A 53694-nucleotide genomic window follows, 5' to 3' on the forward strand; every position below is an offset into this window, starting at 1 on the left:
TACGCTTATAATATTTTTCCCAAGTGATATAATAATCTTCATAAAAAATGGTATAACAACTTTATTTTTGCAAACATTTTTTTTCTTAGAAACTTCACGCAGTTTTTTACCTATCTGACGTGGTTTTCTAAGGCCTAAAACGTTTTTTAATTTTTATTTATATGGCGATCTCTTATATATTTTAGATTTTTTCGCTTATCCTGATTTAATCCTACAACATATCATCTTTGTTGTATCTAGTCTAAATATAGCATAAATGTTATATATGCATTTTATATGAATATATTTTTATTTAAAAAATTAGAAAATATCCATAAATTAATATAGTATTGGACATGGAAAAAATGTAAGAACTCTAATAACAAGGATGAAACAAAGAGTGCCCAAATAAATTATATAAAATTACATTGTATTATAAATTAATTCTATCTATTAAAATGTATCGCCGAGTGGCTAATTTATTAAGCGGCGGCTATTCTGTTAATTGACAATCTCCGACAAAAAATAAAAAGAAACCGTAGCCGTTCATATCTCGGCTAAATGGTCTATTAATAATATATAAATTATTTTGCTTAATATTACAGAAATTATTATGCTTAATAATACAGAAATTATTATGCTTAATAATACAGAAATTATGCTTAATATTACATGGATTTTGATAAATATTAGATTTAGTCATTTACAAACTATATATATTTTTCTATGATATATTGGGTATGTTATTTATATTATAGTCTGCCTATTCAGCCATAAAAATGACGAAAGATGATCAAAATATGCAATTTCCGCTTTAATCGATATAAGCAATTTATGATCTGAATGAGTAAAAGTATTTTAGCCCTCTACCCCCCACCCCAGTGCTCTTTAAGGAAAAAATTCTAGTTACGGCCCTGCCATGCACATAGTTCTAATTGATAGTGAGAGACCGAGATTATATGTCTGATGTTTTCTTTTTTGCGAAAAATTTTTATTTTTATTAAAAATTAAACTAATTGTATCATTGGATAGCCACATCATTAGACTACAAAATAAAAGAAAACAGAGCTTTCAACCTTTTATTATGCGTTATCTAGGATTAAATAATAGTCATGTTTTACAACCCTGGGTAAGATGGCAAGTAAAATATTTAACCTATAAAACACAATTTTTTATGCTTATAAATAATACACAATTAAAAAAAATTTGGAATATTTAAAAAACATATTTTATTTCAATTTATTAATTATTTAACTATTCAATTAATAGAAAGACTTAGTATAAAGTCATAAAGGATTATAAAATAAGTTATAATTTTCACAATTATTGGAAAAAAAATATAATATTAGTAGATCACAATTATATAAAGTCATTAATTTTTGCTGTCTTTTATTGATTGAGATCCAAGTTCCCTTTTAGCGTCAACGTTATAATTGGGAGCAAAATAGCCTAAATCTATCCTATGCATAGGATGTTCAATTAGGGGGTTTCGGTATTGATAGTATAAAACTGAGATAGTTGCATTTTATTATGTTTAGGGCTAACCTTTGACGTAAGTAGAATCCCTCGTTGGGATCCTCGGTCCTAACAGAGATCCGTTTTCCCAGCTCCCAGGATATGAGAGCCGAACGATGTTAGAGTTGTAGCGTAATGGTAAGAATGTATAGTTGGCAGAAAGCGATGGCGAATATTTAGCGAGTTTATTCGTCTATGCGTCTAGTAGAGCATCTCTATTTATATTGGAAGGGGCAAGAGGATCGATGCATGAGAATCCCGGGTTAGGAATTCCTCCTTCTTCCAAGGGATCATGGCAGAACCATCAGATTATCTTTACAATAAAGATACACATAAAATAGATAATTACTAGCACAAATACGATAAGCCTCATTCAGGACAAGAGTTTATTATTTGAAATCTTCGCACTTTTCATTGAATAACTATACATCTCTAAAAATGTTACCCTCTTCCCCAATAATTATATTTTTTAATTTAACCCTTAAATATTTTTAGCAAATATAGGAAATTTAATTTTATCCATTAAAATTAGAGAAAAACCTACCCTACCCTCCTTCCACACCTATTTCCTCCTTTCCCTTCAATCCTTATTGTATTTCAAAGACAACCTCACACTATACACCCCCCCCCTCTGTTTTAGAAATACCTGCTATCATTATTAGATAGTGTCGCCTATAGAGTCATCAGCTGTTCTGAAAGTTAGATCCGCATTTTGTGTATCACCTGGAATAACGTCATTCGAAATGGTTTGATCTCTAGAACTATCATTACTAAATAATTGGTAAAAATGATAGAATTTAATGGGTAGAAATATTTTGTGGAGTTGTTGCCCTGGGAAACTATTGCTTCACAAATTTGCCATCCACCTCTTGCCTTATAGCCTAATAATATAGTGAGCTAGCTTAAATGATATAAGCTAGAAAGTCCGGACCAAATTTATTTGGTAGTTTAGACATTTAGAAATATATCCTATAATTTAACAACAATTAAAGGAGTAGATTTGTGCCAGGAACCAAATAAAAAGGTTGGCAAAAAGGCTTAAGTTTCTGATCAATATTTTTTTGATGCGGAGTTTCCATTAGCATATAATAGATAATATGTATAGAAATAAATCTTCCAAATTTGAAAAAAATAGCTCTAAAGATAAAAAGGTGTTTGCCTTTTTACTCCACCTGCCGTATAATCTCGGTTTACTTAGAATTATATAAAATATAATTTAAATTTACTTCCACTATATAAAACTTGACGAATTGTTTAATCAATAATAGCGCGGGGCATCTTCTGCTGTAGTTGCTTTAAATGTCAATCTACTTATGCCAATTTGATTGTTACACGATCTCACTTTAAAATTAATATCGATATAAATATCCATTTCAAGTATAGACAGTACCATAGCGCAAAAATAATCTGGATTGCGCTCCCCGTAATAAATCCGACCTTTCAATAGGTCTAGTTATGTTTTTAAAGTCAATAGGATTGAACCTTTGACTTTCACTTCTTTGGAGCGTATTGCCACTGGATCTCTAACAATAACAAACATTGCTTAACATATTATTAATATTTACTCTTGGATAAACCGAGTTTAATATATTTTATTTTTTCAACAATAGAATGACTTTTATTTTTTATATAATTTTTTTTTGTAGCATATTTTTTTTATATATAAGTTTAAATATTGACCTTGGATCAATTCATATTTCATAATGATATTCATTTGTTGATTTAATATATTAAAATTACTATCGATAAATTTTTTAATGACGGTGAATAAAAATATGGTTAATTGTAAATAATTAGATGTGCCATCTTTTTCCTCTAAAAAAATATGTATGCATTTAAAAAAACGGAAACATGCAGAACAATACGGTGATTTAAATATAGCTCAATTTAAGTCATATTTATGTCAAATTTTTATTTTTTAAAGTATCAAAATGTGATAATTTTGCTTTTATAAATAATAAATAATTTCAAAAACTTCAAGGAAAGACCCACCTACAAGAAAAAACTTAAGGGAAAAAGTACAAAAAAATATATTTCGTCTTTGACCGTATATAAAATTGGATTGCTATTTCATTATTACTGACTACTAGGGCCTTCCAAACCTCGTGAGTCACTGCAGCAGGAAACACTACAAAGGAACTTGGTGGGACAAAGGGAAACTCACCACAAAGGAACTTGGTGGAACAACTATCACATATGAGAATCATTTCATAAATAACTTGTTTAATTTTTTGTGAATTTATTATATTATAATTATTTATAGACAGCATTTTAGAAAGCTTTTAAAATATAAATAAATAAGCATATTGTAATTTGAAATTTAAAAAAAAATATAAATAATTTTAATAATTTATCGAACTTTTATAATATAAGGAGTAATGGAAATAATAAATTTTCTGGAAAGAAAACATTTAGCGATATTAAAATTATATAATGGAATAATCATAATTTTATTTACTGAGAAATAGACCTATTCAAATAATAATCGAATAATTTACTATTCGTATTACAAATAATACAATTTACTATTTATATTTGATTTGAATCGATTGATATCTATCTTGATCATTTATATCTTCATTAAAAAAAGAAAAAACAATTTTTAAAATATAAGGGGTTGCACTCACAGCATACGAATAATTCATTTTTAAAACAATATATTAAGAAAATTTTATTTTAAACAAATCTGTATAATAATCTGATGACAAAGAATATGCGATGAAGTTATTAACATAATTAAAATACATGAGAGATCATTCAACCCCGACTTTTGGTCCGTTAGGAATTTGCACCATTTTCCCGTCCCCTTCAAATTTTACGAAAATTCGGGCCTGGCCGGTTAAATGCTAACAAAAGTAGGTCCTGGCTCGTTAAATTTTATGTACGAATTTTCCGGCTATCACATTTACATTATTTATATTTAGACATGTGCGCCGCGGGTCAAATGCGCCGCCGCCGGTGATTTTGACCACGCCGACGCCGCGGGCCAAAAAATTGTAGGCTTTCAACACGCCGCCGCAGATGTAAAAAATCGGCGGTGTGGCGGCGTGATACATATTTTTTATTATTAATTTATTTTATATATTATTTATGAATTGTAATTATAGGAAAAATATTAAATAATTTTTGAATTATTAAAAAATGCGATTTTATTTTTTTAAAATTTATAAATATTATTTGCTATAAATTTGATTTGTAACAATCCATATAATGCACGTTGGCTCACTTTGGGCAGGTCTGTGACCAACTTGCTAGATAAGATAAGATTAGGATAGTAAAACAGAAAAGGTATTGATATTAATATATATTTTATTATTTTAATCTTAATTTTTATTTTAACTGTTAAGATATTTAATTATTTTATAACATCCCACATTTAGAATTTTTTATGGCATAATATTTTTATTATTAACTTTTTATTATGTAGAAATATGGCATTATTTCAGATACAAAAGATTTACCAGATAAAACAACACTTAGCCGGAGTGGATTAGATGATGTGTATTTATCAATGAAAGCATACATATGTCAACATTTTGTGCTATAACTTTTGATATGTGGACCGACAAATATAGACGGCGAAATTATATTACCTTTAAATTTCACGAAATAGATAATAATTTTAATATTGTATTTTATACATTGGCGACACATCATGTCACTCAAAAACATACCGCTGAAACTATTCTTTCCGAGATAGAAAAAGTTAAAAATGAATTTGATTTAGGGTCCAAGAAAATTCAAATGGTTACGGATGCAGGACCCAATGTAAAGAAAAGTGTTCGTCTAGGAGAATATGACCATCATTTATTAAGGGCATGGATTACATAATCTAGTGACAGTCGATGGAATAAAAAAAGTTAATAAAATAGAAAATCTCATTAATAAAGTGAGAGAAGTTATAGTTGCCTTAAGATTCAAAACAGCGGATTTTGAAATATAAACGATATAGATAATAGAAAATGTTCTGAATCGATATCATATACATCGGATATTTTAGATTTGGATGATAATGATCCTTTTTATGAAGATCGTTTGGGGTTTGATGATGATAGTGAAAATCAAAAATCATATGAGAAAAAACATAAAACCTTAAAATTAAATGTGCCTACACGTTGACATAGTATTTTAATAATGGAAAGTGTGACTGGCAATAACAAAAATCCTATAAATATTCTATTAAATAGAATGGAGAAACCGGATCTCAAGTTATTTAACTCCGATTGGGACTTGGTGCATGAACTTTTAAATTTTCTTAAAACCTTCAAAAAAACTGTTGAATTTTTATTTGTCCAAAAAGGAGTTACTATAAATTTAGCCTTATTATTTCGTAGTGAATTTAAAAATCATTTAATTGTAAAAGAATATGATAGTCCTCCCATAGCATCCATTAAACAAAATATGCTTACTAAATTTGATCATAGATTTCCAATAACCGATATTCAGGTAGTATTTTAAAATACATAAATTATTTTATTTTTATATATTATTTCTCTTTCTTTTATTTTTTTACTTAGGTGTTTGTTAGGAGCACTTTTGGATCCTCGTTTTCAATCAATAAACATAATAAATGAATATTTAAAGGAAAAAATATTACTCCGGTTGAATTTTTATGTCAACACGCTACCTCTCTACGGTCTTACACGGACGAATTAAACGAATGTGAAACGACGGAAGTTGCTTGAAAACTCGATTATCTTAAGTCATTGGCTACAAAACATTCATCTATTCAAAACAATAGCCTGGAACAACAACACTATTTAACTAGTTTAGAAAAAGAATGTTATTCATTATTATCGCCTTATAATTTGATAAAAGATGTCTTCGATTTTGGAAGATAAGAGCATTGGATCTTCCTAAACTTTCAATATTAGCTAGAAAGGTACTGTGCGTTCCAGCTACGACACACCCAGCGAGCGTGTATTTTTTATAGCTGGGCTCACTCTGAACTCTTAAAGATCATTATTATGTCCTTTAAATCTTAATAAAATAATATTTATTCATGATAATTATAACTTAATAAAATCATTAAATTAAAGTTATAAACATAATACAGTATAAATTTTATTTTAAAAGTGTTTCCAATGATAAATTTAATTAAAAAATTTAAGTTAGAAAAATATTTGACGCCGCCGCGCTGCCGCCGATTTTTGTGGCAGCGTCAAAATCGATTCGCCGCCGCCAGCCGATCATTTTTTAAAAAAAGAAACGGCGCCGCCGAAAATGCTGTCGGCGCACATGTCTATTTATATCTAATTTTTTTCATAATGTTAATTAAGACTCTTATCTCCTCTATGGAAATCTGTTTCTACAACAACCGTTTTATGAATCAATTATGTTTGATATCTGTATTGTGTATTTGTAATGGGATCATATGACAAGTAACTTGTTAATTTTGTTGATTTACTATTTTATTTATAGATTTAGTATTTTAGTTAGATATCTCTTAAAATACAAAGAGATAAACATATCATAATTTTTTTCAAATAGTATTGATCAAATCAAAATATACGCTCGAAATTCAAAAAATATGTCAATTATTAACCGGACTGGCCTATTAAAGTTCTATGAATATCTAACCTACTCTCAACAATTCTGCCACTATTTTCTTTATTAAATTATTTCTCCTTATTCTGCATCATATTTCCAATCAACTTTTCCCTCTTCTCTTACATAAGATCTCATCTTCAACTCTACCCCAAACTACTCCTTAGACCTCTAATAAAACGTTGTCCCGTGGTTTTAAAATGAAAATAACTAAACCTAGTCTTTTCTTCAAAGGCATCGTATGTCCTGAATGTGGAAAGGGTCTTTCTCCTCTTTTCTAACAAACACTTTCTATCTTTCCCACTCACAGGGGCGCTCCTACCTCATCCAATAACGCTCAAATATATATATATTAGAGACCTGCAGAGGTACCATTTGCACGGTATGGCCCGGTCCGGATTAAAAAAATTTCGGCCCGGCCCGGGTTTAAAAATTTTAGGCCCGGCCCTGCCCGCATATTTAAAAAAAGTTTTGGGAAGCCCGGCCCGGCCTGGCCTGGATTTTTTAGGCTCGGAATTTTTTAAAATTATATTCGACTTGGTATATACAAAAAATTCGTCTATTTGGTATTTTATCATATTTTCGGCGAGTATTATCATTTAATAAGCAAGCATATTAGCTAATGTTGTTAAACGACTCGTTTTGAGCCGATTTTTAAAAACGACTAACTCAATATTTTCGCCAGAAAAATATTGACTAAGCCTCGAAATTTATAAATTATATGTCTAGACCTTTGCTCCTTCCATGAGCAAAATTTTCAGGCTTGCATAATATTTTTCTGGATAAAAAACTGAGTTGGCCTTTTTAAAAATCGGCTCAAAACGAGCCGTTTAACAACACTACTATTTTTTTTTATTCTAAACAGATATTTAGTATATTACAAATTGATACTATAAAAAATTTGTGTAAATAATATTTTTAAAATATACTATTTTAATTTTATTTATAAAAAAAATAAAACTGATATTTTAATTAATAAAAAATATAACATATATTATATAATAATGTATTTAATCCTTTGCGTATTTATTCCATGGCAGGAAAACTATAATTATATTATGTAATAGATACTATGAGTGTTAGCTAGTGTTAACTTTCACCCAACATTATATTAATCATAACTATATATAATCATTATAACCATATCTAATTGACGAATTCATGCTGTATAAATTTTTTTAAATAATATGGCCCGGGCTGGGTATTTAAAAAAAATTATTTTCAGGCCCGGCCCGAGTTTTTAAAAAAAAATATTTTCAGGCCCGACCCGGGTATATTTTAAAAATTTAAAATACGGCCCGGCCCGGGCTGGCCGGGCTTAGGGCCGGGCCTGCAGGTCTCTGATATATATATATACCTACTTCATCAAATACACCAGATACATTTATGCCCTTCTCTCCTACCTCTCATGAAAACATCATCAATTCCTATAATCTGACAAATCTCACATTATCTCAAGAATTCTTGAAGGTTCCAAAGTGAAAATAACCAAAGCCCTCTCTACCTGCCTACAATCTTAAATAAAGGCCTCTATATATTATTGGCTCAAACTTTTCCCACTTCTTCACTACCATCCAACTCCCAACCCATAGATTCCGAAATTTTTATCCCAAAATACAAGGATGTTCTACTTTAACTTCAAAAAAATTAGGATAACTTATATCCAAATAAAATATCCGCCCTCCGTTTACTTGCACCTAAAGGTGCAAAAGAAACGACGTATTACAATTGACTAAAATTAAAGCACTCTCCTGGAGGTGTAAAGCACTCTCCTGGAGGTGACTTCCTAATGCCTCCGACACCTAAAACATTTCCAATGGATTTCACTCCACCCAAGATGCATAAGAGTATCTTATCCTTTCACCACGACTTTCGCCAGGCTATGATGAGCTCCGTTCTATCTTCTTTCAGGACCTCACATCTCTCAAAGTCCAATCCTGTAAAATTGGACAACATTTTGGAAAATTTCTCACGATGGGCTCGTTCCAGATTAGATTAGACTCCTCCTATTTGGTGTTAAATAAATAACACTCTAAAAGGCAAATAAGGTTCGATCAATCGTAATTCATAACATATTTCGTAGTATTGTTGCAAAACTATATCTTCAAAAATTAAGGACTCTACAGCCACTAATCACCCTAACAACCTGATAACCAAATCGAAGAAGGAGATTGCAAAATAGCCCACACACGCTACTCACATCCATATCCATAGCAATTCTAGTATAAAATCCTCGTAATCGACGTTTTAAGGATTTCAATTCTATTTGCCGCTCTCATTTTTATCCATATACCATTCATTTCCCACTCTTTCTCAATTTTTCCACTTCTATTGTTTCTCGTCTTCTTCTCTACAATTTAATTAGTATCTAGAAGGATCGTGCAAAGCGATCCCTCAGGTTAGATGCTTTTTTGTATAGGCATCAATAAAATGGTTGAAAACGTTTTACCGACTTTGATTTCCCTTGAGTAATTGGTACATAGATTATGGAATACTCTTCAGCCTCAAACCAGGTCTCAAAGGCATCCACTATGAAATTCCACACCCAAATAATAGGACTTTCTCTCAACGAGCAGAAAACTGAGGTCTGCCAAATTTGCTGCTATTTAATTTGATACAGCCGAATTCGAGTCCCTAACCCATTTCGGCTCCCAGTTTGTGGTTTAGAAATCATCAATAACTTCTCTAATTCTTTATCTTCCTTACTTTTATTTAAAAACATCTCCAAACATATTTTTCCTCATCAAACTTTTCTTTTCCTTCTTAAAATCTTTCATTTGTCTAAAATCCTATACGATCTTCGATCCACTTTCAATTTCCCGATTCATTAAATCATTCAAAATTTAGTTAAATCTTAAGCTGAAGAGATCCTTAATCTCTGATTTAATCATAATACATGATTACAAGCATCAACTTCTTGAAAATTTTGAAGAATCGGCTTACAATTATTCCCAACACTTTCCATCAGCATGTTCATCGCTTCCCATTTCTCAGCAAAACCTCATTTGATACTTTTCTCTTTAGGCCTGGCCCAGGTATGTTTAAAAAAATTAAAATCCTGCCGGTTTGGATACCCGGGTTGGGCAAAATTGAATAAAGAAATGGATTTTACATTTATATTTCAATTTTTAATCTAATAATTTTTTTTAAAAAAGTATTTGTATTGTTTGTTTTTTCATTATTTAAATAGTAAGCTAGCTCTCTTAAATTATTCAAATAAAAATAAGTAGTTATATTTCAAATATAAGTATACTTGCCAAACCCTAACTGCAGTAATAATAATAAAATTGAAAAATTATTTCTCCCCAAAAACGGTTTTGAACCCCTAAATAAATTTTGTTTTATTTAAATATAAAACAAATTGTATTGCTGTACTGAGTGCTGACTATACAATACAAGCAAATATTCATTGTTCTTTTCTATCGGTTCTATCTTCTTATCTATCTCCGGCTACACTTTACTTTATTCAATTTATTTCTACTACTTTCCCATTTTTCCTTACTTTGAAATTTTTTTTTTGAAGTTCCCAGAATTTTTTTATCGAGTTTATTGTTATTACTTTAAAAAAAATTAACAAACCTTTAATAAATAAAACAAAAAAAAGCTATTTATAAAATCATTAATTTTTTTTGTTATAAATAATAAATTTATATTTTTTTAAAAATATTATTTGTTTTTCTTTTCTTATGTTTATTTTTAGAAAGATATTTTTTTTTGGGATGCATATCAAAATAATTTATTTTTAAATCTTGTTTTTTCTTGACAAGGCTTCTATAAAAGAATTTAATTTAATTTAATTAAGCTAAATAAAATAAAAATATATAATTCCTACTGGTCTTTCTCAAAAATTTGAACTTTGATAACTTCTTCACAAGGTAAAAGAAAAATTTAAATTATCATTTTATAATCATTATACAAAAATAGAGTCACTATTTTAAAGATAGAAACCCAGAACGAATCAAACCCTTAAACCTTGAACGGAATCGTTTTTTGTACCCATGGTATAAAGTGACCACTTAAAAGCGGAATGATCAATAATCGTTTTTAGTGAGACGATTTATATATGGATTCTCAAATTGTTCATTATTGAAATTATTAAAGTAATAATTAATAAAGAATGATCTAGTATTGTTAAACGGTCCCATTTTGGCCGATAATTAAAAACGGTCCGATTAAGATATTAGCCAACATAATATTATGCAAGCCTCGAGATTTGGTAAATAGACGTTCAAACCTTTTTGATATCTTTGATCAAAATCTCCAGGCTTACCTAATATTATATTGGCTAAAATCTTAATCGGGCCGTTTAACAACACTAGAATGATCTTATTTTAAATAATTTTAAAACTGGATCAGCTGTTTTTTCCCACAACTTCGAATTGTTCGTCACAGCACATCAACCGAAAATCCGGGGCTATAAAAAAAAATCATTTATTTTTTCGAATATCTTCAAAATTTAGGCCTCGTTTATGGTAAGCGCGATGTCATATAAGCGATGCGTAATTCGTCGCCAAGCGATAGCATAGCTATATAAGTCATGATTGAAATTATGTATTTTGTAAATTCACATCGCGTGAATGATGTGGTATTTCGTGCTTACTAACAAGACATTAAGGCATCTAAAAATGTTTTTGTTTAAAATAATTAGTGGGTGTTTTTTTATTTAAAATTTTTTTTAAATGATTCATATGCGTGGATTTTCCAATGTTCTACGGGATTATGGAAGTCATTTCCTGGCTTTCGGTCCTCTTATTTAACATATTTTATTGATTTTTTATGAGTTAATATCAACTAGGATGAGCACAGAACAAATAAAATTTCATTATATTTCTCCAACATTATATCCATAATTTAAAATATTTCCAAAATTTCGTATTAGGGTAATATAATTTTTTTTTCAGTTAAAAGAATATATTAATCCCATCATTAACCCGAGATTTAAATATTGGCAACATGACTATGTTGAGTCAAATACTTCTGTCCAAATAGTTTTAAAATTTCTGATCCTTGGCCAAAATTAAAAAATTAATGTATATTTCCTTTTCTTACCAAAATTTTATCATCGCAACATTTATAAAAAAGCATTAATTCTTTCCATATTATAGTATAATCAAATTTGAAGTATTTCCCATTTTAAGAAACTACTAAATTTTATGTATTATGTGGTCATTAAATTCTTATTGTCGCATCGCACCACCCAAAAGCATTATCGATAAGGAGTGAAAAATTTTTTGTCCATTGCTCAAATTATACAGTTTTTAAACCGTATACTGATTGGTATATGATTTGAAGATATTTTATCCCCCCCCCCTTAGGGTTGGGATAAAATATTGTATTTTAATTTTTTTTAGAGACAAAAAATATTCATACTCATATTCATTCTTCAAATTCTTGTTTTATCTTGATAAAAAAATTGAAAGTGATACCAAAAAATATTTATTTCTATGATATATAATATTTCAATACCAAAAATTTTGGATGCCAAATTGTTGCTAAAATTAAATAAATATATTTCAAAATTATATTTTTGAATCAAATATCTTTATTTATTCCCCCATCAACAAATTAAAAGAGGAAAACACATATTTTTTAAATAATTTTAAAAAAAAATTTATATAAAAATCATAGAAAAAATAAGGAACGAAAGAAAGAGAAAACCCGAAAGAAAGTTCCTTTTGTTTTTAATTCAGGTTGTGTCTAGGTTCGTCTTAATTTTGATACTTAATGCTGTTTACCAAGATTAAACAGCTTTTGAACTAGGGCACCATATTTTGGTTTGTTTCAAGTATTTGCTGGGGGTAGATATAACATGGTGTAATATTGAACGAACCAAATTTTTATAGGATCGAGGTAACACCGATTTATTTATATTAAAAAATAATTATTTTTGAAGAGCGTTTCTGGCTTAATCGATGAGTGCGTTTATCTCAATCCGAAGGTTTTGAGTTTGAAGGATTATGGTTTTTTTTTCTGCAGCAAATTTGGTGGAATAGAGTATGATTTATAATAGATCGGACTCGACCACTTGATTCCATTAATTATAAAATAAATAGGTCTTATTACATTTTTTTAAAAATTGGTCATTATTTAGTAATTGCTATATGTTGACGATATTATATCAAACATTAACCATTTGGTGGCATGGTTATTTTTCATATTTTTTGTAGTCTTTCTAAAATATTTTTCCTTTTACTCGGCTATTTAGTAATAAGTCTAACAAGGGCTAGAGGTCTGCATTAGGCTGGTTTTTGGACCATAGGCCTGCCCACCCATTGTTTTAAAAGAATTTTCACCCGCCCGCCCAGCACACCCATAATTTTCAAAAAAAATCTGCCTACCCGCTCAGTCTAAAATTCCTTGCCCGCCCGCCCATTAGTCCAAAATTTTTTACCCGCCCACCCATTATTTATAAAAATTATTTAACCCAAGCTCCCTATATAAAATTTAATTATGGCCATTTCAATTTTTTAAGCATCTAATAAAAAAATTCAGCATTACACCTCTACAAATAGTTTTACAATTTAGGAAATTACTATATTAAGCATAAAAAAATATTCAATTTAAATTATGGATAATTTATTTGATCAAATAAAATATTTATGAAAAAATATAAATATAAAATTGATATTATATGTAATTATAATGCTAATAATGAATCGACATTTCCTGGATTCAAACACGTTCTTCTTTGTTCTAAAAACCTTCCAGCAATGCTAAATCCTCGTTCAGAAGAAACGCTAGTTGCAGGAATTGCAAATATTTTTCTTGCTAATCTTAGCTTTGGCAAATCTCTTTCTTGTCGTTTCCACCAAAGTAGTTTTAAATATTCAAAAAAGTTTATTTATTTTTAAAAAAAAGTTTTTGATACCAAAAAAGACATTTTAATTTTTATTATCCAAAAAAATTAACAAGAACAATTTTTTTAATTAATATTCACTTAAATGATTTAAGATTTTTTTAACCCGCCCTCCCATGTTTAAATTTCTTAACCTGCCCACCCACCCTCTCATAGTTTAAATAATTTTTTAACCCGCCCGCCTGCCCGTTCTTAGAATATTTTTTACCCACCCACCCGCTCGCCCACCTAGATTGGCCCGCGTGGGCCGACGGGCCGAAACCCCGCCCAATGCAGATCTCTAACAAGGGCATGGCCTCATTAATTTTTTGAATAAAATTATCAAAAATAAAATTAGTAAATATGATTAATGATTAATGATTTTCAAAGTTGTAAAGATACTTTTCAAATGTATAGAAATACAGATATATATTCTAAACATGTATCCACAAATACAATTTTCCCCAAATAATCGATGGTTCTAAAAGGCTTATTATGATTTCTTTCCCTTAACCATTTTTAGAAAAGCATATCAACCAATGTTTGTTACAAATTATTTTTTTTTGTGGGGCTAATGTGATCATTTTAATAAAGGAGGGATTTTATTGAAAATGGCTCAATACCAGTGATAATAAAATTATTTATTAAGTCTTTGGGTTATGCTTTGAGGTCTTTGCAAAAATATCGATGAATTTTTTTTGCTAATGAAGTGGACGACAAGTAGTTTAGTCCCACATTTTCTTTATTTGATTTATTTTCTTCTGTCTTTTTATTTTCATTAAAAGCATATAATGATTTCTCTTAAAATTATAAATAATATATTACTATTGTAAATATCTAGTATTTGCCTTCAAATGTTTTACAATCGTTGCATATTGAAGTAATTCTAACTGAAATTTGAGTATTTTTTGAAAGATGTGACAAGCATTTTATATATTTGAATCCGCTTATGCTAGGCTGTATATTTTTTCAACATCAATAGTAATATTTAATGTTATTCTCATTCATTGAGTAAATTTTTTTTTATTTAGTTTGTTTTTATAAAGAAATAAACTCGCCCATCATAATATTTACTGAATTGAGTTCAGATATTTTTTAATAAAAAAAAAGTTAAAAAAATTATATCAAGTATCTAAAAATATATACAGATACTTCTAACATGTATCATACCTACCATTTCTGTAAATAGATGCTTTAACAACCCAAGAGACCTGACTTATATATAGAAAAGGTCAAATGTTCCTCATCTTTACAGGCCGTAAGGACATAACCGATCTCAAAAGAAAAAACGGACTGCTTTTTTTAATACAATTTTCTTTAAGTTTTGAGATTCATTATTTTTCACACTTCTCGAAATTAGGAATTTGTGTCTATAATTAGTTTTAAAGAAGAATCAGATCCAAAAACCATTCCATCTTTTTTTTCACATTCAACCAAAATAAACCTCAAATTTACTATAAATTTAAAAGATCATCTAGAAGTTATGAAATTCAAACTTATTCGAACCTTTGTATGCAACGCCCCCCCCCCCTACTCCGATAAATGTATGAAAATAAACGATGGGATGAGATGTTTTTGACTTTACTAATATCGGTAATTTTAAATAGAAATCTCTTCTCAGGGGAAAGATATATTTTTTAAATATCGAATATGTTTGATACCTAATTTTTGAAAGCGGAATACCTGTGGAACCATGTTTTTTATTTTCACTCATAAGGGACCTGGAAAATTAAACCATGGCAAGATTTAAAATAAATTATTTAGATAAAGATGATTCATCAAATTGTATTTTTTGACTTTTGACTTGAATAATATTAAAAGGTTTCTTTTTATTTTATAATAATTTTATTATCAGATAAAAAAAATGTCTTTTATATGTATAAATAGTATTTTTTTCCAAAACAAATTCTTAAATATTAGTTGTCAAACTCTTTATGTAACATTTCAAGCGTGAAAAAAATTTTTTTTTTGCAAGATTTGAAAAAAAAACTTTTATATTATAATTTTCGCTATTGACATTGAATATTTTTTAAAAAAAAAATGATAATCACAATTATCAAACAATAAAAAAGAATATTTATTCAAATAATTAGGTAAGAGTAAAATTATGATATCAATATTTTTATTGGTTAAACCATTCATTGCATTTGCACTCATAAATTTTTATAATTCCCAAGATTTATGAGAGATTTAATATCTTATCAAAATTACAAATTTGACTAAAATATATTCCAAAATCTTTAAAAAAATATAATCAAATTATTTATACTAATACAATAACTCGTTTAATTTGAGCTCTTGCTTAATGATGCCTTACCGTCTTACCTACATGGATAAAAAAAATTTTGCGAATAGATTACCCATCCATTATTGGTAGAACATTATTAATGATTAGTATACAAATTCTCGCTCCCGTTCAAAATAAAACTATTTTAAAATTTTTGCGAACTGCATATATTTTATGTAGAATTCGCTATAGGTATATCAGGAAATTTCTTACTTTTTGGTTAATTACATAAATTTTATTGGATTTTTTGGCCCACTTTTTGAAAAAACTGAATTTATTATAAAATAATATTGTTTATTTATGACATATTCTATTCATTTTTTTGGACAGGGGATGGGGGGGAGTGTAGCAGGGTAATTATTAGCATATGATAATATTTATGAAAATTTACAAATTTGTCGTAACCGCCTCCTCTCCCAATAGCTTTTTAAAATGAATAAACTTATAAAAAGCTAATTATATTATAAAATTTTTTTAATGAGATTTTAATCCGGTATTACCCTTTTAAAATTTTGTTAATGAAATTATGTTTATATAAATCAAGTCGATATTTCAACATCACCTTATTTTTTGCGTGTCTCTTAAATCAGTCAAGCTCAGAATCAGAACTTATTTTATAACTGCAAAAAACATAACAAATGTAGCTAATTGATTTTTAAACAATTATAATATCCTTCTTTTTTTTATTATTTAGTTTTACTTTTACTAAATTAAAACCATTACGTCAAACGAAAATGTTAACATTTTACCGAAAATATTTAATGCCATAAGTATTAAAGATATAAAATTTATGAATCGATATTTTTTGTGTCAATACTCAATATCAATATATAAATCTAAATTTTTATAATATACATTTTATGATGTTAATGTTCTTACTAGTATATAATTTTATTTTACGATAATAATTTTTAATTTTTTGATCGGTTTTGGTTCGCAACTTCAGTTAAAGAAATTTTGTTTATTCAGGCTATAATTTTAAGATTTTAATAGGCAAGCCAAAAAACTCATTATCTGTAGGGCTGTGCCAATATTTAATATCGGATCGGCACCGATATTTAGCGTTTACAAAAAATAGCGGATAGGGCCGATCTTTTTTTTATTGTTTTTGGTTATTTTATAACTGTATATATATATAATATATATTTTTTTTATTTTATAAATAATTTCATAATAATAAATTAATGAAAGGAACTAATATACAATTTATTTTGTTTTTATTATATTATCTGCAAACAGAAAAGGATTTTAAAACATCTAATGAGTCAACATTCAGTTAGTGTTGCTGAATGAAGGAAGGAAGGAAGGCATTAACTCAAAATTTTAGCCAAGAGTAAATTACCCATGCTTATTGTTTTTCCCACAGATATAAGAAAGGTTTGGACTTCTATTCCTCAAATTTCGAGGCATAGGCAATAATATTTTAGTTAAAATTTTGATTTGGTCTTATTTAAAAATCGACTAATTCATCTTTATTAAACATTGCAAATATTTTAAATGAAAATATTAGCTTATGAAAAAAAAATAAAGTACACTTAGTCATTAGTGAAAGTTAATTGGTTTTTTAAAGTATAAAATATTGATATATTTATGACATGGTAAATAAAAATCAATATAAATATCGGAATTAGATCGGGTTTATCGGAAAATATCGGATTGAACGAAAAATTTGTGAATCTGCACAGCACTAATTATCTTTAAACTGCCAAGGAAGGCCCCTGCAAGTTGGCATAATTTTTTTTAAAAAATAAAAAATAATAGAGAAAATGATCCTTTTTTTTTCTTTTATCAAAATCATTGATAATTAGAATTTCTCTGTGATAAGGACAATACTTAGTTTAACTTCATAAAAATATATCTAATTTATATATTTTTTAAATACACTTGAAATTCGAATGGTACATATATAGTACATCATCTACTGCTTAGTATAGGTGGGCGCGGGCCTAATTTTTTATTCACGGCCCGCCCGCTCACGATGGTATTAAAAAAATATCACGCCCATTCCTGCTTCCAAAACTTCAAAATATTGTCTTGTTATTTATCTTATATGAATCTTTTAAGTTCATCCTCACAGCTTTCATGGGTGATGTTGATGCTTCATCAGAATCATCTAGAAATATACGGTCTTTTATGAGTGTAGGGTGAATTAGGAAAGTGATAGTTGGTATTGATCATTTAGAATATACGTTTTTTTATGAGTTTAGGATAAGTTAGGAAAGTTATAAATGGTAGTTGGCATCGACTTATGCATATCATCTAATTTTATATCATTTAGCATTTTTAAGATTGTTTTATATATATCATTTTCTTCTTTTATTAAAAACTTAAGTCTTTTGAAATTCGGATCTAGAATTAAGTCTACTATAGTGGCTGCATAATAATCTTTTAAATGAAATCTTGTTCTGTATTTTAAGGTTTTGATTATTATTGTATCACGTTCAGAAGTAAAAAAAAACCTACAAACACAAACTAAAATAAATCTAAAATCTACCCAAACAAATCCTAGAAACTTAACCAAACTTTCTAAAAAACGAATCGTCAAGAATTATATTAAATTATCAAATCAAAAGACAAATAAAACTACAATATAAATCCAAAAATTTTATTCAAAAGAAAATTCATTTCTTTATAAAAAAAAATATCCGTAATTTTTTATAAAAATTAATTAATTAAAAATATCATAAAATCCACATATAATATATTACATCTAATCTTTCTATCCAATCAACCTTATTTTAATTGGTTGATTGGCATTTCGCGTAAAAAAAAATATAAAACGTTCACATATTTACAAATACGACATGCCACCCCTTTATGGGCTCATGGCATGTCGGCATATATATATTTTTGTTAAAAAAATAATCGATATATAACGGTGTTGCATGATCAATCAAATTGCTATAACAAATTTATAAAATTTTATAAAGTCCTTCAATTTTATATAATTAATTCAATAATATCATGATTACCTTGAATATTTCAAAAAAATAGCTAATTTCAATGTGAATGATCCATTGTGATAGTGGATATAACTATGAGAAACACCAATCCGAAAGGAACAATGGATATTTCCTAAAGTATTCAATTTCAGAATCGTCATTAATATTATTTTACACATTAACATTAAGTTGTTTTGCCGGTGATAATAAAATCCTTGTCAAATCATCTGCTACGTTTCCTGCTTCCTTTTTTTCTTTTGCGATATCTTTCATAATAAAGAATGTTCATTGACTAATCATTGATGGAACTGTGATATTCCTTCGTCTACTGCTCAAATCAAGGACGCAGAGAAATATAGCCGGGTAGTTGTCATTGCTCCGATTAGTTGATTAAACGATAATTCATGAGCATTGGCTTGATAATTAACTTGACACGAGTTTGTTAAGACTGTAATCGGTTAATACGAGTTTTTTGGGGAATTTAAAAAAAATAAACAATTTTATAATTTAAAAAAAAAATCTTTTACAAAAAAAATTAAATTAAATAAACACTTTTATAATTTAATTTTCATAAAAAAAATTAACACTTCATACACAAAAACAAAACCAATTCATGATTGCATTCCGAAACATAAACACATTTTAAACTTTTCATATTTCCTTTTACGGCCTTCCACACATACACGGACCATTAAATTATAAACAAGAAAAAAAGGGGGGAGAAAAAAAATAAAACAAAACTTTTTAATTTTAATTCCTCTTTTACAAATGTATTCCTAATACCAAATAACTCAAACACGTCGCACGTGCTAACCAAAAAAACAAATTTTTTTAAAAAAAACTTTTTAATTAATTATATCTTTTTTTTTTGTTTAAAAAAAAAATATTTTCCCAGTACTAATACCAATGTTCAACAACCGTGATTTACCCTATAAGGCTATGAACAAAAATGTATTCACAAAATGAATTACAACTTTTCTATTCCTTTTATTTTTTTACACTTTTATTCATTTACAATACATATATTACCACAATTTCAATCTTTTTTCCTTGTTTATTACCGACAGCCGGAACATTAAACCAGTTTAACTTAACATTACATATACATACATATACTTCAATTTCTCGTAATATTACCGAGATAACCTCCTTATTCAATTTCACTTTTTTACATAAACATCTATCAATAAATTCTAATACCATCATATAATAATACATAAACTCAAACAAAAAGGTTACCGACCGTTCACGTACATTTTACTCCTTCATGCTTTAACTTGGCATAAATATATATATTTACCACTTTAAGATGAGCCCCTCTCCTATTTGATCCTTTAACTTCCCATTCCCACATACAATATGTTACCCAAACCTTCATTTACACAATATATTTGCTCGGAAACGAGTCTAATCCTTCGGGATGCACCTTCATTTTATTTATATATATATTTTCATATTTATATTATCATATGAGGTACCTCAGATTTACTCCCGCGGTCGTATATGATCATTGTGGCGCATAACTGTGCCGCCCATTTCTAATTGAATCAAATTCAACTTTGAACCTCTGTTTACCCCAACAATGCCCTTGGCCCATTTCTTGCCCCTCCCGTCAAACAAACGAGTCCATACTTTTTCTCCAACTTCAAACCTAATCTTTCGGTCCTCCAAAACTCCCTTCTCGTGACTCTCGGCCCTTAGAAAATCTAGGGGAACCCTAGTCCTCCGGCCCAAAAACAATTCAGCCGGTGTCACTCCCTCCTTATTCCTAGAATTGAGGTAATACAACTGGGCCAAATACACCCCATTCCCCTGATTGCCGGCCTTTCTTATCCAATTCTTAACAATTGCTACCATCCTCTCAGCTTGACCATTTCAGCTGGGATGATAGGGCGGGGTCAAAATGTGTCGAATCCTAGACTCCTTACAAAACTGCTTGAAATTTTCGCTAACAAAGGCAGGTCCTCCATCAGATACAATGGTATCCGGCAATCCGAACCTGGCCATTAATGCCCTCAATTTCCTTACAACAATTTTCGTAGTATATCCATGTACCTCCTCGTACTCTATCCATTTCGAATACGAATCTACTACTAAAAAATACGACCTTTTGTCTAAATCGAAAAAATCAACATGTAAGCGTTCCCACGGTTTCCTCGACCTGGGCCATATCTGACCCACCTCCTTTCGGGGCATCGTCGCGCACGAATTACACGGCTCACATTTCCTTGTTATATTTTCAATATCTTTTCCCATACCCGGCCACCAAACATATTCACGGGCCCACGATTTCATCTTCCCTTGACCTTGATGTCCAGCATGTAACAAATTTAAAATTTTACCCCGTAATTTGAACGGAATTACGGCACGATTACCCCTCATTAAACAATCATCTACCACAGACAATTCCTCCTTCACCTTTTTAAAAACTTTACAATCCTCCTCCCAAGTCTTTTTCCCCATTACACATAACTTTATCCTAGTCATTTCTCTATCTCTCAATGTACTCAACTTAAGATCCTCCCAATTGGTAGGACCCCCTTTGAGCATATGCGAAAGCGAACAAACCAGGGCCTTTTCACTGTTTCGAACCTTATCCTTGTTCCCTTCATCATTTCCTTCATTTAATCCTAATCGGGACAAACTATCAGGCAAACAATTCTCTTTACCGCAACGATATCGGATCTCCACATTAAAGCTGCCCACCAACAACAACCAACGTTGTAACCGGGGAGACATCATTAACTCCCGATTGTTTTTTCCGAAATAAGTGAATTAACGGTTTGTGATCAGTAAAAATTACCAATTTTTTACCAATCAAATATTCACGACATTTTGTCAACCCGAAAATCACAGCCAGGGCCTCCTGTTCAATCACAGAATACCTGGTTTCCACCTCACGAAAAACACGCGAGAAAAACAATACGGGTCTCTCCAAGCCCTCTATTACCTGTAATAACGCACCACCAACTCCTTTATTTGAGGCATCTACCGCCAAAACAATTTCCAAGTCATTATCAAAACACACCAAAACTGGTTCTTTTCCAATTTTTTCCTTTAAAATTTCAAAAGCAATCTGCTGTACATCCTTCCACTCATAATGAATTCCTTTTTTCAATAAATCATATAACGGCGCCGCCACCTTTGCAAAATCTTCCACGAACCTATGGTAATAATTGACCATACCCAAAAAAGACTGCAACTCAGCCTTAGTGTTAGGCCGTTTCATGTTCGATATATTCTTCAAATTTTTATCCAAAGGTTTCACTTCAATTCCATTAATCCGATGACCCAAATATTCAACCTCCATTACCCCCAGAACACTTTTCTCCTTACTAGCTCTCAAGCCTTTATCACGAATTCTCCTAAACACTTCCTCCAAACGTTGATTATGCTGCTCCGGCGTCACTCCAGTAATTAACACATCATCCATATAATAAAATACTCCTTCCAATCCTTGAAAAACTGACGCCATGGTCCGTTGAAAAATGGGAGCAGATACGCTCAATCCAAATGGTAATCTACAAAACGCAAACAACCCTTTTGGAGTCGTTATCGTCAATAATTTACGGATTTCCTTTCTCAAAGGTAACTGCAAATAGGCCGACGAAAAATCCACCTTGGAAAAATATTTCGCACCCTTCAACTGAGCCAAAATCTCCTCAATCCTAGGCAATGGATATTTAACCTCCACCACCCATCGATTTACCGTGACCCTGAAATCCGCACAAAGTCTCAATTTACCATTTGCCTTTTTATCAGGCACTAACGGAGTTGCCCAATCGCTATATCCCACAGGAATAATAATGCCGTCCTTCACCCATCTATCTAATTCCTCATCGATCTCCTTCCTCCATTCGAAAGGAACTCGCTGACAAGCCAAAAAGATCGGTGAAAAACCCTCCCTCAGTTGAACATCAACTTGATAATCATTTAAACAACCTAATTTTTTATCAAAAATAATGCCATACTGCCTTACTAGAATAGGAATAGCTTAATTAACCTTATTCCAATCCTCTTTTCCCCCGGCCACAATTTGCTTCTCATTCCCCTCATCATTAAAATCCAACTTGCTCGATTTCTCCATCATCTCCTCCGAAATTTCACAAATTTTATTATCGGTATTATCCAAATTTTCACTCTCTCCAACATCCACTATTACATTATCACTAGTATTAAAAATATTCCAATAATTATTGGGAGGACCAAGCTTGGTAATCCAATCCCAACCCATAATAGTCTCAACATTTTCCTTTACTACCCATAAATCAAGGAAAAATATAGTATCATTAAGATTAACCCCCAATTTAGCCTTTCCCAACACAGCGACTTCCGACCCATCAAACTGCCTGACACACATAGCCTCTTTTTCCAGTTTACCCCCAGGCCAATACTTATAAAAATTCTCCTGCGACATTAGAGAAATACTAGCCCCGGTGTCAAATAGTATTACTATATTCCTATGATCAACCTTCAAAATAACTTTCGGACACAAACATGGTCCATCTAATTTTTCCGTCATTAAAATATCATATGTTTTAATCGGAGAATCAGCGTTTATTTTATCTAAAATAATAATTTCATTGGCATTCTCATTGCCCCTTAAATTCAACTCGGAATTTAAATTTTTATTACTGACAATTACATTTCTCTTACAAAGATTTGTGGGACATCTTTCCCAAATAAAATTCTTAACATCCCTTCTAAGAGAATAACGAACAATATTCCTCGGATATTGTTCCCACCTAAATCGACTAACCTCCCTCTCAGGGAAATTACGAGAATGATTTCTTATTTTAATTCTATCATTTCCCTCATTTCGACTAATAATATTAAATGTTTTATTATACAAATTTTTCCGAACTCTCGGAGCCCCGACTTCTATATGATTCACCTTGCAATCATATAGTCAACACGAATTTCGTGATACTTCCATGCAGTCCACAGCTACATGTCCCAGTCTTTTACATTTAAAACATAATCTGGCCCCATTTAAACTAACCATTTTTACATTAGCATTTCCTATTTCAGGTCTCTTTAACGGAAATCCATCTTTAAACCTTTGCTCTGGGACCACGCAGGTATCCCTTTTATGTCCTCGCCATCCGCAACGATGGCAAATGATCATTTCCACAAATCTTTTATTTCCTGACACTCCTTTATTTTCCTCGTAATCATTAAACTTCTTATTCATATTTATATCACCCACCTGGCTCTTAACCGGACCTTTGCTCTCCTTCATCAACGCATTGATGGCTTCTAACATTTCTTTCATTTCCAGGAGGATCCTATCTGACCTCTCCCCAACATTTCCAGCCTTGATTTCCTCTAAAACATCTTTTAGATTACTTTCCAAATCTGCTATTATCTTCCCATAAATATCCGATATTAAATTAAAATACGTTTCCTCCATTTTCTTTTTATAAACATCTGACACCGCAGTGTCCTTCTTCCAATTGCAATACATGCCTGCCAGTACCGCAGTACCCCTTTTTACCAACAATTTCAATATAATAATCAATAAATACATCATTAATAATATTCCCACAGTAATCAACTGTTTACCTAAATCCAATTCATTAAAGTTCTTATACATAACTTTATAACCCAAATCCTTATAAAAGAGAACCTTATCCCCAAAACTATGCTCCCCACTAGGCCTAAAAAAATAAACCATTTGCTAATAAATTTTTTAATTAATACTAATAATCAATTACAAAAATTTAAATATTTGTAGAAAATATTAATACAGCACCTTAAATAAAAACTTCTCTATCAGAATCGTATAATGGTTAGTACAAATGCGCAGTCAAAAATTTTTAAAAAAATTATATAATTAAAAAATTTTTGTTTTACCTTCTAAACCGAATAACTCCTAGGAAACTATCAGCGTCACAAGACACCACTAAAAAAAAACCTACAAACACAAACTAAAATAAATCTAAAATCTACCCAAACAAATCCTAGAAACTTAACCAAACTTTCTAAAAAACGAATCGTCAAGAATTATATGAAATTATCAAATCAAAAGACAAATAAAACTACAATATAAATCCAAAAATTTTATTCAAAAGAAAATTCATTTCTTTATAAAAAAAAATATCCGTAATTTTTTATAAAAATTAATTAATTAAAAATATCATAAAATCCACATATAATATATTACATCTAATCTTTCTATCCAATCAACCTTATTTTAATTGGTTGATTGGCATTTCGCGTAAAAAAAAAATATAAAACGTTCACGTATTTACAAATACGACAAGAAGGTTAACAAAATTTTATTAATTTTTGTTTCAATAGACAAACTTTATTGAGGAGAATCTGCTCTCAGATTATCCGAGCATTCTTTAAATATAAAAATTTATCTAACTCGCGTATGATGCTGATATCAATTGTGGCTAATCTATTTAATTCTTGCTTGCTAAACAAGTGTACACCTGTATTTCAGAATATGATTTTAAGAAACTCTGTATCATGATATATACAGAGTTCCATCTTGTTATTCTCACTATTACATATTGTTTAAGGGTGTGGCTTAGTTTTCTATTAGCTGTGTTTGAAATATTGTACCATTTTTTTTTGCACCATTTATATTTAAGGCTATTTCAATTAAACAATTGTCAAAAATTTAATGCATAATATTATTTAGTATATGGTATATATATGCTAGCGTTTTGTCATCTTTGAATGCACTTATAAGATTTGCTCCGTTATCACTCACAACTATAATTTATTTAAGTAAATTTCTATTTCTGTATATTCTCCTAAAATTGAATTGACTACACTTTTAATTTTAACGTTTTTTTCATCCATTACCCTTGTGGCCAAAACAAATGTTTTTAATTAAAATCCTTAATGATAATATCTCCTATAATGGTTAAAAAACTTAGATTTTTATAATCCGTCCAAATATCAGTGATCATGGACAACGATCATGCTTTTAATCTTAAATTTTATTTAATGGTATATTTTTAGACCTATAGTATTCATGAGAGTTTTTCGGTTCACAACTTTTATATTTTGTTATCCACATGTAACACCAACATTTATCTCTTGGCCTAGCTTGTAAAATCCCTCACTTGTTGCATTTAAATATTGAAAATCTTTACAAATAAAATATAACTGACTTTTCTGTAAAAAGCTTAAGCAAAATTTAGAATAAAGTCTCGCGATAAAAAACACCTAAACATAAAAAGAAAATAGAACTAACAAAATGATACCGAATGTTGTTTATAAAATGCGGAAGATTTTTTAGTTTTTATTCTTTTTTAAAAAAGAACTAAATTAAATAAGAAAATATATAATATAATTATAAAATTGCAAATTTATATTTATAAAAAACAATTTTAAAAATTAAAATTTCCGTGATTCACGGGAAATTTATGTTCACACCCGATCACGCCCTGGGAAAATTTTAGGAAGGCCCGTCACGCCCAGTCACGCCTTGGAATTTAAAATTTATTCACACTCACGCCATGACCCACCGTGACACGATAGGTCACGCCTAATTTCATGGCCCGCGCCCACCTACTGCCTAGTATATGGCTTCGGTAGGAGGGGGAGGGGTGCAAGAGTTAATTCCCCCTAAAAGTTTTAAATTTTTTTAGATAGCCTTCAATATGTTTGTTCATCCGAAAATATAATCCATCATGTTTAAAACCTATTCTATAGATTCGAAACAATTTTAGAAATTATTACACGTATTTATTATTTACGCTAATTGACTAAATCGCTATGCCTACAAATATACGAATTGAGAATACCTGCATAATTCGTACGGATCGAACAATTCTTTAATCTTATTTTTCATAAAAATATTTTCAAAATAGATTATTAAAATAATAAAGTGATTTATAGATGTGGAAATAAATATAAGCTCCTTAAGGAACATGTTATACTTAAGTAATTTCAAATATTTATAATTAATTTTGAATATTTAGGAATAATTTCGAGTTCGAATTTAACGTTCGTTCAATTTTAAAAACCACTTTTTATTTTTATTTATTTGAAAAATTTAATATTAATCCGAATTTTTTAAGAAAAAAATCTTACATTTTTTAATCAGCGGTTTTCCCTTTTATTTTATTTTACAAGCATGGATATTATTATTTTATCATCATCATTTGATTCTGAAAATTCAAAATCAGATGAATTATCACTACCATGGCACAAATATGATAAATATTATACAGTAACATCCTATATTGAAGAAGTAACTAATTCAATACTTACCAAATATAAAATGTGCCTAAAAGTATTATATCAGTTTCAAAATCTTGAAGTTCCAATTTAAAAAGACATTTGATTGTAGTATTAATTATTTTATATAAAGTAGCCGTTAATATTTTATTTTAGATTGTTCTAAGTAAAAATCATTAAATTTTATATATTATATACATAGATAGAAAATGGTTGAAATCATTTAGAATTTATTTTTAATGTCATTTTTTGAAATTATTATCTAGTCACTATTATTTTAATCAAGGATTTTATATTTTAATTGTTGAACACAATTTGAAGTATAAATTTATATATTTTAGAAATAATTAACTTTTATATTTTTATTTACAATGTTAATATAATTGATAAATTTAGTATTTTTATAAAAATATTTAATATAAAACGAGGAAGAGGATGGATTGTTTTGAAGCAAAGAACAAAACAATAAATGTTTTTAATAAATTCCCCTCATCTGCCCCTGTAGAGCGCGTTTTTAGTATAGCTAATGCCGTATTAACTGCCAAGCGTTCCTGTCAGATGAAAATTTTGAAAAACAATTGTTATTAAAAATTAAAAGAAAATTTTTTTATAAACAAAAATATCTTTTTATTCGCTATATTATATTTATAATTATATATTATTAATAAAACTTATGATTATTTAACATGGCTAATATATTGTGTTAAAAAATATAAGACATTTATTTATATTAAATTTAATTTTAAAAAAATTTATCATAAAATTTTGAACGAACGTGAACGTTGTTCCTTTTTTTTGAAAGTGAACGTGGTTCGATTTTTTAGAAATGTTTACAGCACTAGTATTTATAAATAATTTCGAATATATACAAATTATTCCTAATAATTTATTACACGAGTCGATCGAATAAAAAATAATTCGATCGAATAATAGTTAAAAAAAATTCTATCGAATAATAGATAATATATTTATCTTATTCGTATTCGATTCGAAAATAGTTTGTTTTTTATATTCGTAAAAAAACGAATCTAATAACGAATAATTCTTTTTAATTTCAGGTATAACATATACACACTGAAATAAATTAATTTTAAAGTTTTTTGCACAGAATAAAATTTATATTTTATGAATGCATGTTTTTTTAATAATTACACTTTAAACATATTATATATTTCTAATAGAAAATATTTGATTCTCTTCAAGCTAATCATTGGTTCATTCACATGGAACTATACTCAAATTTTTTTATAGATGTTCTTAATGATGCAAACGTCTATTCTATTTTAAATGATAATTTTTTTTGAAATAATTATCTATACATGAATGTCTAGTCTAAAATAACTTTTATTTATTTTTAGAAAAATTATCAATTTAAAAAAACAATATCTATAATTTTATAATTATACTATGCAGAGTAGTGTAATGGGCAAAAAATAGAGGCGAGTTTGTTTTTCCAAGAATTTGAGGCAAATTTTTTAAATATTTTTTTAATGGTTTATATCAATGCCATTTCATATAAAATATATCAAATAGCTATTTAGAAAGTTACATAAAAATTGATATGTATATAAAATGCCGTAATTTTTATAAAATGCCTTTAAAAATAATTATATTATTATTATATAATGCATAAATTAAAATAGATCAAAAATAGGTGAAAATAAACTACATTATTTGCCATAGCGAATCTTTTTTAATATTAACTACATGCCTTGCAGACATGTTGTAGGAATATATGGAGAATCCCATTGACTGAGAGGAGACTCATTAGCGTTTACCATAATTACACTGGAAATATGTTTTATCATAACTCTAATCTGTGAAAATGATATTCATTAGGTGAAAGCCTTGCACATTCGGATGCTTTATCTTGCATGCTAATCTGTCAAAATGACATTTATAAGTTGAAAGTCGCACTCAAATTCGCCAATTACACGGAATTGTATTAATACAATTTTGAACAATAACGGGGAATTTAGTACTAGTTATAATCATCAATATATTCCCTTATCCCATTTATTGTGAGGGCATAACGAGCTTCAGTCGAAAACATCGTTTAATTTGCTCTTTCCCATTACGAATGTGATGGTCTGCTAGACAGTTATCTTTTTTCTACATATGGCATATCAAGATAAGATAGCTAAAACTATATAATTTAATATAGATCTTTATTTACTAAAATTATAGGAATTAATCCATAACCTATTTTGATTGTCTATTAAGGCAGTATTCGTTGATACCAGAGTGCCTTCTGTTTTCCTTTAGCTTCTCGAGATATTTTCATATGTTCTCCTTTAGAAATCGGAGCCTGAGATGAGAATTTGATTATTCTGTCACCACATTTTGTAATTTTACAGGAGAACAATTTTAAATTAAGTTCTATTGTTTACATTATTATGGTTAACCTTATATTGGCTTAAATTTAATTTATAAATATTTCGGTTTTTTATATAAGTAGGATAGTATAAATATAAAAAATTGGAAATTAACTAATTCTCAGGTTGACATATTATTAAATAAATTTATTAATTTTTTAGGGTTAGGTAAACTGATTGTTCTTGTGTGAAACCTTAAAGACAGATTGGATAAAAATAGAACATCATATAAAGACGAGATCTGATAAAATTTACCATTTTAACCGAATGGACAATCCGTTAAATTGCACAATTGCTAGAATTTGCGGAATTTGAAATGCATATACACCTCGTAGTTATTCTAAACTGCCTTAACAGTATAAAGACTGCTAGCCACCCATGTTATATCAAGTGCCCTTCCAATTTTCAGTAACTGAATTCCTAATTCAGACGCTATTTGATCCAACGCCTTTTAATTTTTGATAGACTGGATATATAAACCATATATAGTATCAATAAAGGCTTTAAAATAATTAACGTCAAACGGTGATTTAAACAATGTCAGAGTATAAGGCGCTTTTCTACAACAGGTTATTTCCCAGTTAGGACATTGGAGCCATCGCTAGCAAAAGAAATCCAATCTTTTGTAAAAAAATTTCAGAAATCGCAACGGATTTAAGAAGATCCTGTAAGGTATAAACTATCCCCTCTGTATCTTTCGATTCCAGTTTGATTAGATCTAGAAATTTAAAAACAGGATGATTATAAGAGGGCACCAAATAATAATTTAGTAATACCATTATAAAAAAAATCAAAACTTTTTAGAAGGAGCGGTGCATGCCTCCTACCTTTTTGAAAATTTATGGTGGAGGACGCTAAGATTTACCCCCCTCCCCCACTACATCCTTGGCCATTAAGAACGAGCCAACATTTTGAAGATCCGTCTTTAAAAATACAAATCTTAAAGCAAAATCAAAAAAATATAGTGGTTTATAATATTTTTTTTATAAGATTTTAGTCAAAATAATATTATGTAAACATCGAGATTTGGCAAAGGTCCACCAAACCTTTCTGTCACATAAGCTGATTTCCAGGATTACGTAATATTATTTTGGCTAAAATCTTAATCGGGCCGTTTAACAACACTAAAAAATTTTAGCGACACCCCTAGCAAAGTACTATCCTTCTAGGATAACATTGAATAGAATATTCATGTATTAATTGACACTCTAATAATTTTTATAGAGTAACTTGAGGGGCTTTATTTATTTTAAATTTCCAACATTCGTAAAAAAAGAAGTGATTCTTCTAAAATGAGCAAAAAAAATATAATTCTATTTAAGATCAGCTCAAAAATAGTGTTGTTAAACGGCTCGATTTGAGGCGATTTTTAAAAACGGCTACCTCAGCATTATAGCTAAGAAAATATTGCCTAAGGGTCGAGATTTGACCAATAGATGTTCAATCCTATGTGACATCTAAGAGCAAAGTCTTTAGGCTTGCATATTTTCTGGATAAAATATTGAGTTAGCCGTTTTTAAAATCAACTCAAATTGAGCCGTTTAACAACACTACTTCACAAAATTGATATTTTACAGGGTCTTGAATCCCTATTTCTTCCGAACGACAAGTTAGTTAAAGATGGGCAGTATTATAATAATAAAGGTGGTGGTGACAATAATTCCAATTTTTTATATAAAAGTTGAAGCGATTAAGGATCTTAGGCTTGTTCGAAAATAATATTTAATATAAATTTTGGCTTTATTAAAAGTTCATTTTTTTTTAAAAAAAAGTCCACAGGCCTTGTTTCTAATAAATACAATTATATTTATAATAAAATTAGTAGAACCCTAAAAAAAAATGTATATTCCATTCACCGCCATTATTAATCTAGGAAAAAATGTCCTTATTTCTTATAAAAGGATTAAAATAATTTTAGACATATTGAGTTAAAAATGTATTAAATTTTTATTTTTAAAAACCGCTTATGTCAAAAAAAAAATTTAATTAAAATTTTATGTTTTATGTATTTGTTTAATCCCTAGGCCATTAATTTTATGTAATATTATGTGTTTTGACAGATTATTTTTAAAAAATGAACGCTACCTTTTTAGGTAGACATACCTTGCCTGGTGGCAGTAACCGATACAGTTTTTATGGGCTAATGATAATACACACCAAGCATATATACTTATCTAGGATTTTGCCAGGGGAGGGGGAGGGAAGCACTATTAGGTGGGTTTTTCCCCATAAATTTTATTGGAGATTTTTAGGTTCACTTATTATAGTTTGGCAATATTCGATTTCTATAAAAATAATTTTGGGTTTTCGCTTTTTTTAATTAAAATGCTTTTTTTCTATTTTGAATTATAGTCGTTATTTTTAAAGTTATTAACTTTTACTGATATTTCTTTCAAATTCTTCCTTAGTGATATGTTATTTACATTTTTAGAAGAGAGGAGGGGGTCTATGTATCGGGGAAATTTTTATTAGCTTAAAATGATATTTACGAGAATAGACAAATTTTCGATCCTCCTTGGATACGCGCCTAACGCCAAGTTTGTATTGTTTTTATAATTTTTTCATAAAATATTTAAACACGTTATTCATTTATATATTTTTAATATATATGAAAAATTGATGTTTCGTATATTGTCTGTGGCCTAGTCAGTGAGTGCGTTGATTACGAATCCATAGAAAGGCACAAATCCAGCAAGGGTCATATTTTTTTGAAGCCCTCCTGGCGGTTCAATACTTGGGGAGATCATATATAGTAGATCGGACTCGACCACGTCATTCCCTGAATGTATATTAAAAAATTAGTGAGTCTTATTATATTTGACAAAATTCGATTGTGTTTTAACAAATAATTTGACCTACATTATCACTAGCCATACCACATAATTAAATTTTATTAATTTGTTAATGTTTGTAAAATAAATCGAATTAATTAAATTTATTTAAATAAACAATTAAAATATTAATTTGTTTATCTTAAAAATTATATATTTTTTTAAAAATACATAATAAACTATAGTGTTCCAAAAGGACACTTTTATTAAATTTAAATTACAAAAAATAAAATAGAGTATAAATAGCGGTTATTCTATAAATAACTAATGGGATTAAGTTTCCAAAAAATAACCTATGATGGAAAAGAGCGATAGAAAATAAAAATATCTTTGAGTTCTGATATAATGGATTTGATTTTGGCATTTATAATTTAAAAATTCCCGTCATATCTTTAAGGGAAGAGATAACGATTGGTATAAATACATAATTAGTTAATTTAGAGTATTTATTTTTTTGTCTCAATTATGTCAACCGGATTCGGCTTAATATTTTTGAAAATTAAGAATGTACATAAAGACTAAGGTACAGAAATGTAACTATCTGTCCTCAGGTCATCCATTAATTGATGATAAATTAGCAGACTCCAGGATGTTTGGTATTCGGGTCCTCATAAGACTACAATTGTTGAATTAATCGCCCTATGCCTTGCTTATATGTCTTGACTCTAGACACAATTAACCAAAACTCACCTTGCAATCAAATCAACCGACTTTTTACATTTTATTCATGTATGTGGTTGAACTATGTTACCTTCAATTCGCTTGCATATGGTAACTCTTAATTGTTTATTTGATAAGAGGTTACCTGGGTTACAACTTGGTAATGTTTCCAACTATTCATAACCTCTAATACAATCAGTATTTTATAGTTGAATATATTCCTATACCTTTTAAAATAACTTTTCCGTGAACATTAACAGTTGGGGAGGGGGAACTGCTTATGGGCTAACCAATAAGATTTATTTCAATTTCTTTAGTAATTTTTAATCCTAAAAGGGATTTTGAATTTTAAAAGGCATATTTCAGATTTATATTTATTTAGAGTAAGGATTATTTTTAGAGAATTTGGCACTATAAATTTGATTCTTACTAAAATATTTTTAGATGGTACCATCATCCAGATACCAGATATTTAAGTCTGAATTAAAAAAAAGTTTTTAAAAATGTATTACGTTGCACAGAAAAGATTCAAAGGGTCTCCTTGTTATATACCCTCCGAAAAAATTAAATATTCCCCAAATTTGAGAGGGATTCTATAGCCATAACATAAGACTGTTAAATAAATTTGCATCCATGAGAAATTTTTCATAAAAAATGTATTTAATTTTTCTGGATAAAGAATAAAAGGCATTTTTATAATCTAGCTTACAGATTATGGTGTCTGATAGAGAATTTTACATATATATATATGCATATTTTCCTTTAGTGCTAAGCCTATTAATATTGTTAAGATTTTTAAAGCATCAGGCTTAATGCACTCAACAATTTCTATGTTATTAGTCTCATAAAATTTGAACCTATTGCAATGAGCCGAACCCCACTATCAGCTTAGATAGTGTAATTAATCTTATATTAAAAAGAGATTGATGAAATTGGCTATGTAAATCTTTGTTTATACTTTTTTACTGAGTATTGTCAAAAAATTTACATATATACTGAAAATAAAATTGTAAAAAAACCGTTAATACCTCCTGCTGAATTTTACTATAAGATAAAACTATTTTAATAGTGCATCCTTGCCTATTTCGATTGAATTAAATTTTTTAGGATGGGAGAGATACTCAAAGGCCTGATTCAATAAAGTGAAAACTATATTTTATCTGTTGGTTTAATTAGGATTTTATAGGGAAAGGATGCTATTATTTAAAAAAAATATCAAAGATATATCAATTTTTTTCAATTTCGATACATATATACTGCAAGCCTATGCTACTATAAATTTTTAAAGTATCTCCAATATCTCTTGATACGCTAAAAATATATCGAATAGAAGTAACCTTGATATAGTACCCTTATGATTTTTAAACAATTTACCCAACCACTCCAAGCTTTTAAGGAACGTAAATACAGCTTTATTTTAAATAGCGGCTATACTTAACAACATTGCTTTTCATTAATCACTCAAATCATTTTCTTAGATTTATAATACCCCTCGGATTATCAATATTTTAAATTATATACATTTTGGAAGACGTTTCATAATATATATACATTCAATAATCTCCTTGTTAATCATTACAAACAAAAATCAATCAATCTCACAAAAAGGATTCAATTATATAGTATCATCATAGCCAATAATTTTAATCAGAAATATGGACAGAAATTTAAAAATATTTTTTAGTTTGAATAGCGAAAATTAATATAAATATTTTTTGATAAAATTCTTTTAAATTTATTAAGCCTTTTGGTTAACATTTAAAAAAAAAAGAAGTAAATTGTCTATTTATACTGGCTATGCACTATAAGGAATAAGGAAAGAAGAAATTATTGTTAAATTAAATAAAGACATGAGACACGGAGAGAATGATATTATGAGATAAAGTAATTTATTTATTATACAATTACAAATAAATAACTGTCTATAAAAAACGAATATGTACAGTAGGGTTTAAAAAAAACTTAGATATATTATTTCGACATGCTCAAAAAAAAATTATATTCAAATAAAAATATTAAAAATTTAATTAAATTTTGGCCTGCTTAGCATACCTTTTCCCTCCCCCTAATTAAAGCTATTTCACTAAAAAGGAATGTCATATTAAATAAAAACCCATGCATGAATCTCGTTCTCTCATATTTTTTTTAAAAAACATTACATATTATTTTGAAACATTTGAGGTCAGGATAACCTCTTTATGAGTGACCGGATGAATCATTTTAGCCCGATTCCAGCTAATCTCTTGATATAAAAACGATATTTTCAAATTTATATTCACTCACCTTTCTATGTTGACTAGAACATAGCCACCCCTTGAATGGTCATCTTGTGGGGGTTTCATTGTAATATTCTTTGAAATTTATCAATCATGTTAAATCAGATAGTCAATTTTTTTTTAATATTATAAAAAATAAACTTTTTGCCAAAGATATGGATCTATATGGGATATAAATTGACATATTATATACTGTGTTTCATGAATATTCATAGTATGAAAATTAAAATTTGTACAAAAAAATTACAAACCATAATTTTATTATAAAAAATATATGATTTAAATATTTATAAAATGCAAAAGGTTTCAGTTATGTTTTGGCTAATATAAGAAGATAAGTCAGTATATTGGAAAAAAATGAATATTTCTATAAATATTTTAATAAGATTTTGTCAAAACTTGCTTAATTTGATAACATTTTATGAATTTTATAAAATAAACTCATTTAATGCTATTTAACTATTACTCAGAGTTGGGTGATAATTTGTATCTTTTGGACACTATTAAGAAATATTATATCTGTATCTAAGATTCATTATTTACAAAAGAATATTATATTTTTTTTATCTCTTTGACAAAGGAGAAATACTTTTTTTAAATATTTTTGTTTAAAAAATGTATTACTCACATTTACATCATTATTTTTTGTCCCCTTTTCATCTATTCTCTTTCCTCCTTTCCCATTTTATTCTAATAACAATAGCATCATCACAACTCCATAACCACCCTCCTTCAAATTCATGTTCTATAATTCTGAAAAATTGTCAAATTAATAAATAAGGTTTAATTTTCTAAAATCTATTGGGATTTTTAGAGCTTTATTTAAAAAATGATAAAGTTTGCATTTTTTTTTTTTTTACCATGCTAAAACATAACCTCCATTAAAATTAATATAATTCGCAAATATTTAAAGCACCAAAATTTGCAGGGGTTGATATTACCTTTCGGATTGAGCGTTAAAATTTGAATTACAGGAAATGTTAGAAGAAAAAACACCTTTTTTTAAAAATATATTTTTAAAATTTAAACAAATTATAATTTAAAATTATAATATAAATTTGAACCCAGATTGAGACCTTTTTCCTATATTTTAGGTTCAGATTGGTTTCAAGCTAAATAATTAAAAAGAGTTGGGTTAAGTTTCGTTCGCTAAAAAACAGGATTGACTTCGGGATCAAACCCTAATTATGATTGATGATATGAGGAAGTAAAAGAATTAATTAATATGTGTAGATCTTTTGTCAATTCCATCATGAGAGCAGAAAATACAAAGACAAATAAATATAGTCATCTAAATAAACTTTTATTCGTTCCTGTAGTTTCAGACACCTGTGGATCATTTGGACCCCAAGTTTTAGAATTATTCAAAACAATAGGACAAAGGTTATGTTTAATCACACGTGATCCAAAAGAGGTTTTTTACTTGTGACAAAGAATATCGATCGAAATTTGCCGATCCAACTGTATACAGGGTCATTAAGCTCCACTGACTTAACCTAAATATTATTTTTTTATATAGTTTTCTCTAGTGTTGTGCTAACTCAATATTTTAGCCAGAAAAATATTATCTAAGCCATGAGATTTCACCCAATAGATGTTTCAAACCTTTGTGCCAACTATGAGCAAAATCTTCAGGATTGTCTAATATTTTTCTGGAGATACTATTGTTTAAAAATCGGCTCAAATCAAACCGTTTAACAACACTAGTTTTCTCTTTATATATATTTTTTATAGATGTGGTGTGTATATTTGTAATATTTATCAGACCTGCAGAGATACCATCTGCATGGCCCAGCCCAGATTTTTTTCAAAATTTATTCCGGCCCGGATTTTATATTAGGCCCGGCCCAGGATTTTTAAAAAATATATTATATTTATTTTTAATCTTTATAGCTAACAATGACGATTTAAAATATACAGTTCAGCCCGGGTATATCTAAAAAATTAAAATAAGACCCGGCCCATGTACTCGGGCTTAGAGCCGGGCCTGCAGATCTCTGATTTTATAATCAAAATTTAATCATAAATAATCCATTTTTTTAAAAAAAGGATATTAAATAACAAATTTAAAAAAATAATTTATTATAATTTGGTGTTGGCTAGAAGTATATATAAAAAATAAAAGAAATTGTTTAAGCTATTTATTAGGGTTAATAGACACTCCCCCCAGATTTATTAAAAAATAGTAGATAAACTTAAAATGTAATAAAACATTTATTAGCCCTTTTTAAACAAAAAAATTGCCTAGACTTTATATATTACTTTTACGCACCCCATAAGGAAAAAGCACCCCCCCCCCCTCCTCTAAAAATGTTTTAAAATTAAATTTATTGATTTTGATTTTATGTTTCATTTTTGTCATTTCACACACATTATCCATGTCCTGTTTTAAAAATAAACTTGCAGTTGCTTGCAGTATTATATTATTTTTAGAATTAAAATCTTAAATAAAGAAAATTAATGACATTTTGTAAAATAAAATGTTTTATTAACCTTATTTTATTATAAAAGTTTGTCAAAATGAATTCAAGTTTGAAAATATCTATTTTTTTTAATTTATATAATAGTATTTTTTTATACTAGAATTTTCATTATATTTTTTAAAAGCCTTGGAATTTTAATTTAACTGGACATGCTTTCTAAAGTTTAAACACGTTTATTCAGATTTAATATGATGATCAATCGTTTTTTCTTAAGAAAAATAAATCTTTTATAAACTAATTTAAATTAAATTTTGTCTTATAATTTTAAATAGATTTTTTATTTTTGTTTATTTATGGTCCGAGCTTTTAAGTTATTATAAATATAGGAACCCGAATCGTTATGTATAACGGTTACGCTCCGATTGCTAAAATTAAGCATCCACTGTTCGGTTTAGCTTTGACGACAAATAAAGGTTCAATTTGTTCATGTTTGATTTTTAGTTTACTTGGAATATAAAATTTACATTGGCGTGCGAATATTTAAATGAATACATAATAATAATATCAAATTATATAAAATTTATAATGGTTTAGTTCGCGCCTTTTAAATTTTTTGTATAACAGTTAGAGAAGTTCCGTTCGGTTCTTCCCAGGTCACCGCATAAATGCAATTGTCATTTGATTTACAATACAATTATCATTTTTGCTTCATCAATAATAATTTTTCCCCTCCCATCTCTATCTCCCAACAAATTTCTCGATTTTGAAATGATATATTTTATTCGCATTACATCAAGTTATACTTTTATAAGTTTGACACAGTCCTCAAACATAACCACGCAGACTTCTTTTTTTTTATTCGTAAAAGAGAATTGTCTTGAATCGTTTACAATGAAAAAAAAAATTGAAATGATTAATTAAGGTTCCCATTCTAAATCGTTAAAAATTGAGAATCTCGAAATTAATATTAATAGATGGTCCATTTTTAGCTATTTTTTAAAGAACTCAATTTAAATACAAGTGTTTATTTCCCCAGTATCTATTAATATTAATTTCAAATTTACTTAAAAATTTTCTAGGAGATATAAGCGAGATTCTCCATTTTTAGCGATTTTTATTTTCGCGATTTAAAACTTATCTCTTAATTAATTTAATAACACACTCAATACTTTTGTAAAAAGATAATGAAACAATTTTTAAATTTTTTCACCATTATTTTTTACATAATAATCTTTAAGGAAATTTGATCTATCAACTAATGGTATAATAGTCGCAAAAAGCCTAAAGAACAGTAAATTTCACTTTTAGAATGGATCTGTAAAAAAAATTTTTTTTATTTTGATATCATCAAACATCAAAAATAATATCGATTTGACTATGTAAGTTGTCGATTTGTATTTTTGAATGCCCCGTCCTGCTTCAGAAAATATTTTTATAATACTTTTAATTGAAGGATGATTTCTCATAAAATATAGTTAAAATGGGACATTAAAGCGTTTCAATTTTGTAATTCGCACGAATCCGACCACAGAATAGTTTTCTTTAAATATAATGGAGGATCTTTAAATAATTGATTTCATTCAATTTTCAGAATTTTAACTTCAAGATCTAATTATAATATAAACAAGAGAATTCAACAACCTTATTTTATAAAACTAATTATCAAGTTAGAATGTTCTTTCACCATTCTATAAATAAGACTGTTAGCTAAAAAAAAAAAGAAGCCAAAATTACTATTTATTTAGATGCGCTCAATAGGTTTTCTCACAAATATATGATTTCTATCGGCCTTCCCGACCACAGATTGGATGCATTGAAATATGTTAGGTCTATTAGCAAACCAAACTCTTAGAAAATTTGTCTGCTTTCGTAAATTTAATTTTAAGATAGAAAAAAAACATTTAAATAAAAATAAAAACCAAAATTTTTTTTTTTTAAAATGTAATACAGGCAAAGGTGCAATAGGTAAGCCTAAACTCTAACATAAACCTAATAGAGAAAAAAAACTAATAGTACCCCCCCCCCTTCCGGCAAAATTCTGGCTACACCTAAGAGAAAAACAAATTAAATGTTTAAAACTAAACTAACCCGATCAATTTTAAATATTATTTTTGTAATATCATCAAAGAAAAATATCATCAATCAATCTCAAAATATGAATAATAATTATTCTTTTACAAAATTATAATCATCAAATCATATTTTATAAATATGACAGTAAAAAAATGAAATTAAATGAATTATTTACATAAGATTAATTAGAAAAATTGATTATCTCTTAATTTATACGATAACTTTGAAAAAAGTAAGAATGTGATCTATAAAATCGGTTTGATCTAGTATAATGATTAATAAACAGTTTAATGATTACCTCCTATATAATGATAAGAAAAGAAGAAAAATAAAATAAATAGTTGAGGCCTGACCTAGAACTATGACATTTACCCCAATTTCCAATTATTTTTGATAGAATATTATTATTAGAAATATTAGTAATTATTATTTTTAGGGTACCCATATATAGCCTAATGAATGTTTTAAATCTTTTTTTTATGATAAGTATTTTTGTATTATGTAACATATTTTGACTTTTGTATTCTTTAATTTTCAATAAGGATTTCGTCCTTAAAGTCAGGATAATTGTTTTGACTTGAACTAATGGAAAGAAGTGATATCAAGTGCTACAATTAGGGTAATGATATATGACATTAAACCACTTGCTAAACAACGACTAAAATTAATTAAAATGCGTAAGATATTTTTAATATATATACGGAATCATGTGGTCGAGTCCGATCTACTATATATCACCCCCCCCCCAGGACGGAACCACCAAGTTTGCCTAAGAAAAAATATGACCCTTGATGGATTCTAACCTAGAACCAAACCGATTTGTCACATACGCTTCTTAAAATCATCAAATTTTTATATATATGTAAGGATAAAAATACAACGCTATCTAATATTCTAATAAAACCCATAAAAATTTAATAACATTTAAGCTATGCATCATTATTCCTTCAATTACATAAGTTTACAAGAGAGGAGGGGCATCTAAAAATTGTAAAATTAAGATTTGAATTTTCTATAAATTTTAACAAGGCTTGAGCCCCCAATAGCATCACCTAGTGGCGCCACTGCTTCCTTCTTTTTTTTACCTAGAATTATTTAGCCTTATAGAACATTTTTTTTTAAAATTCTTATTATTTTTATCTTTCCAATTAATATGCTAACTCAAATTTTCTCTTTCTAATTATGTAATCATCATATGTATATTATTTATTTTTCAGGTTCCTCTACAACATAAGATAACATTAAATAAACTTAATCTATTAATCCTTTTATTTAATCGGGGGCTTTTTTCTATATTTTTACTTCCCCTTGAACGTTTAAATAGCAAGTTTTTCTTAATATTCTTATGCATAACATAACAAGTAAGTGCAGCCTGCCAGAACGTAAATGGTTCTTCATAATTATTTCCCTTAAATTTTTTTTCTCAGTAAGATACTTTTTTGGAGAGCCAAACATGGCCTTGTTGTATATACAATTTACATAAAAACTAAATTTTTAAGAATTATAATAAACTTGAGTATAGAGAACACCTTTCTACGCTTACTTGCCAGTTAGGAAATGTACAGTCGCGTAGCCAGGAATAAGTTTTAAATTTTTCAGATTATATTTTGATTTTATTGAGAGGGTTTTGTTTATATACCTGATTTGCTATAATTACATATGCCAATTGGTTGTATTTTTATTGGCTCAATTTTCATTATTTAATAAATTTCCGATTTTATACAATAAACTAACTGACATTTTTTTTATCATGTAGTGATGAATGAATCCTGTAAAAAAAACTCGTAAAATGATACTTATAGTTTTCCTTTTTCTAATTTTTAGGCTTATTTAGCCAAAATTATGAAACAGGCGCCGAAAAAAAAATAAAAGCCAAAAATTTGAGATTTATTTTTTTAAAAAAAAATCAATATGTTAATGTTAAGAAAAAAAAGGTTAAACAATATTTGTTATAATTTTAATTTACACTTATTTGTTGAATCGATTTTTCTCTCTCTGGCTTAAATAACCCGAAAATTATTCTATCTGTTTGTAAAATAAAAAAATATATAAAGTGGCTCACAATATACGACTAAAACCTGAATTAAAAAGATTGTTTATTAGTCAAAACCATTATAAATTGATTATTAATGAAATACTTTTTTTTAAAAATAATATTCTAAATAGTAAAATGTTACCGTCAATATAAAATTCATTACTTTTATTGATAAATTTTTTTTTATTGCCTTTTAAAAAATATAAAATATTATATTAGAGAAATTATTACTCTCTATATATACGTATAATACAAACGTTACATTTTTAATTAGATCTTTTAATTTAAAAGTTATTTTCTGATTTATTATTCCAATTATCATAAAAATACATTTTATACATAGTGTATATTATATTACACTTTTTTAAATCTTTTTATATATCAAATAAAGATGTCACAAATATTAAACTTAAACACAACCCAAAATCCTAACAGCATGTGGGGATCTACTATTAATAGTAATGAAAGAATCGGTATAACATCATCAAAACTTCCCGAAATTAATAGTCTTAAAAATTTGAATTCCACAATCAATTACCCCATACTATCCTACTCTCCTAATATCGAAGAAATTTGTCCCGAAGATGATGAGTCCATTGACTATAGTCGTGAAATGAAGGATCTCAAATCTCTTAGTGACTTGAACAAGATTTATCAATTTATACCAGTGCAATCTTCACAACCCAATAATAGACTTTCTTTACAGCATCAATTAGCGGTTTGCGATGTCTTCCCTCCTAATCGTAGGCAATATCGTTCTACCTCATTCGCTCTTCCTTCATCGCTAAAATCGTCTTACGATCAACAAGATACTCAACAAAGTAATGAGTATGCTTCATCGGTTTTAGATAGAAGAATGTACAGACAAGAAGATGAAGAAAGTATTTTAAAAAGGCAACCAGAATTGACATCTTTCAAAAAAAGGTTATCATTAATACCCTATAACGTGGCGCTTTACAACAACACTCCTAAAATTAGGACGCTCTCTCCAATTTTATCAGAATTTAAGCATAATCAATCACCCCATCCCAAAACAGGAACCGAGGAAAATACTACAGAACAAATTTTAGGAACCTCTTCTAAACAAGATGGTTACTTTATAGTAACATCAGCAAATATTTCTTCGGAAAATCAAACAGACTCTAATGTTCATCTATTCGAAGCAAAATCTTTATCAGACACGACTATTGAATCTAAATTAATGGAGAAATCAGGTGATGACGACATTTTGAATAGGTCAAAATTATATTCGAGTAAAATTTATAATGATAATCCTGCTTGTACCAAGATTGATGTTCCTGTCATTACTATAGATACAGTATCTACTCCTATTAATTCATTATTATATCCAACATTTCCTCATTTCCATTCTGTCAGCTATTCAAAGCACGATGGTTCAGCTGACATAGTGTATTCGAGGCAAATAAGGAAAGGCTCTTATTCACCCCTGCTTCAAACCAGAACCGATAGATCGGGATCTATTCAATACCCTAGCCCGACTAACAAATTTATCTACGAAAGAACGCCCTCTCTTGAAAAATTATTATCAATCACTTGATATAGTATATTGTATTTAATATTTAATTATTGTGTGATAACAATTTTGTAAAATTTTTGTTTAATTTATTTAAATTAAAGAAGCAATATAATACAAACATTCACTCATGATTATGTGATATTTAATTATCTTTTGATAAAATAAATTATACTATATATTATAATTTTAAAAAGTTAGCCAGTTACTTTTAAAAAGTATAATGTAACTCAACCCGTTACAAGATTGAAACGATTAGAATTTAAGAACCTTTTTTTTAACATTATTAGTAAAAAAATTGTGATATACATTGATAAGCATATAAAAATTTTAAAAAGTCCTCAATAAGGAAACCCTATTTTGTTTTTATTTTATATCTAGAATTTCAAAATTTTGCTTTGTCCACTTATTCAAAAAAAAATTATTATGAGGTAAAAAAAAATAAATGAATATTTTTGACATACAAAATTTAGTTGTATATCTACAGAAATACTAAATTAATAGTTCGAATTATTTAAAATATTTTTACAAGTATAAAATTTTATTAAACTTAAAAAAAATACTATTTGACGAATATATTCTTTTCTTTATTGCTATTCGATTCGAAGTATTATTCGCATTCGTAAAATACGGATTGAATATGAATAATTCGTTTTATGTATATTTGTTTTAATAAATTAAAAGTTTCTCTAAGATTACAACTTAATATGCCCCCCCCCATTACTTTAAAGGATTCAGTCATATATCATATTTTAATATTTTATTAGAGGGGATCTCAGTGTAGCCTTAAGCAGTGTTTTTATCCCTCCATGGGCTCATGACTCTGATTTCCCCAATAACAGGGTATCTTATGACCCCCCCCCACCACCCTCATAAAATTAAACAGCTGTATTTTTCGTCTAGTTTCGACTAATTTATCTTACTCTTCACCGGGATGAAGTATTTATATAAATTATAAATTCCCAAATCCATATAAATCATACAGTATACGCAACCGCAAGGTAATGGTTAGTTCAATTTTCGGTATTGTTTTCACATTTACATAAGAAACTAAATAATATATAAATATCATTATAATAAATTTACAATTATATGCATGTGACATCATTGGATTTGGACATCTTGTAAATTGTTCAAAATTTAATTTATTTGAGCTAAAGTTAAACTTAAAGGGAAAAAGCTCTGATATTTTTTTATATGAGTAATATAAAAATCTATTTGAGCCATAATACCAAAACGTTCCGCTAGTTGCGTAGCCACAGCTTAATGTAACATAAAACTTCTATTTTATAGCTTAAATAAAGTTAAAATTATTATCCTGTGTTACTAATTGGTTCGTAGAAATGGTCATGATTTTAAACTTTACTAATATTTGTCGTTACTACTTCTCTCTTCATTAAAAATATTTTATCAATAATCTTTAAAGTATTTTTTTACAGATTGCACTGTTTACCTAGAGGGGTAAATGTCATTTGCCTCTGATATCTTTCAGAGTCACGCAAGGCAGTAGTCTCTTAGGGGGGTTGGTAAATCTGGGCATGTTGCCTCTAATTGTTTTGAACCCCTGACAGATTTTAGTAATTGAATTGTTTGTTTGTTCTTGTTATATATCTTTAAAACATATTTTATAACATAAAATTATTTACAAGTATATACAAAAAATTAATTTAGCCCATGGCTCAGCTTCATACTTGTGTTTAGTTTTCATTAAATTCATTGTAATAAAAGATGTTTGAACTTGTAGATTATTTAATAAGCTGCAAAACCCAAATAGTTAATTAATTTACGCCTAAAATTAAATATAAAATTAATATGCCTTTGTAATAAATCACATCACCATTATTTCTTAATGTAACCAAACATCGTATTTTTAATATTAATCTTTCGCGCAATTCTCCCTAATTTACATAACCAAATATATAAAAATATATCCTGATACACCCCTATAAATGAGCTATATCAAAGAACCTAGAGGGATAATAGCATTCATAAAATATTTTTATTTGCTTTCATCTGATGTCTTTGCCGGATATTTCTTGTAAAAAAATTTTAAACCTCTCCAAACCTTAACCCAAGGGCCTAGATAGAGTGATGGGTTATTTTAATAACACTCAAAATAATTTTATTAGCTTCCATGATACCCTTGCCTAAATATTTTTTTAGAAAAATGTTTAACTCCCACCACTTTATTACATAAACTAGAAGATATTAGAAATTAATTCTAAAACTAAAAAAATCATGCTTATGCACTTAAAAGTAAAAAAAAAATAGTAAAGATTTCTCAGCGATATATTGTATTTTCTGAGAAAATTAAAATTTTTACTTAGCAAAATCATATTTTGGGAATTCATTAAATATTACTTTACGTAGTTTTAATTCTGAGTAATTTAGGGGAAAAAATAATATATGTTTAAGCACTTACCCACAAGTATTGTGATAAGCATTACATATTTGCTTAAGCTTCAGAAAGTGCTTACCAAAGTTTGGCACTAATATTTTGAATTGGGGAAATCTCTTATTAGATGTATTCGACAAAGACAGTAATGAGTAATGTTATATTCTTTATTTAGCTTATAACTTTGTTCTTGGTTAGTGACTGGCAATACTAATTGATGAATTTATAAATATTAAGTACTCATACATATTGACGTACTCAAGATATCAATTTCGCCCATAGGATCAAGGTTAAAAGAAAGAACTCAATCATTAATATATTAATAAAGCTGAAGTTCCTTGTGTATGATTCTTATAAAATAAGACTTCAAGGAAAAACATAGGACAGGATCGTAAAAAAATTATATTCCAATAAATTTTAAAATCCAAATCTAAGTTCATTAATTATTACATAGATTTATTAAGGTTAAAATAAAATTAAAAACTATCATTGAATCAATCTTGTACCTATTTTTTTTTAAATAATATTCAATTAATAATGCAAATAAAAGTTTCAAAATAAAATAGTAATTATTAGCAGTTATAGCGACATTGACCTCGTGATATATGTTTCGCGAAATAGTTTTCGCTCTTCGCGATTTGGGTTTCGCGATAATGACTTCGTGATAAAAGTTTTGCTGTAATGCTTTCGCTTTAAAGGTTTCGCAATACTGTCTTCACGGAATATTATTCGCTAATGGGGATTTTCGAAAAGTTTCGCGAAAAAAATTTCGCTGAATTGACATCACATCACCATTTATTTCATAATGCAACCAATTTAAAACAACGTATTAAATTCATAAATTAAAAATAATAAAAATCTAAGATCAATGGTCTGATGTAGCTCATCCATCGTTTAGCAAGTCAAAATTACTTGATGGAAATGCTTCGAGAAATTAGTAGCCGCTAATATATGCGTTAATAGATAAGAGTAGATGCCCCGGGTTGACGCCTCGATTTAAGGTATGTAATGGAGTTGCCAAATTTAAGGTTATCCCAGTCCTTCTATCGTGCTGATGAAGGAGGATCGATTAATGAAAGAGATTTCCAGAGATCGATTACCTGCAAAATCAAGGGATTAGGATGTTTTGTATGTGTATGATAGGCGAGAGGATAGGAACGGGCTAATGGAAAGTAACGAGGATGACCTTTTTGCCAATGCCGTGGGATTTGGTTGGTAAGGTAACCTGTAGCCCAGATAGATACACAAATTTAAGAATGAGCATATTTCTGTGAAGAATTTAATATATCATATTGGACGCGAGTAGCGGAAATTATATAAAATCTTCGGAATTAGAAGGTATTTCAATAGAAAGAAAGCTTGGTAAGCAGCAGGATGCGATATTGTACGTGCATGAGAGATATCTCCCGTGAAATGTCGGCAAGGAACTTGATGAATGACTTATTTTTACCTGCTGGAGTCCCAGATGTATCAAAAAGATCAATTGTGTATGATTGAACATAAAATGGTGGTTAAGGTCGATGATCCCAAGGGGACAATATTCACTCTCGTCTGGATTAATTTGTAGTCCCAAACTGCTCTCGCTGGGTTTTATTATCCTGACAATCCATATTTTAATTATATATTTGTATATAGATGTGATATCAGCTTAATATATTTTTTAGTTCACTTTGAAATTTGAATTTTAACAATAGAATCCTAAATTTAGCATTATGCACACCTTACATAAATATAATAAAAATTATACTCTATCCAGATACGTTTTTAGAGTTGTATTTGTATCTAGATTCCTTTTTTAGACTATGTATCTGTATTTATAACCATTTGAAAAGTATCTTAACAACACTGTACATAACCAAATATATAAAAATGTCTCCTGATAGTCTGCGAACAATTCCACAAATACTTATATAAATTAGAATATAATTTATAATAAAACAAATTGGGGTACCCTAAATGGTCATTATGCTATTGATTCAGGCAGCCCTACCCCCCTGCTATTCTATGAAGTTATTGCGTCATACCTCTACCGTGAGAGCCACTTCCTTTGAGGCATGTACTGTCTAGTGCCAGCCAGGCCATTTACTTATTTCAAATATTTCCTTCCAACTGCTCATGGTTCCAATATAAAAGAAAAATAAAAATTTTTCGGAGGTATTAAATTGTGCATTAGAGTTATAAGATTTCTTTGGAACATCTATGAAATTTAATATTTGATTTAAAATAATAAGATAAGGATATGACAGTAATGCTTGATCTATTCAAGATAATCAAATCTTTATATATAATAAATATAGGGGAGACTGGACGAGGGGGGGGGGGGGAGGGGGTCACATAACTTCTCAAATAATTTTAAAAATTTAATAAACGTTTATATTTGGAAAAGTTATTATAGCAAATTCATTTCGTGAATGACGATTATCGCTAGCATCTACGCGAATATAATACAACGAAATACTATAGCGAATAAATTAACTTGAATGTAATACCGCGAAAGTTTTATCGCGAATGTAGTATAGCGAATGCATTATCGCGTATTACCGCGAATTCATTGTCGTGCATGCACTGCAGCAAATGCTTTACCGCGAATGCATTACCGCGAAAATATTAGAGCGAATTCATTATCAAGGATGCATTAACGCTAATGCATTATCTCAAATGAATTAGATCAGTTGCAATATCGGGAATGGAGTTAGATGAAAATACAATTTTATATTTATCGGTCTTTGGACTGAATCTGAAAATGAAGCTAAAGTCGGGCTTGGGTTCTAAAAAAAATTTCCTGAAAATAGCTAAGTTTGATTCTTTTGACTCAAAATATATAAAAATGAATATAAGCAATAAAATAGATTTCTCTAGAATTAGAGTAAAGGAATTAAATCAGTGGCGTCGCTAGGAGAAGAGGGCGGGCAGGGGCTCGAGCCCCCTAAAAATTTTGAATAATCCCCTGAAGCAAAAAATTTTTTTTTTAATGGCTCCTTAATATCCCCTTGAACTAAAAATAAATTTTTTTGATTGCCCACTGAATAATTTCTTTTATAATTCTATTGAGTAATATATAGATTTATTTTATAATTTAAAAATTAATAAGTCTATCTAAATTATTCTTAAATGAATACTATTTATTTATTAGATTAGATTAATACTTATAAATTATATTTCACTATGTCAGCTTGCAATCAAATTCTGTGCTAAAAATAGAATATTAATATCACTCACTAAATATTAATTTAGCATTAACAGTTGAAGCTTTATTGACTTTTATTATCTATATTATAATTTTCGATGTCCTCACTACGTCATCGTGACGTCATGTCATCGCTACGTCATGTCATCGGTACGTATTTATTTTTATTTTATTTATGTTGATTTTATTTATTTATTTTATACAAACAGATTAATGGAATTTCGAAAATTGATGGTGTACACATACCTAACAGGGATTGAGAGATTTGAAAAATCGTCTTTGAATTGATAAAAACAATATTCTCTCAACTTTGTAAATATGAATAAAACTTTTTATTTCATTTAATCCTTTCTTTATTTTTTAGATTACCTTATCAATTTTCATCTCATATTATCAATTACATATTAATGAAATATCTACAAGATACTCAACTTGTATATTTATTTTGAACATACTCACAATTTTTTATACTCATATTTTTCTTTCATAATCAATAATTAAGAAGATAACCAAGTATATTCAAATATTCTTATCCTAACCTATTTATAATCTCCAATCCTTATAAATAACTCTTTCTTTATTTTTTTCTCCTCCCTTAATAAATTTATTTATCACTAAATTTTATTATCTCATTCTTTTCTTTCTATCTCTATTATCTATTAACCACTATTTCTCGAAACCTTTTCAATTCCTTTAAATTTTTATAATATAATAATTTATACCTTCTTTTTTCCCACCTTTTTTAATCTTATTTTTTAATTACCTTACAATTAATTAAACTTAATGTTAATAACATTACATTCATCATGTTATTTTTTAACTTTTGGAATATCATAATAGGCTTGATAAGTCCCCCAAAAAAATTTTTTGATGATAGCCCTCCAACTACTAAAAATATGCATCTAATATTGGCCCATCTACCGGTTTTACATTATTTTAATGTTTGTTTAATTTCAACAATAGTTTATTTATATTTTTGCCTGATTTCTTTATTTGTCGAGACTAACCCTAATGCCTCACGCTACAAAACATGATGAATCTATTATTAAAGATAAGCAAAGAAAATAATGACGATTAAACAAACGCCTTACCTGTTCTATAGTTACTGGTAGACAAAATAATAAAGAACTACACTTGAAATGAACTCATCTGGAGGTTTATTATTTTTTTTATCTTATGTTTTATATCTATGTTTATTTTATTTTCACCCAGTTCTCCAAATTATACTATCATCACTACCACAATCCCTATGCCTCCGCCTATTTTTTAACAAATATAAACATTTAATTCTGTACTATCATTCACTTCACTAGGAGTTAATATAAATATTACTTTATCCGATTCTCTGAGAAACTTTCATGAATATTTAGAGGAATGTTCAAACTTGAATGTACAGTTCGGCCAATTTCATCAACTTTATCAATGGAAAAATATGCAGTAGTTCTGTCGTGGCCTTTAAAACAATATTTACGACCGTTTTATAGTTGAGTTAACATTGTCGTTCATGATTCAATTTTAGAAGGGGATACCAATGCTGACATTGACAGAAATATCGTTTTGCGTGTTCAAACTTGAATGTACTGTACAGTACGGCCAATTTCATCAACTTTATTAATAGAAATATATGCAGTAGTTCTGTCGTGGCTTTTATAACAATACTTACGACCTTTTTATGGTTGAGTTAACATTATCGTTCATGATTCTATTTTAGAAAGGGATACCAATGCTGACATTGACAGAAATATCGTTTTGCGTTCTTCTTTTACCAGTATCCCAAGGCATAGGCATATCATCTTTATCAGGACGTAATGTGTTTTGTACACTGCTTTGTTAATCCGTCATCACTTTCATCTATAACCCTAAATGATATAAAATTATACATTAATTATTTTCTCTCAAGACGACCGCCCAGATTTATTTTGTCGCTTTTTCCATCAAAAATTAAAATGTCAACAAGGATTTGCTCTTAATTTTATCAAATACATAATAAATAATCCTCATTATTTTTTAAAAAAATTATCCTAAATTTATATGTCAATAAAAAAAATATCTTAAAAAATATATAAATAATTTGCATATAAGTTTCATTTGTGTTTAATGGCATTTTTGTAATTTAAATTGACAGCATTTTTTTTTTCTTAACATAAAAAAATATATATCCCTTATCAAATTCTTTGAGAAATAATTTCAGGAATGCAAGACATATATTAAATTTATCTGAAAAACAACAATAACACTATATAATAAACAACATATTTTCTAGATATAATTTTAATTGATCATATTACAAAAAAGTATAAGAGTCGGTTATTTTTATTTTATTTGTCATGATTCTCTAATAAGTGGTTTCCCAGGCCTTCCCAGCTTCCCTTAATACGGAATTTACATGTTTTTTTTCCATATTAGACTAATTGGTAAATCAGATATTTCCCGTTCATGTGATGATATTAAAAATTTAATTATCTCCGAGGCGGGAAAAAATTTTCAAAATTATAATGGGTAGGACTGGACTTGGAACCTCAAAATTTAGCTTGCACCTGACTTGGGAATATCTTTTACAAATTATCAAGGGTTGAGATGGGCTTGATAAACTTTTTTAAAATTATAAGATCTTGGACGCTTTCTAATATTGTGAGCTTGAATCTGGCATGACATCTATCGTAAAAAATGAATTAAAATCTCATTCCCCGTCATTTTTGACGGGCTTTCTACTAGTTTAAATTATTATATAAACCTAATTAAATAAATATTAATTGAAAATTAACAAATTTAATATTGTAATTAGCCGAGTTCAAAATTACTAATCAACTATATTATTGTTATTTAAATTTAATAACCATGCCTCTTCTTAAAATTATTTTTAAGGTCCAAATCCAAATAAAGTGATTTATATATAAAAAGTAAGTAAACATATAATTTATAATCCTCTATTAGATATAATTGGTTATAAAATATTAGGTTAAATACCACTTTTACAGACGTATTTGACAGTTATATAATATATTACAGTTAATATTTTAATAAATTTTACTAATAATAAATCTAAGTAATAAATTGCTTTTAAATATTTAACGCCATCTATTTATTTAGAAATATTTTTAAAAATTTAACATCTTATTATTTATCCCAGAATGGATGTAATAAATTAGATAACTTTTCTTATCTTTTTACGTGTTTTTAGGAAAGCTATATTTTTCTTATTTGAAAAACAGCTTTGAGTTAAATTTTTAATACTAGTATATTTTTGCTATTATTACAAACTACAACTATTTTAAGATATTATATACCAACTAGAGGTGGTGCAACAATAATATATAAAATCTTAATTAATTTCTTTTATCATATTATATCACTCTGGTTCTTATTTTATAGTTACAAAATGTTTAATTTCTAATATGTCTGTTTATGTTTTATCAATTTATCTAGCATAATAAATTCTGATATAAATTAATATAGTGAGTGTCATGGCAATGACTGCAAATTAACCAGCATCTATTATTTGTGTAGCTATGTAATTTAAGATTATTATTACAGCTGCTGATAGCGTATGATTGCATATTTTATAAACAATAATGGTCAACTCTGTAGTTGTTTATATATCATTAAAATTGGAAGATAATCTTTTAGAAATTTAATATCTCACAATTTTTTCCTCAATTACTTATCTAGCTTCCATCATATCATTTAAGAGGATCTAACCACCATATATTTTTATGATTTGGATTGGTCGTTTATATTCTCTTCTCCAAGAATTGTTGATTTGGTTAGGCCTATAAATTTTTCCTTATTAGTCCATTCTATAAAACATTGTCTAAAAATGGTAACAGAGGAGTGTTATATTAGTTTCTTGACCTTTTGTCAATGTAAGTTGCTAATTTTATAATATGTAGTTTTTAAAAACCATTATCAATTGAAGCATATGTATGAATTAATTAACCTTTTTTATCAATTGTCAAAAAAATTTTATATCAGCAATCGAAAATATTTTATACCGTAATAAATAGATTTTGTATTAAATAGAAATGTCTTGTATTGTTTTATATGCTAGTTTATTTTTCTATGCATAATATAATAAATGACAAAATATGAAATTCAGAATAATTATTCAGAGTTAGCAAATTTTAAAAAAGTATAATATATTAATATAAAATCCGGCCGAAGACCGGGAAAAAGCGGCCGAAGGTGCCCCCCATAAATTTTTTTTAGTTGAGCCCCCTGAGATTGTAAAGGCTAACGACGCCCCTGAATTAAATGATTAATTAATTGTTTAAATATGCGTTTAGTTATATTTTCAATTAAATTTACAGGACAGGCTTAGGCCTAAAATAAAAACATGGCTAAACAGATAATTCATCCTCGGAAATTATTTATATTATTCTTTGACAACATGCTTTATGGTGAGGGATTTAAAGTTTTAATATTTCGGTATTTTGACAGTATGGTTATAAATATTTATCGAAAAGCGCAGTTTATATAATTCAAAAATTGTGATTTAGACATTTTTTGATATTAAATTTGTATAAAGTTTTGCTTAATCAAAAAGACAAGGTCAAAATTATCACAAGACATAAAATAATAATTAGCATAATAGGTAGGTT

The 53694-nt window shown here is 28.2% G+C and overlaps 1 protein-coding gene and 1 long non-coding RNA gene across 2 annotated transcripts; one reads left to right on the forward strand and one right to left on the reverse strand.

The window, feature by feature from the left end:
* Positions 1 to 1356: 1356 nt before the first annotated feature.
* On the reverse strand, positions 1357 to 3150 carry LOC135924738 (uncharacterized). Its single transcript, XR_010571384.1, has 5 exons — positions 3060 to 3150; positions 2885 to 3017; positions 2721 to 2835; positions 2141 to 2264; positions 1357 to 1807 (listed from the first exon to the last, which is right to left on the reverse strand). It is a non-coding gene; the product is annotated as an uncharacterized LOC135924738 (long non-coding RNA).
* A 7760-nt stretch (positions 3151 to 10910) lies between these two features.
* LOC135923638 (uncharacterized) lies at positions 10911 to 43693 on the forward strand. The gene is made up of 2 exons (XM_065458495.1): positions 10911 to 10916; positions 42372 to 43693. Exon 2 carries the CDS (start codon positions 42372 to 42374, stop codon positions 43536 to 43538), a length of 1167 nt encoding a protein of 388 aa, XP_065314567.1. The 5' UTR covers positions 10911 to 10916; the 3' UTR covers positions 43539 to 43693.
* The last annotated feature ends 10001 nt before the right edge of the window (positions 43694 to 53694 follow it).

This window comes from Gordionus sp. m RMFG-2023, chromosome 2 (genome assembly GCF_954871325.1).
Source record: "Gordionus sp. m RMFG-2023 chromosome 2, tfGorSpeb1-WG-v2, whole genome shotgun sequence".
NCBI lineage: Eukaryota > Metazoa > Nematomorpha > Gordioida > Chordodea > Parachordodidae > Gordionus > Gordionus sp. m RMFG-2023.

Bases quoted from the DNA above. Each gene is read 5' to 3' on its own strand.
- LOC135923638 (XM_065458495.1), top strand. From the start codon at position 42,372: ATGTCACAAATATTAAACTTAAACACAACCCAAAATCCTAACAGCATG.